Below are 72,089 nucleotides of genomic sequence, written 5' to 3'. Positions count from 1 at the left end.
TGAACAGGTATAGGTGTAAGAAAGTGCCCACAGTGGAGGAATATATAATGATAAATCAGTAGACTAACAGATAATGAAAAGGACTAACACATGCAAACTAGTTAGTTCTTATCTTATTTGACTTTTTTATATACAAACCCAATCCCAAAGAAGTTGGGACGTTGTGTAAAACAAATAAAAATATTATATATATATATATATATATATATATATATATATATATATATATATATATATATATATATAAATGAAAGTTATATATTTTTTTTACATCTTTTATATCTTTTTTATTGTTTTTTGCAAATATTCACTCATTTTGAATTTGATGCCTGCAACACGTTCCAAAGAAGTTGGGACAGGGGCAACAAAAGACTGGGAACGTTGAGGAATGCTCAAAACACACCTGTTTGGAACATTCCACAGGTGAACAGGTTAATTGGAAACAGGTGAGAGTCATGATTGGGTATAAAGGGAGAATCCCTGAAAGGCTCAGTTGTTCACAAGCAAGGATGGGGTGAGGTTCACCACTTTGTGAACAACTGCGTGAGTAAATAGTCCAACAGTTTAAGAAATACGTTTCTCGATGTGCAATTGCAAGGAATTGAGGAATTTCATCATCTACAGTCCATAATATCATCAAAAGATTCAGAGAATCTGGAGAAATCTCTGCAAGTAAGCGGCAAGGCAGAAAACCATCATTGAATGCCCGTGACCTTCCATCCCTCAGGCGGCACCGCATTAAAAACCGACATCATTCTGTAACGGATATTCCCACATGGGCTCAGGAACACTTTAGAAAACCACTGTCAGTGAACACAGTTCGTCGCTCCATCTACAAGTGCAAGTTAAAACTCTGCCATGCAAAGCGAAAGCCATATATCAACAACACCCAGAAACGCCGCCAGGTTCTCTGGGCCCGAGATGGACTAAAGTGGAAAAGTGTCCTGTGGTCTGACGAGTCCAGATTTGAAACTGTTTTTGGAAATCATGGATGTTGTGTCCTCTGGGCCAAAGAGGGAAAGGCCTGTCCGGACTGTTATCAGCACAAAGTTCAAAAGCCTGCATCTTTGATGGTGTGGGGGTGTGTTAGTGCCCATGGCATGGGTAACTTGCACATCTGTGAAGGCATCATTAATGCTGAAAGGTACATACAGGTTTTGGAGCCAAGTCACATTCTGCACATGTTACAACAGCGTGGGTTCGTAGTAAAAGAGTGCGTGTACTAGACTGGCCTGCCTTCAGTCCAGACCTGTCTCCCATTGAAAATGTGTGGCGCTTTATGAAGTGCAAAATACAACAACGGAGACCCCGGACTATTGAGCAACTGAAGTTGTACATCAAGCAAGAATGGGAAAAAATTCCACATAAAATGCTTCAGCAATTAGTGTCCTCAGTTCCCAAACGCTTATTGAGTGTTATTAAAAGGAAAAGTAAACATGCTCCTGGCCCACCTTCTTTGAAACGTGTTGCAGGCATCAAATTCAAAATAAGTGAATATTTGCAAAAATCAATAAGGTTTATCCGTTTGAACATTAAATATCTTGTCTTTGTAGTGTATTCAATTGAATATAGGTTGAAAAGGATTTGCAAATCATCATATTTTGTTTTTGTTTTACACAACGTCCCAACTTCGTTGGAATTGGGGTTGTAAGTAAACCTAGCTTAGTTTATCAGCAGTGCAGTGAGCAGCAGTCACCTCACCGTTCCCAAATAAATATGTGAAAGATGAAATTCAACCAGATTACGACATCGAAAAAGCCATTCAAGATCATGATGCTGCTTTCCTCATTGGCAAATAAATTAATTAACTAGTTACATATGAATGAAATTAAATTACTAAGCAGTATTAAAGAGGAAAACAACAAATGTTTCCTTCTAAGTTCAAGTTCTGAAATATTATCCCAAATCACCAGTGTCTTGTTTGTGGCCTCAATGTGTTATCATGTAGTCCAATTGTGTCTTCTTCATCTTGTATATGTATATATGTATATCATTATATCAAATGTATATCATTTCTTTTATTGACTGTTTTTGTTATTGATTTTACAGTCACATCGTCTATTTGCTATTTGTCTTAGTCTCTGGCTTTGTTTCTATGCTTGATACTTATATCAAGGCTTGATGTTTACATGAACGTTGACTCACAACTTCATCTCACCTACATTACACAAGTGACTTCTGCTGGAGAGGAGGAGATGGTGAGCAGTGGATTTTTCAAACTGAACACACTTGTGTTTGGTGAGGTTAGCCTCACTGAGCTAAGTTTGAATATAACGTACCTCCATTTCCACAAACAAAATATCTCAGGATATATTGATTTCTAGTCAAGTGGAGAAAACAGCCGGTCTTTGTCATTTTATGATGGCTGCCATTGTTTCAATTCATTTGAAATATTATGCCTACAAAGGAATATTATCTTCTATTTTTCCTAATCTACTTGCTTGATATGAGCATTGGATTTTTTTTTACTTAGATGCTTAATGCACCATCATCATGTATTCTCAATATCATATATTACTTTTTTCCTATTGTGTTGTAAAAATCTAAGTCAAAAAGGTTTGTGAAATGTAAATAAAACAGAAAGCAGTTATTTATAATCCACTTTGTCCTGAGCTTAATTGACAACAGTACACAAATGATATTTACCTTCCACCTCATGAAGTTGAGTTGCTCATTTTTAAGAAGAAACATCCAGGATGTGTTACAATAGCATGGCAATGTGTAGTGCAATATGCAAAACATGACAATGAAGGCCCTCAGTGGCTGCACAGCTAAAGACTTAAATATAGAAAAATGGAAAATATAGTATCATATCAAGTGAAATTACCTTAAATCACATCAACATATAACATTTCCCATTTTGAGGAGGTTGTGCACTTATTTTGAGGTTATTTAGCCTGTGTTACTGGTTTTAGGTCATTTTACTAAGTAAAATTATCACACTGTACTGGCACATATTTTTTTTTCTAATACTTTTATTTAAACAAGCAAAATTTCCTGCCAACATAGTGAGATAATTTCACTTAATAAAATTACGTAAAATTGTAAAAAATGTAAAATGTCTTAAATTAAACTTGGAACAAATCTCAACATGATAAATATTAGATTTCTTGACTTCATGTAAGATAATTAGTAGTATACTAGCTGAAGAATGGTAAAAAAAAAAATCTGCTTTCAATACTGGATCAATTGTTGTCTTCAGTCCCCAAATGTTGGTTCCATGCTGTTAATAGGAGAGGTGATGTAACACAATAGTAAACATGCTCTTGTTCCACCTTTTGAAACAGGAAACTTAAAACATGTGACAAGCATCAACTTTAAAATGAACATATATTTTCAAAAATATAACATATCATATAACATATAATATCACAAGGCAGTACACTAAATATATTTTTGTCAAACAGAAGTTACTAACCACTGCTTCAGTTTTCATCAGCATTTTATATACTGTACTGGAAGGGTTTTGAAAGGACCTTGTAAATATTCCTTTTATGTAAGTTCAGTACACAATTTCTATTTATTTGGTCAATTTAATAAATAATAAAAAATAAATAATAAAAGAAAAAAAAAACAGGCCACACTGATTTTTCTCTAAAGTGCTACATTCAGTTATTAATAAAATGCACACACATGCAGAAGAGTGTTCTCTGCAGAAGAGCTTAATTTGACTTTAAAAAAAATCAGCTAAACATATCATTTAACCAGAGGTGTCACGCATAATGTTCCTCATCATAATGGATAACTAGAGTATAATTTTCAGAAAGCAACATGACATAAGCTATCATGACATCAAACATTATAATATCTGTCGTGGTTCTAGTAGAATGTTCTTCTCAGTTTTCCCTTTAGCCAGAAATCTTTCCATCACACAATAATACCAGGCATTTTTCACTCTTGGGCCAGTACTTATGGATGGCTGTGGAATCTCTGGGGTTTAAACTCACAACATGTTGTTGAGGTTCTTACACAATTAGACCACTAAGGAGACCTTGAAGTTGCTCAGATTGTCTCAATGTTTAACCCATTAAAATCCCAGGCTTATTACATACTAAGGCTTTTGTGATTTCAGCAAAAAGTAGCTGAGCTGTTCTTAGGTTATAGAAGGACATTAAGGGAGTTAATATGCTATAAAAAGTATTTGTTGTTTTAAATTTAAAGAGAAACATTGCTTACTTGTGTTTATTGAATGCCAGGTGTCACAAACTGCTTCACACAAGAGGCAGGAGTCAAGTGCAAGTTTAATTCCAGATGCAAGGTAGGTAATAACAAGCAGGGGGTCAGAAATCCAAAAAAAGCAGGCCACAGAAAGCAGACAAATCCAAAGAGGGCAAATCCAGTAGTAGTCAAAAACAAACCAAGAGGCAAGGTCAAAACACCAGAAAACCAAATCATAAACATAAACGCTCAGAATTGTGGAAAAACCAAACAAGACTTCGCAATGAGCACCTGCAAACGGAGGGTATATATACACAAGATGGCAGACTACAGAGGTCAAAGGATCAAGAAATGCCTAGTATTCGGGAGATGGTGACCTCCTCTGGTGGGGAGGAGAATGGCAGGCGGCAGGTGTGACACCAGGTAATTACATGTAAACATATAAATTGTTGTTCTGTAGACTTTAAGGTGTTTTTGTTTGGTTTTGTTGGAATTACTTAACATTTCAACCCAATATTTACCAAAGTTAAAAAAGCTACATATGTGAATGCATTTATACTGCCTCAGTTCAATCATCAATTTGTACTTCATGTGGTAGCAGGCAATTTTACTGATTTATTCAACTTGAATAAATGCTCAAATGAAACCAAGCAAAACATGCCTAGATCAAAGGACATTAGATTAGATTTAGAATAACAAAAGAGCTTTCTAATCACTATCAATCACATCAATCACATTCTAATCACATCAAACTAAATGAATAACTTCTATGGCCTGTCCATCAAAAATTCATTCATAATGAATCATTTTAACACAGTTTATGTATATTAAAGCTTACCTTTAAATTGAAATTTTATTTTAAACTATTCATACCATTATACCACAATGAAGTCCCTGGGCCTTATCTGGCAATCCCATTCTGAAAGTTCTAATGATGCCCCTGTTGCTGCTGCACTTTTATATCTATTGTTTAATGTGTTGATTAAAAATTGTTTTAAGGCAATAAAAGTAGGAAGGAAGAGTAAAGTAAGGAGAAAATTCAAGGAAAAATTCATTAAAAGAGGGGCTGTGATAACTTGACTTTTAAATGGGATCGGGACCTGAACATATTGGGAAAGATGTTGGGTCAATTTTTAAGTTTAACCAATTGCACAAAAAAAATGACACGACTGTGAAAAAGTCTTCTGAATATATAAGTACATGCCATGAAAACTTTTCAAAAAACTTCTAAAAAGCTTGTTTTATGTTTATTTCAGTTATATTGATCCTCAAAGATGACGTAATTGTTCTTGGCCAACAGAAATGTTACAACATGTACGGGTGCACCCCGTCTTGTTCCTAAATTCTGAGAATTAAATCTTCTGTTCAGAGGAACAGAATGTTATGCGAGTTTTCCATCTAGATATAGTTTATCATAAGCAACAAATGCACTGGACATCTCACCAGCACTGGACCAATGACAGGTAATTCCTTTTTTATTCTAATATAAACCAGACAAAGTCTACTCAGACTATACAGCAGTCAGACAGCAGTACTGCATGTTTTATGTGATGTGCCTGTTTTTTTGAGACATGTGATTCCTCAAACTTCTCAATGTGGTTGAAAGACAGCGGACTTTTAATGTATTTTTGTGTAATTTATTTTGAAAATATTGAGAATTTCAGGCAGTAGCTTGTGCTCTCTTCCAGCTCAGTCAGTTGATAAAACTAATGAATTTAAGAGAACAATCAAACAATTAATCACATTAAAATCAGAATTGAAGTTGAAAGCTAAGTTAAAGACATGTGTTTTTATATGTTTCTTAAAAGTGAGCACTGATCTTGACCGTCTAATAAAAGGTGGAACTGAGTTCCACAGTTTAGCAGCATAATAACCGAAGTGTCTTCACGGTGTCTGTATTTTACTGATGGTACGTGCAGAAGGTCAGTATCAGCAGATCTAAAAATCACTTGATGGAACATAAACAGAAAGGCACTTCATGATATAAGCAGTGCTTCATTGTGACTTTAATCTTAAACTGTCCTACAAGATACAGGTAGTCAGTACAGCTGCTTCAAAACTGCTGTTTTGTTGCTGTTGTTAGAATCGATGCTGCTACATTTTGTATAAGGTCTAGAGAATAGATTGTTTTCTTAGGTAAGTGGATGTGGACCCTTTCCATATAACCTGAAAGGTCAAGAAGAATCAGGACAGATGACAGTTTGTCTGATCTTGCTGACTGGAGCTTCTTGGTCACTGCTACAAGGGCAGTTTCTGTTGAGTCCGACAGTTTGAAGCCAGACTGGTTGGGGTCCTGCAGCTGGTTCTGCATGAGTAAAAGAGACTGTTGATTATAGACAGCATGTTCAACAATTTTCAAAAGGACAGAAAGGAGTGATACCATTCTGCATTTGTTGTCAAAGAAAAAAGTGTGACAACAGTTCACTGGCAAACTTGTAAAGTTCTGAATTAGCTACAGTTGTCCTTACTGAAACAATCACTACTAAAGCATTTGGTGAAATTTTGGTAATGTTACAATTATTTTGTTAAGACAACATGGAATATGTAATATTAATAGTTATGAATTTTAATAAAATATACTTGATAAAGGTCTGTGGAGTCAGTTAAAATTCCATAATGTGTATTGAACTCTCACTTTGAATGAGTTCAGTAGACTGATCTATGATGGTAGAGTAACAATAACAGCCTGTTTAATTCTAAGGGACAATCAGAGGTTGGAAAACAATCACATAAATCCAACCCCTTCTCCAAGTCATTTTTGCATTGAATCTGACCTGATACCACAGCACCAGTGTTTTCATGACTGACTTGATATGTATGCTACAAAAGTCAACAACAAGCCTGTCTGTGTTTGTTTTCCAGAATCAAGAGGTATCATGACTTCTATTCCAGTCACAGCGGCAGAATATCCTGACTTTAAAAACCAGAGTTCTGCATTATGCACAGATGTGAAGTGTGTCATCTACTCAGTGGCAAATGTGATCATCTTCATCCTGGGGATTGCTGGAAACAGTTTGGTGATCTGGATTGCAGGCTTTAAGATGAAGAAGTCAGTCATCGCCACCTGGTACCTGAGCCTGGCCGTGTCCGACTTTATAATGTGCTCTACCTTGCCCTTTGGTGTCGTCCAAACGGTTACAGATGAGTGGATCTTTGGGCTCTTCCTCTGCAAATTCCGATATTTCATGAAGCTTATAAACATGTATAGTAGCATCTTCATTCTTGTCATCATCAGTGTGGACCGCTGCGTTCTTGTTATTTTTCCGGTGTGGGCTCGGAACAAGCGCACCGTAAGAAAGGCCACTGTGATAATTATGCTAGCTTGGATCATCTCAGCAGCACTTAGCTCACCTGCGGCCATTTTCCGAGACATTGTGCACAACCGGAAGACAAAGTGTGTCAGAAAGTACATCAATGAGCAAAGCCATATTGCCATAGTGTCTTGCCAATTCCTTTTTGGATTTGTGATCCCGTTCCTGATCATTGTCTTCTGTTATGTCCTCATCATGCGAAAGCTGAAGTTCAACCAGATGACGACGTCCACAAAGCCATTCAAGATCATGATACTGCTGATAGCTGCTTTCCTCATCTGCTGGTTGCCTTTTCATTTTTATTCTTTTTTGAAAATACATTATAAGGGATTCAATTTTGTCAAAGTGCTAAAATTATTTGGCGTCATTCTTGCCAACGCCAACAGTTGTTTGAATCCACTTCTTTATGCGTTCATGGGGAGAAACTTCAAGAAGCAGTGTTACTCGGTTCTGTCCAACATTGAGAATGCAATTGAGGAGGAGGAGGAGGGCCGGGAAGGAGTCCAACACCAATAAGGAAAGCATAAGTTCAGCTGTTTGACAAATTTGAACAGTTGAAAAGAAAACAGCATTTTACTAAACTAAACTAAAAAAAATAACACTTGAAACAGTGGCTTGAAATCAATGCTTGCTTTAACCTTAGGTACAAAATTACTAGATATTTTGAGGAAAAATGATGCCTGAAGCTAAAACTCTAAAGGCATGTAATGGCTTACTGTTGGTGACAGATACATTAGATCAATGAGGCTCAATTTATAAAAGAGAAAAGGGCAACACTTACCATCACGGATTAGAATTATTTGCTATAGGTCATGAAATACTATCTATATACTATTTAACTGTGCCTACATGTTCCCACATGGGCTCAGCAACACTTCAGAAAACCATTGTCAGTGAAAACATTTTGCCGCTCCATCTACACGTGCAAATTAAAACTCTGCCATGCAAAGCGAAAGCCATATATCACCAACACCCAGAAACGTGTCCTGTGGTCTGACGAGTCCACATTTGAAATTGTTTTTTGGAAATCATGGACATCATGTCCTTTGGGGCAAAGAGGGACTGTCCGGACTGTTATCAGCACAAAGTTCAAAAGCCTGCATCTTTGATGGTGTGTTAGTGCCCATGGCATGGGTAACTTGCACATCTGTGAAGGCATCATTAATGCTGAAAGGTACATACAGGTTTTGGAGCAACATATGCTGCCATCCAAGCAACGTCTTTTTCAGGGACATCCCTGCTTATTTCAGCAAGACAATGCCAAGCCACATTCTGCACATGTTACAACAGCTTGGCTTCGTAGTAAAAGAGTGCGGGTTGGGTGATTGGGATAGTATAGTGGTGAACACCTCTGCCTTCTACGCTGTAGACTGGGGTTCAATCCCCCCACCTGGGTAAACGCCCTACACTATACCAATAAGAGTCCTTGGGCAAGACTCCTAACACCGCCTTGGCCTTCCTGTGTAAAAATAATCAAATTGTAAGTTTGAAAATATGTAGCGCATTATGAAGCGCAAAATACGACAATGGAGACCCCGGACTGTTGAGCTACTGAAATTGTACATCAAGTAAGAATGGGAAAGAATTCCACCTACAAAGCTTCAACAATTAGTGTCCTCAGTTCCGAAACGCTTATTGAGTGTTGTTAAAAGGAAAGGTAAACATGCTCCTGTCCCACCTTCTTTAAAACGTGTTGCAGGCATCAAATTTAAAATAAGTGAATATTTGCAAAAATCAGTAAGCAGCAGTTACCTCACCGTTCACAAATAAATATGTGAAAGATGAAATTCAACCAGATTACGACATCCAAAAAGCCATTCAAGATCATGACGCTGCTTTCCTCATTGGCAAATAAATTAATTAACAAGTCACATATGAACGAAAATAAATTACTACAAATAATAAAACATTCACCATTAAGTTTTGTTTCTTTTTTTCTCTGCAGGTTTGCTCTTGTTCCCCAGTATAACCACTTAATCAATAAATGCTATTTAAAACAGTTTGTGTCTCAGAGTATGAAATGTCCCCATTACCTCGAAAGTTTACACATATGTACATTGTGGCGGAGGGCAGCTCCGTCACAAGCAGTATTAAAGAGGAAAACAACAAATGTTTCCTTCTAAGTTCAAGTTCTGAAATATTATGCCAAGTCACCAGTGTCTTGTAGCCTCAATGTGTTATCATGTAGTCCAATTGTGTCTTGTTCATCTTCTATATGTAGCTCATTTCTTTCATTGACTGTTTTTGTTATTGATTTTACAGTCACATAGTCTATTTGCTATTTGTCTTAGTCTCTGGCTTTGTTTCTATGCTTGATGCTTACATCAACGTTGACTCACAACTTCATCTCACCTACATTACACAAGTGACTTCTGCTGGAGAGGAGGAGATGGTGAGCAGTGGATTTTTCAAACTGAACAAACTTGTCTTTGGTGAGGTTAGCCTCACTAAGCTAAGTGTGAATATAACATACCTCCATTTCTAGAAGCGAAATACCTCCAGATATATTGAATTCTAGTCAAGTGGAGAAAATAGCCGGTCTTTGTCATTGTATGATGCTTACCATTGTTTCAATTCATTTGAAATATTATGCCTACAAAGGAATATTATCTTCTATTTTTCCTAATCTATTTGCTTGATATGAACATTGGATTTTTTTTTTACTTAATGCACCATCATCATGTATTCTCAATATCATATATTACTTTTTTCCTATTGTGTTGTAAAAATCTAAGTCAAAAAAAGTTTGTGAAATGTAAATAAAAACAGAAAGCAGTTATTTATAATCCACTTTGTCCTGAGCTTAATTGACAACAGTACAAAAATGATATTTACCCTTCACCGCATGAAGTTGAGTTGCTCATTTTTAAGAAGAAACATCCAGGATGTGTCAAAATAGCATGGCAATGTGTAGTGCAATATGCATTGCAAAACATGACAATGAAGGCCCTCAGTGGCTGCACAGCTAAAGACTTAAATATAGAAAAATGGAAAATATAGTATCTTATCAAGTGAAATGACCTTAAATCACATCAACATAAAACCTTTCCCATTTTAAGGAGGTTGTGCACTTATTTGAGGTTATTTAGCCTGTGTTACTTGTTTTAGGTCATTTTACTAAGTCCAATTATCACACTGTACTGGCACATATTTTTTTTCCTAATACTTTTATTTAAACAAGCAAAATTTCCTGCCAACATAGTGAGATAATTTCACTTAATAAAATTACTTAAAATAGGAAAAAATGTCATAAATGTCTTAAATTAAACTTGGAACAAATCTCAACATGATAAATATTAGATCTCTTGACTTCATGTAAGATAATTTGCAGTATACTAGCTGAAGAATGGTAAAAAAGAATCTGCTTTCAAGACTGGATCAATTGTTGTCTTCAGTCCCCAAATGTTGGTTCCATGCTGTTAATAGGAGAGGTGATGTAACACAATAGTAAACATGCTGCTGTTCCACCTTTTGAAACAGGAAACTTGAAACATGTGACAGGCATCAACTTTAAAATGAACATATATTTTCAAAAATATAACATATCATATAACATATAATATCACAAGGCAGTACAGTAAATATATTTTTGTCAAACAGAAGTTACTAACCACTGCTTCAGTTTTCATCAGCATTTTATATACTGTACTGGAAGGGTTTTGAAAGGACCTTGTAAATATTCCTTTTATGTAAGTTCAGTACACAATTTCTATTTATTTGGTCAGTTTAATAAATAATAAAAAATAAATAATAAAAAAACAGGCCACACTGAGTTTCCCTAAAGTGCTACATGCAGTTATTATTAATATGCACACACATGCCAATCGACCCACCACCAATGGGAGGGGCAGTAGTAGGGGTTCGGTTTGTTGTGGATCGGGCAGTGTCCGAAGGCGTGGGCCTAGGCGTTCTGATCCTCGGTTGCTGAAACTGGCTTTTGGAAATTGGAATGTTACCTCACTGGCGGGGAAGGAGCCTGAGTTGGTGCACGAGGTTGAGAGATACCAGCTAGATATAGTCGGGCTCACCTCAACACACAGCTTGGGCTCTGGGTCCAATCTCCTTGAGAGGGGATGGACTTTATTCTTCTCTGGAGTTGTGGTGAGAGGCGACGGGCAGGTGTGGGCTTTCTCATAGCTCCTCGACTCGGTGCCTGTATGTTGGGGTTTTCTCCGGTGGACGAGAGGGTAGCTTCCCTACGCCTTCGGGTTGGGGAACGGGTCCTGACTGCTGTCTGTGCTTATGCACCGAACAGCAGTTCAGAGTACCCAGCCATCTTAGAGTCCTTGGGAAGGGTGCTTGAAAGTGCTCCTCCTGGAGACTCTATTGTCCTACTGGGGGACTTCAACGCTCACGTGGGCAATGACAGTGAGACCTGGAGGGGTGTGATTGGGAGGAATGGCCTCTCTGATCTGAACCCGAGTGGTGTTCAGTTTTTGGACTTCTGTGCAAACCACAGATTGTCCATCACGGACACCATGTTTGAACACAAGGATGTCCATAAGTGCACATGGCACCAGGACACCCTAGGCCGCAGTTCAATGATTGACTTTGTAGTCGTGTCATCGGATTGCGGCCATGTGTTTTGGACACTCGGGTAAAGAGAGGAGCTGAGCTGTCAACTGATCACCACCTGGTGCTGAGTTGGATCAGGTGGTGGGGGAAGATGCCGGTCAGACCAGGCAAGCCCAAACGTATAGTGAGGGTTTGCTGGGAACGTCTTGCAGAAGAACCTGTCAGACTGATCTTCAACTCACACCTCCGTCAGAACTTTGACCAGATATCGGGGGAGGTGGGGGACATTGACTTAGAATGGGCCATGTTCCGTTCCTCCATTGTTGAAGCGGCTGACTGTAGCTGTGGCCATAAGGTAGTTGGTGCCTGTCGGGGCGGTAATCCTCGAACCCGGTGGTGGATACCCCAGGTGAGAGATGCCGTCAAGCTGAAGAAGGAGTCCTACCGGGCATGGTTGGCCTGTGGGACACCAGAGGCAGCTGGCAGGTATCGACAGGCCAAGCGATCTGCGGCTTCAGTTGTCGCCAAGGCAAAAATCTGTGTATGGGAGGAGTTTGGTGAGGCCTTGGAAAGTGACTTTAAGTCGGCTCCGAAAAGATTCTGGCAAAGCGTTAGGCGACTCAGAAAGGGAAAGCAGTGTGCCACTAGCACTGTATATAGTGGAGATGATGTGCTGCTGACTTCGACTGAAGACGTCATTGGGCAGTGGAAGGAAAACTTTGAGGACCTTCTCAATCCCACCGACACGTTCTCCAGTGAGGAGGCTGAGTCTGGGGACATGGGAATAGGCTTGTCCATTACTGAGGCCGAAGTCACTAAGGTAGTTAAGAAGCTCCTTGGTGGCAAGGCTCCAGGGGTGGATGAGATCCGCCCTGAGTTCCTTAAGGCTCTGGATGTTGTGGGGCTGTCTTGGCTGACACGCCTTTTCAACATTGCGTGGACATCGGGGGCGGTGCCACTGGATTGGCAGACTGGGGTGGTGGTGCCTCTTTTTAAAAAAGGGGACTGGAGGGTGTGTTCCAACTACAGGGGAATCACACTCCTGGTAAGGTCTATGCAGGGGTACTGGAGAAGAGAGTCCGGCTTATAGTCGAACCTCGGATCCAGGAGGAGCAGTGTGGGTTCCGCCCTGGTCGTGGAACACTGGACCAACTCTTCACCCTCTCCAGGATTCTGGATGGTTCAGGGGAGTTTGCCCAATCAGTCCACATGTGTTTTGTGGATCTGTAGAAGGCATTCGACTGTGTTCCCCGGGGTATTCTGTGCGAGGTGCTTCGGGAGTATGGGGTACATGGCTCTTTGCTACGAGCCATTCAGGCTCTGTACAAACAAAGCTGGAGTTTGGTTCGCATAGCCGGCAGTAAGTCAGACTCGTTCCCAGTGAGAGTTGGACTCCGTCAGGGCTGCCCTTTGTCACCAATTCTATTCATAATTTTTATGGATAGAATTTCTAGGCGCAGTCAGGGGATGGAGGGTGTCCGGTTTGGTGACCTCAGGGTCACATCGCTGCTGTCGGCAGATGATGTGGTCCTATTGGGGACATCAGGCCACGAACTTCAGCTTTCTCTGGATCGGTTTGCAGCCGAGTGTGACGCGGCTGGGATGAGAATCAGTACCTCTAAATCCGAGACCATGGTTCTCAGGCGGAAAAGGGTGGAGAGCCCTCTCTGGGTCGGGGATAAGCTCTTGCCTCAAGTGGAGGAGTTCAAGTATCTCAGGGTCTTGTTCACGAGTGATGGTACAAGGGAGCGGGAGATTGACAGGCGGATTGGTGGTGGGTCAGCAGTGATGCGGGCTCTTTACCGGTCTGTTGTGGTAAAGAAAGAGCTGAGCCATAACGCAAGGCTCTCGATTTACCGGTCGATCTACGTTCCCACCCTCACCTATGGTCATGAGCTTTGGGTAATGACCGAAAGAATAAGATCGCAAATACAAGCGACCGAAATGAGTTTCCTCCGCAGGGTGTCTGGACTCTCCCTTAGAGATAGGGTGAGAAGTTCAGTCATCCGGGAGGGATTCATAGTAGAGCCGCTGCTTCTTCACGTCGAGAGGAGCCAGCTGAGGTGGTTCGGGCATCTCGTTAGGATGCCTCCTGGACGCCTCCCTCGGGAGGTGTCACAGGCAAAGCCACCTGGGAGGAGACCCCGGGGAAGCTATACTATATCTACTGTATACTATATAGCTGACTATATCGCCCAGCTGGACTGGGAGCGCCTCGGAATCCCCCTTGGAGAGCTGATGGAAGTGGCTGGAAAGGGAGGTCTGGGCTTCATTGCTTAGGATGCTGCCCCCGTGACCCGAACCCCGGAGAAGCGGAAGACAATGGATGGATGGATGGATGGATGGAAGGATGGATGGCACACACATGCAGAAGAGTGTTCTCTGCAGAAGAGCTTAATTTGACTTAAAAAATCAACATGTCATTTGACCAGAGGTGTCAGGCATAATGTTCCTCATCATAATGGATAACTAGAGTATGCTTTGTGAAAATTAACATATGACATAAGCTATCATGACATCAAACATTATAATATCTGTCATGGTTCTACTAGAATGTTCTTCTCAGTTTTCCCTTTAGCCAGAAATCTTTCCATCACACAATAATACCAGGCATTTTTACCTTTTGGGCCAGTACTTATGGATGGCTGTGGAATCTCTGGGGTTTAAACTCACAACATGTTGTTGAGGTTCTTACACAATTAGACCACTCAGACATTGAAGTTGCTCGGATTGTCTCTAAATGTTTAACTCATTAAAATCCCAGGCTTATTACATACTAAGGCTTTTGTGATTTCACCATAAAGTAGTTGAGCTATTCTTAGGTTATAGAAGGACATTAAGGGAGTTAATATTCTGTAAAAAGTATTTGTAGTTTTAAATTTAAAGAGAAACATTGCTGACTTGTGTTTATTGAATGCTAGGTGTCACAAACTGCTTCACACAAGAGGCAGGAGTCAAGTGCAAGTTTAATTCCAGATGCAAGGTAGGTAATAACAAGCAGGGGGTCAGAAATCCAAAAAAGCAGGCCACAGAAAGCAGACAAATCCAAAGAGGGCAAATCCAAAAGAGGACAAAACAAACCAAGAGGCAAGGTCAAAACACCAGAAAACCAAATCATAAACATAAACGCTCAGAATTGTGGAAAAAGCAAACAAGATGTCGCAATGAGCACCTGCAAATGGCGGGTATATATACACAAGATGGCAGACTACAGAGGTCAAAGGATCAAGAAATGCCTAGTATTCGGGAGACGGTGACCTCCTGTGGTGGGGAGGAGAATGGCAGGCGGCAGATGTGGCACCAGGTAATTACATGTAAGATAGAAATTGTTGTTCTGTAAACTTTAAGGTGTTTTTGTTTGGTTTTGTTGGAATTACTTAACATTTCAACCCAATATTTACCAAAGTTAAAAAAGCTACATATGTGAATGCATTTATACTGCCTCAGTTCAATCATCAAATTGTACTTCATGTGGTAGCAGGCAATTTTACTGATTTATTCAACTTGAATAAATGCTCAAATGAAACCAAGCAAAACATGCTTAGATCAAAGGACATTAGATTAGATTTAGATTAACAAAAGAGCTTTCTAATCACTACACTCATGTATAACCTGTAGCACATCAAAATAAATGAATAACTTCTATGGCCTGTCCATCAAAAATTCATTCATAATGAATCATTTTAACACAGTCTATGTATATTAAAGCTTACATTTAAATTGAAATTTTATTTTAAACTATTCATAGCATTATACCACAATGAAGTCCCTGGGCCTTATCTGGCAATCCCATTCTGAAAGTTCTAATGATGCCCCTGTTGCTGCTGCACTTTTATATCTACTGTTTAATGTGTTGATTAAAAATTGTTTTAAGGCAATGAAAGTAGGAAGGAAGAGTAAAGTAAGGAGAAAATTCAAGGAAAAATTCATTAAAAGAGGGGCTGTGATAACTTGACTTTTAAATGTGATCGGGACCTGAACATATTGGGAAAGATGTTGGGTCAATTAGTATTTAAGCAATTGCACAAAAAAATGACACAACTGTGAAAAAGTCTTCTGAATATATAAGTACATGCCATGAAAACTTTTCAAAAAACTTTGTTTTATGTTTATTTCAGTTATACTGATCCTCAAAGATGACGTAATTGTTCTTGGCCAACAGAAATGTTACAACATGTACGGGTGCACCCCGTCTTGTTCCTAAATTCTGAGAATTAAATCTTCTGTTCAGAGGAACAGAATGTTATGCGAGTTTTCCATCTAGATATAGTTTATCATAAGCAACAAATGCACTGGACATCTCACCAGCACTGGACCAATGACAGGTAATTCCTTTTTTATTCTAATATAAACCAGACAAAGTCTACTCAGACTATACAGCAGTCAGACAGCAGTACTGCATGTTTTATGTGATGTGCCTGTTTTTTTGAGACATGTGATTCCTCAAACTTCTCAATGTGGTTGAAAGACAGCGGACTTTTAATGTATTTTTGTGTAATTTATTTTGAAAATATTGAGAATTTCAGGCAGTAGCTTGTGCTCTCTTCCAGCTCAGTCAGTTGATAAAACTAATGAATTTAAGAGAACAATCAATCAAACAATTAATCACATTAAAAACAGAATTTAAGTTGAAAGCTAAGATAAAGACATGTGTTTTTATATATTTCTTAAAAGTGAGCACTGATCTTGACCGTCTAATAAAAGGTGGAACTGAGTTCCACAGTTTAGCAGCATAATAACCGAAGTTTCTTCACGGTGTCTGTATTTTACTGATGGTATGTGCAGAAGGTCAATATCAGCAGATCTAAAAATCACTTGATGGAACATAAACAGAAAGGCACTTCGTGATATAAGCAGTGCTTCATTGTCACTTTAATATCTGTCCTAAAAGATACAGGTAGTCGGTACAGCTGCTTCAAAACTGCTGTTTTGTTGCTGTTGTTAGAATCGATGCTGCTATATTTTGTATGAGGTCTAGAGAATAGATTGTTTTCTTAGGTAAGTGGATGTGGATCTTCTCCATATAACCTGAAAGTTCAAGAAGAATCAGGACAGATGACAGTTTGTCTGATCTTGCTGACTGGAGCTTCTTGGTCACTGCTACAAAGGCAGTTTCTGTTGAGTCCGACAGCTTGAAGCCAGACTGGTTGGGGTCCTGGAGCTGGTTCTGCATGGGTCTGCGTTGATTATAGACAGCAGGTTCAACAATTTTCAAAAGGACAGAAAGGAGTGATACCATTCTGCAGTTGTTATCAAAGAAAAAACTGTGACAACAGTTCACTGGCAAACTTGTAAAGTTCTGAATTAGCTACAGTTGTCCTTACTGAAACAATCACTACTAAAGCATTTGGTGAAATTTTGGTAATGTTACAATTATTTTGTTAAGACAACACGGAATATGTAATATTAATAGATATCAATTTCAATAAAATATACTTGATAAAGGTATGTGGAGTCAGTTAAAAGTCCAAAATGTGTATTGAACTCTCACTTTGAATGAGTTCAGTAGACTGATCTATGATGGTAGAGTAACAATAACAGCCTGTTTAATTCTAAGGGACAATCAGAGGTTGGAAAACAATCACATAAATCCAACCCCTTCTCCAAGTCATTTTTGCATTGAATCTGACCTGATACCACAGCACCAGTGTTTTCATGACTGACATGATATGTATGCTACAAAAGTCAACAACAAGTCTGTCTCTGTTTATTTTCCAGATTCAAGAGGTACCATGACTTCTATTCCAGTCACAGCGGCAGAATATCCTGACTTTAAAAACCAGAGTTCTGCATTATGCACAGATGTGAAGTGTGTCATCTACTCAGTGGCAAATGTGATCATCTTCATCCTGGGGATTGCTGGAAACAGTTTGGTGATCTGGATTGCAGGCTTTAAGATGAAGAAGTCCGTCATCGCCACCTGGTACCTGAGCCTGGCCGTATCCGACTTTATAATGTGCTCTACCTTGCTCTTTGGTGTCGTCCAGAAGGTTACAGATGAGTGGATCTTTGGGCTCTTCCTCTGCAAATTCCGATATTTCATAAAGCTTATAAACATGTATAGTAGCGTCTTCATTCTTGTATTCATCAGTGTGGACCGCTGCATTCTTGTTATGTTTCCTGTGTGGGCTCGGAACAAGCGCACCGTAAGAAAGGCCGCTGTGATAATTATGCTAGCTTGGATCATCTCAGCAGCACTTAGCTCTCCAGAAACCATTTTCCGAGACATTGTGCACAAACAGAAGACAAAGTGTGTTAGAAAGGACATAAATGAGCAAAGCCATATTGCCATAGTGTCTTGCCAATTCATTTTTGGATTTGTGATCCCGTTCCTGATCATTGTCATCTGTTATGTCCTCATCATGCGAATGATGAAGTTCAACCAGATGACGACATCCAAAAAGCCATTCAAGATCATGACGATGCTGATAGCTGCTTTCCTCATCTGCTGGTTGCCTTTTCATCTTTATTCTTTTTTGAAAATACATTATAAGGGATTCAATTTTGTCGAAGTGCTAAAATTATTTGGCGTCATTCTTGCCAACGCCAACAGTTGTTTGAACCCACTTCTTTATGCGTTCATGGGAAGAGACTTCAAGAAGCAGTGTTACTCGGTTCTGTCCAACATTGAGAATGCAATTGAGGAGGAGGAGGAGGGCCAGGAAGGAGTCCAAGGGACAGCTATCAACAACAGTGAGGAAAGCATAAGTTCAGTTGTATGACAAATTTGAACAGTTGAAAGGAAAACAGCATTTTACTTGTTTATGTTACACAAAAAAAAACTTTTAAAAAAATAATACCTGAAACAGTGGCTTGAAATCAATGCTTGCTTTAACCTTAGGTACAAAATTACTAGATATTTTGAGGAAAAATTATGCCTGAAGCTAAAACTCTAAAGGCATGTAATGGCTTACTGTTGGTGACAGATACATTAGATCAATGAGGCTCAATTTATAAAAGAGAAAAGGGCAACACTTACCATCACGGATTAGAATTATTTGCTATAGGTCATGAAATACTATCTATATACTATTTAACTGTGCCTTAGCACAGCATTAAATTAGTTAATTTCTTAAACGGTCAGAACCCACAGGTGGGCCAAAAATGTTTTTACTTCTGTAACCTAAAAAAACAGTTTCCACTGAAGTCCTTGTAGTTACTGAATAATAAGCCTTATTATGTAACAATTCTGAGATTTTACTGGGACAAATGTAAAAAACCAGCTCTGAGGATAGTGAGGCAGCTGAACAGGTGTAGGTGAAAGAAAGTGCCCACAGTGGAGGAATATGTAATGATAAATCAGTAGACTAACAGATAATGAAAAGACTAACACATGCAAACTAGTTAGTTCTCATTTGACTTTTTTATAACTAAACATATCTATCAGATCATCAGCAGCGCAGTAAGCAAGAGATAGCACACAGTTCTTAATAAATACGTCAAAGATGAAGTTCAACCAGATTACGACATCCAAAAAGCCATTCACGATCATGACGCTGCTTTCCTCATTGGCAAAAAAATTAATTAACAAATCAAATCAAATCTACAAATTTATTTGTATAGCGCTTTTTACAACGGATGTTGTCACAAAGCAGCTTTACAGGATTTCAGAAAAGACAAAGTTTCCACAGGACTGTAAGAATGTACAGAATGTACAGAAACCCCCCAGTGGGCAAGCCGGGGGCAACAGTGGCAAGGAAAAACTCCCTCAGAACTGAGGAAGAAACCTTGGGAGGAACCAGGCTCACCAGGGGGGACCCATCCTCCTCTGGTCAAACTACCTACAAGTGATTATACTACTAATATTATCAGCAGTAATATTGATATTAGGAATATCTAGGAGTCTATGAGAACATCAGCATAGGGTGGGCAGCTCATCCAAGGTAGTTGGTGATAGCTGAGGCGTGGGCAGCTGGTCTGAAGTAGGTAGCAGTCAGTCGTCCTTCAGTGTCCAGCCGGACATGTGGGCGGTTGTATACTCGGAAAAAAAGCAGGTAAATGGAATTAGTTTTGTTCTATCCGTTTGTACATAAACAGGGAATGTAAACAAGATAACAAGATAAATGAAAATAAGGTTAAATTACTAAGCAGTATTAAAGAGGAAAACAACAAATGTTTCCTTCTAAGTTGTGTAATATTATCCCAAGTCACCAGTGTCTTGTTTGTAGCCTCAGTGCATTATCATGTAGTCCAATTGTGTCTTGTTCATCTTGTATATGTAGCTCATTTCTTTTATTGACTGTTTTTGTTATTGATTTTATAGTCACATAGTCTATTTGCTATTTATCTTATTCTGTGGCTTTGTTTCTATGCTTGATGCTTACTGTCAAACTTTAATCATAACTTCATCACACCTACATTACACAAGTGACTTCTGTTGGAGAGGTGGGGACAGTGACCAGTGGATTTTTCAAACTGAACAAACTTGATTAGCCTCATAGAGCTAACAAGCTAAGCACGCAAACTTGTAACGCATTCAAAGTGAATATAATGTACCAACATTTCCACAAGAGAAATAAATCCCTTACGGCATTTGGCTGATGCTACAGTTTGATCGGTTAACGTAGGTAGGTGAAGGTAGTGTTAGGAGTCTTGCCCAAGGACTCTTATTGGTATAGTGTAGCGTGCTTGTCGAAGCAGGGGATTGAAGCGTAGAAGGCAGAGGTGTTACCCATTACACTATACCAACCAGGATATAGCAAATTGAATATATAAAATGAACTTTATCTTTCATGATGGTTGCCATTGTTTTAATTTGCTTTAAATATTATGTCTGCAAAGGAATGTTATCCTCTATTTTTACAAAGGCACATTTGATTTTTTTTTTTACTTCGATGCTTAATGCACCATCATCATGCATTCTCACTATCATGTATTTATTACCTTTTTATTGCATTGTAAAAATCTAAGTCTACAACAGTGTGTGAAATGTAAATTAAAAAAGAAAGAAGTAATTTATACTTTGTTCTCTACTTAATTGAAAACAGTACAAAAACATGATAGTTACACTTTTTCCTTTTATCATATACTTGCATATGCTAATCCTTTAAGAGGAAGTATTGCTTCAAGGCTTGCCACCAACAACATCAACAAGTGTTTGCAATAATTTTCATCATGTTACATAATAAAAACAAAAAAATCTGTGCATAAAAATTCTGTGACCTTAAAATCCACCATGTTTCTGAGATGGAAATTATGCCACTGTCAAGTCACTGTATCCACAAATGCAAGCTGTTCAAGTGCATCATGCCAAGGTGTAGTCATTTGTCAACAACGTCCAGAAATGCTGCTGACTTTTCTGGGCTCATCTGAAATTAAGTGATACACAGTGGAAATGTGTGTTGTGGCCTGATAACTGAAATTTTTAGATTGTTTATGGAAATAATGTACATTGAGTTCTCTGGCCCAAAAAGGCAAATGACCATTCTGATTGTTACCATCTGGGGTCTGTCATTATGTGGGGTAACTTGGGTCTGTGAGTGGGTAACTTGCATAACTGTGAATGTATATACATATAAGAGCATATGCATATGCTGCAATTTAGATACCATCTTTTTCTGTAACATTTATGTTCATTTCAACTTGACAGCACAAGGGAACAATCAGGATATCACAACACCATGTTGTGGTGCAATATGAATTGTGCAATATGAATTGCAAAATATGGCAACATGGCCCTCTACAGTTACACAGCTAAAGACACTCCACAACATATCTTGTCAAGTGAAATGATCTGAAATCACATCAATATATCTAACATTTCCCATTTTGAGGTGGTTGTGCATTTATTATGAGGTTATCTAGCTTATTTCCAGAAATCTTTTACTTATTTAGGTCATTTTATTAAGTAAAATGATCTCACTGTACCGGCAGATAATTTTGCTGGTTTCAAGTACATTTCTTAAAACAAGGAACATTTTCTGTGAGATAATGTAAGTTAATAAAATTAATGAATACTAGTAAAATTATCTTAAATTAAGCTTCTCAACAGGAGAAATATTAGATTTCTCGACTTCAAGTAATTTTCTTCAAGATAATTTTATTTGACAAAATATAATTTTTTGCAGTGTACTTCAAGACTTCTTCTTGTCTTCAGTCCTCAAATGTTTGTTACATGCTGTTAATAGCAGAGGTGATGTAACAATAGTAATCATGATCCTCTTCCAACTTTTGAAACAGGACACTTGAAACATGTGACAGGCATAAAATTTGGAATAAATATATATTTATAAAAACAATATTTTCATAAGGCAATCCATCAAATATGTTTTTCTACTGGCTTATTAAATACTAAGGCCAGAAACTACAGTAATTTCAACCTAGGTTAGCTGAGCTGTTCTTAGGTTATAGGAGTGTGTAATAAAACTTTTCTCCCACCATTAGAACCTGGTCATTTAGGGGTAAGTACACTGTAAAAAGCATTTCTTTTTTGTTTTGTTTTAACTTTAAAGAGTAACATTGCTAACTTATGGTAACTGGATCATAGATAATATGTTTACATATAAGACAGATATTGTTCTGTTGATGTCAAAGTATTTTCGTTTATTTTTATTAGAATTACTTAACATTTTAAGCCAGTATTTTTCAATATTAAACAAGCTACATATGTCAATAAACTTACACTTTTCAGTTAAATTTTAAAATTGTACTTCCAGACAAAAAAAGCAATTCAACAGTTTCCTTCAACTTAATTACTGAAATGAACTAAAGCAAAGCATGTTTAGATTCAATAAGATTAGAGTAGATTTATATTAACAAAATAATTATTTTACATGAATTCAAACCTTGAAAACATTTCAAGTTCTACCCTGTTCCACTTCTACAATTTAGATTCTTTAAAGTGAAGTGGTTGTGGGAAGTAAACAGCTGTGTCTGAAACTGAAGTCAGCTGTCGCAATGCCTTCCTGCCAGTGCTGTTTCATAAGTCTGGGACACGATGCAGACAACATTGTAATGAACATTGTGTGCAACAGAGACATGCTCTTAAAACAGCAATACATCATGTCATTGTCAAGATACCAACAGCTTTGCCAGCTGCTCGCATTAGACCTTAGCATCTTTTACCAAGAGAAATGTTTTTATCTAACCACTTCAGCACTGATGCAAAATTATGGGTTATTTAAGGCAGTGGAGGATACATATGCACTGCCTTCAGAAAGATCCTGAAGGAAGGAACCTCAGCAGAGAGCATTTTATATAAACATTTTATTAAGACGTGCCACAAAATACTGTAAGAGTAAACAGCCTTTATGATATTGTCGGGATCCAGAGCAGTCCAGCCTCCACCCTGGGTCTCCGATGTAGTATTATTTTACAACTAATTAACTTTTTTATTAATATTCTAATTTTAATTTAATTTGTTTTCTAATATAAAAAGGTTATTAAATCAAAAGATTAAAAATGTTCTTGCAAAGTATAAAAAGCAATTGTCACGCAGTCAACGGGGGAATCGGACTTCACTTCCCAGAGTGCTCGGGGGATCACGTGATCTTCCCCCGCACCCGTCAGTGATCCCAGTCGCCTGAGCACTTGCACCTGATGAACTCCAATTCCAACCTATATAAGCTGGGACTTTAGTTTGACTCTTAGTGTGTTATTGTTTTGATGCAATTACTAAGCAATTTCTCTACGTTGTGCTTCCTGTGTTTTGACCTTTTGCAAAGTCTGACCCGAATACTTTCGAATACTGTTTTACTGTTTTGGACTGTTTTGTGTTATGATTTCGGACTGAACTTTGACTTCAATTTGTGTTTTCTCCCTCTTTTCCTGATTACCTCTGGTATTAAACCTCTTAACTTTTGTTTTTTTCCCCGTGAGCTTCTGTCCGCACACAGCAATACAGCCAAAAAGTTTAAAAGATTTTCTTGCAAGAATTAATTTCTTGCAAATTTCAGCCATTGGTCTTTTTGAAGGAAAAGGCTTTTAAGTTTCAGGTGACAAGTCAGCTTAGCCAAAAAAGAAACATTAGGCCTAACTTTCCTACCTAAGGCTGCCTGGCCCTTAGTTACACTGACTGTGTACTCTAGTTTAATAGTTTCTAATTATTAATTGCTGCAAACCTTTTATTAATGAGAACTCAAAGATATATTTTATCAATAAATCCCTACAATATTCAGACACAGCTTATCTTGGTATGATTGGCTAATTAAAACAGGTGAGTGAATGTGCACTGGATCACTTCAGCACTGCTCTATCAGCTACAGTGTGAAGTAGGCTGTTCAATGATGAGTTAACAATCAAAAATTAGATTACTCAGCTATGACCATCTATCATGCTAAATAATTACTCTTTTAGAGTAGAATACAGTGTTTTCTGTCTAGCTTTCTAATCACTACACTCATGTATAACCTGTAGCACATCAAACTAAATAAATAACTTCTATGGCCTGTCCATCTAAAATTCATTCATAATGTCATTTTAATGCAGTTTATGTATATTAAAGCTTACATTTAAATTGAAATTTTATTTTAAACTATTCATAGCATTATATCACAATGAAGTCCCTGGGTCTTATCTGTCCACCCCATTCTGAAAGTCCTAATGATGCCCCTGTTGCTGCTGCATTTTTATGTTTTGTTTAACGTGTTGATTAAAAATTGTTTTAAGGCAATGAAAGTAGGAAGGAAGAGTAAAGTAAGGAGACAATGCAAGATAAAATCTATTAAAAGAGGGGCTGTGATAACCTGACTGTTAAATGCGTTCTGGACCTGAGCATATTTGGAAAGAGAATGTAGGATCCTTTAGCGTTTATGACTGCACAAAAGCAATTCCAATAAGGTTGGGACGTTGTGTGAAACATAAATAAAAACAGAATTCAATGATTTGCAAATGCTTTTCAATCTATATTCAACTGAATACACTACAAAGACGAAATATTTAATGTTCAAATGGATAAACTTTATTGTTTTTTGCAAATATTCGCTCATTTTGAATTAGATGTCTGCAACACGTTCCAAAGAAGTTGGGACAGGGGCAACAATAGACAGGGAAAGTTGAGAAATGCTCAAAAAACACCTGTTTGGAACATTCCACAGGTGAACAGGTTAATTGGAAACAGGTGAGTGTCATGATAAGGGAGCATCCCTGAAAGGCTCAGTCGTTCACAAGCAAGGATGGGGCGAGGTTCACCACTTTGTGAACAACTGTGTGAGCAAATAGTCCAACAGTTTAAGAACAACGTTTCTCAATGTGCAATTGCAAGGAATTTAGGGATTTCATCATCTACAGTCCATAATATCATCAAAAGTTTCAGAGAATCTGGAGAAATCTCTGCAAGTAAGCAACAAGGCAGAAAACCATCATTGAATGCCCATGACCTTCAATCCCTCAGGCAGCACTGCATTAAAAACCAACGTCATTCTGTAATGGATATTACCACACTTCAGAAAACCACTGTCAGTGAAGACATTTCGCCGCTCCATCTACAAGTGCAAATTAAAACTCTGCCATACAAAGCGAAAGCCATATATCAACAACACCCAGAAACGCTGCCGGCTTCTCTGTGCTTGAGCTTATCTGAAACGGACTGACACAAAGTGGAAAAGTGTCCTGTGGTCTGACGAGTCCACATTTCAAATTGTTTTTGGAAATCATGGACGTCGTGTCCTCCGGGCCAAAGAGGAAAAGGACTGCCCGGATTGTTATCAGCACAAATTTCAAAAGCCAGCATCTCTGATGGTGTGGGGGTGTGTGTGAGTGCCCATGGCATGGGTAACCTGCACATCTGTGAAGGCACCATTAATGCTGAAAGGTACATACAGGTTTTGGAGCAACATATGCTGCCATCCAAGCAACGTCTTTTTCAGGGACGTCCCTGCTTATTTCAGCAAGACAATGCCAAGCCACATTCTGCACGTGTTACAACAGCGTGGCTTCGTAGTAAAAGAGTGTGGGTACTAGACTGGCCTGCCTGCAATCCAGACCTGTCTCCTATGGAAATTTTTGGTGCATTATGAAGAGCAAAATGTGACAACAGAGACCCCAGACTGTTGAGCAACTGAGGTTGTACATCAAGCAAGAATGGGAAAGAATTCCACCTACAAAGCTTCAACAATTAGAGTCCTCAGTTCCCAAACGCTTATTGAGTGTTGTTAAAAGGAAAGGTGATGTAACACAGTGGTAAACATGCCCCTGTCCCAACTTCTTTGGAACGTGTTACAGGCATCAAATTTAAAATAAGTGAATATATGCAAAAAACAAAGTTTATCCATTTGAACATTAAATATCTTGTCTTTGTAGTGTATTCAATTGAATATAGGTTAAAAAGGATTTGCAAATCATCGTATTCTGTTTTTATTTGTTTTACACAACGTCCCAACTTCATTGGAATCAGGGTTGTAAATAAATAAATAAAATAAAAAAACTAATAAATACATGACTATGAAAAAGTATGCATGCGTGCTTTTCATGTTTATTTCAGCAGTACTGATACACAAAGATGACGTAATTGTTGTTGGTTAGCAGAAATGTTGCAACAGGTACAGGTGCGTCACTCACATCTTGTTCCTAAATTCTGTGAACTTAATCTTGCATTCAGAGGAACAGAATGTTGATCAGTTTTGCAGCTAGAAATAGTCTGTCATAGGCAGCAAATGCACTAACTCACTGGCACTGGACAAATGACAGGTAATTTCTTTTTTATTCTAATATAAACCAGACAAAGGCTGCTCAGAAGATACAACAATCATACAGCAGTACTGGCAAGCATGTTCTTTTGAAAGTTGTGCGATTCCTCAAACTCCTCAGTTGAATTTCATTCAGATATTTTGCTCAGACATTGGAATGTACTAAAAATGTGGCTGCAAGAGAGCTAACGTGTTTTTTTATTATTATTTTGGACCAGTGCTACAGCACTGTATCTGGAGCATTTCAGACAGTAGCCTGTGCTCTCCTGGAACAGTCTCTGCCATGATGAAGCAAATAATTATCTTTATTTATATAAACTAAGTATGCCAGTGGCAGCTCAGTTGGTTGATAGAGCTTCACAGTAATATTGAGCTTAATTATGAGTATTAATTTCTAATCATAAGAGAATGACATATCAAATTAAAAAGATAAATACAAAAGAAAGGTAGAATATAAATTGAAAACAAAATTAAATAGATATGTTTTGAACTGTTTCTTAAAAGTGAGCACTGAGCTTGACTGTACAATAAAAGGTGGAACTGAGTTCCACAGTTATGAAGCCTATAATGAGTCTCTCCATGTTTTCTGTATTTTACTGGAGGTATTTGTAGAAGGTTAGTATCTGCAGGTCTAAGATCATGTCCTGGGACATAAACAGACATACACTCTGTGATGTAAGTGGTGCTTTAAGGTCATTTAGCACCCTGTAACCTGACAGAATGAGGCAGATGAACGCTGCTAAAAAGTGAAAGAGAGGCTTTCTGAAAACAGAATTCACAATCATATTCAGGTCACAGATGACGGTCAGAAAGGGCAAAATGTACAAAAACACAAACATAACCAGGAGAACAGGCCAGAAGGGATCAGACAAAATGCTGGTCAACAAACAAGGCAAACCACGTCAGAACAGGAATAAACAGTTAGAAATAATGCTCAGTAGCTCTGTGGAATGAAGCAATACCTCACAATGAAACTATCTACAAACCTGGGCTTTAAACTGAACTAATCAGAGAAGGACAGGTGATACAAATCAGTTTTCTGAGGAACTGGAGCACTGGTTGAGTTACTGAGTGTTTGATAAGCCTTCACAGCTTGTTCAGTCCATTGAAACTCCTCAGGATTACCTTCAAGCAGAGCAGTTATGGGCGCAGCAATGCTACTAAAGCCTTGAATGAAATGGCGATAGAAGTTAGCAAAACCTAGGAATTTTTGTAGCTCTTTAACTGATGAAGGTGTGGGTCAATTCATCACTGCATCAAATTTATCATCCATCATGTCCCCATTGGAGCTAATGATATAACTCAGGAATGAAACGGATTGTATGTGGAATTCACACTTTGCTCCTTTTATGTACAAATTATTTTCTAAGAGATTCTGAACCACTGCCCGAACATGATTGGGACTCGAGGTCTGGTGAGTACACAAGAATGTTGTCGATATAGGCTATAGAAAATTTACCCAACATCTCTCTGAGAACATCATTGATAAACATTAGGAAGACAGAGGAGGTGATAGAGAGCCCAAAAGGTCGCATTTTTTCCCTCTCCTGTCCCTTATCTTCCCTGCTTCGCTTCTGTGTTTAGTCTACTGTCTAAGCTCTTTACTGAGAGACTCTCTCCGCGCTGTTCTTCAAAACCTAAAAAAAGGATCTGATCAAATGGTCTCTCAACGCAATTGACACCATCTTCTCAATGAGAAGTCCTGGTTCGGGGGAACCAGCCTGCCCTGCCAGAACGTTTGCAGCTGGCTACACGATGGACGCATGGGAGAGGTTGTGAGTCGTGTGCCTCGCGGCTCTTTCCGTGGAGGATATTGAGGACGTCTACCTATTCAGAACCATGATCACAGTTGTTATGCTGATTGGAGTAGGCAGTGCCCTGGTGTATCGCGAAATTCACGGAATGAGGGCAGCTGTCCACGGCCCCTTAAAGCTGCCCGACATGACTGATGTGGTGGGCAGAGCTGTCAACACTCAGACTATGACTGTAAGTCGCACCCTGGATAACATCGTGGAGAAGCTGGCGGCTTTGCAAAGGAAAATGGATCATTTGGGTGACCAAAACTGACTTGGTGAGTTGTAGTGAAAATGCAGCTACTCACCCGAAACCTGTAACCTTTTTTTTAAAAAAAAAATCTGATTTCGGCTCCCTGTATCAGCACTGGTCTTGGTCAAGGCCACTGCTGGAACATTGCATTGCACTGCAGTCTGTGACCCGATCAAGGTTGTCTCCATGGCAATTTGCTGTGTTATCGCCATACCACCCTGCAAACTGAGATACCTGGACTGGGATGCTGAGCAGGGCGCCTTCTTCTTCACAGAATTCCAGAAAAGACAAAGTTTTAACAAGAATGTAAAAAAAAAAGTAACTGACTGGACATGTGGGCAATTGTATACTCGGAATTGGATCTTTTTGCACTTCTGCAAATTCTGGTATTTCATGAAGTTTCTCAACATGTATAGCAGCATCTTCATTCTTGTCATCATCAGTGTGGACCGCTGTGTGGTTGTTATGTTTGTTTCCTGTGTGGGCTAGAAACAAGCGCACCTTAAGAAAGGCCGTTGTGATAATTATGGTGGCTTGGATCATCTCAGTATTACTTAGCTCACCAGAACCCATTTTCCGAGACATTCAGCACAAACAGTAGACAAAATGTATCAAAAAAGACATAAATAAGCAAAGCCATATTGCCATAGTGTCTTGCCGATTCATTTTTGGATTTGTGATCTTGTTCCTGATCATTGTCATCTGTTTTGTCGTCAAGATACGAAAGATGAAGTTCAACCAGATGACTTCTTGTATATAAGTATCCATGGCCAGTTCTTCCTCTTGAGTAAGAGGATAGACATGTGACTTAGGTTCTCTACAAAATCAATGGCACAGTAATATAATAATAATTAATAATAATTCTTTATTTTCATATAGCGCTTTATCAAGGACCCAGACAATTCAGAATACACAAATAACGTACTTAACACAGACAACAAGTACACAGTAATACATACAAAAAGACAAAGCAGTATATGGGCAGGTCTAATGATGAAGCATAATAGACTGAGGGTAGGTTATGAGTATGTTGAGGTAGATCAGTTTACATAAGAAAAGTAGTGCTTGGTAGAGCAACCACTTTGAGCAGGCGTGTACGTCCACAATGGAGCAGCCACTTCAAGCAGGCTTGCAGATCAGAGCAGCTGCTGTGGAGCAGCCAGCCGCGATCAGCGTGTAGGAGAGAGTACAGTGGCGGTGGAGCGGTTAGATCCAGCTGGCGTGCAAAGGAGCGCTGAGCCAAGTATGACCACTTCCAGATGGCAGACAGAGCAGAGTACAGCCGCAGCAGTGCAGCCACCTGATCTGTGTGGGGGTAGTTTTGTTGCATTGGCTTTGTTAAAAACCTTTTTGAGGTCCGTGTGTTCTGGGGTGAATGATTAGATTAATGTCAGTGTGGGGGCTTTCTATGGATGTGTAAATGACAGACAATGTCAGTGGAAACATACAGTTCAGGTGGAAGAATTCAGAACATTTGAATTTCTCGTTCTGACCAAGAGATAGTGGTGTTTGTTTTTCTAACCAGAGTAAACTCTGTAAAAAAAAGTAAAAGTTCAAACTCTGATTGTCCTATGATGAAAAGGTTCCACGATACCATAAATAAAATTTTGGCCTGGCAGGGCTAGCAGGTGAATTGTTAAAAAGATGGAACACTGAAGCCAAAAAACGTGACACTTGTCAGGATTGCCATCAAATTTGTCCAATTTACTGACTGAAAAAACAGCACTGGAGATCATATTTGGATTTGAGGGATAGACAGGACTGTGTTGAGGCACTGAAGTTGGGTGGTGAGATCATTCATACTGTTAACCATGAGTGTTAGCTGGGTTTGTTATTCCAATTGTTGGTCAGCTAAGGACTCCAGGCAAAGAGTTACCCCTGCGAGTACTTGTTGTTCTTGGCTGAGCAGATGTCCCTGCTCAATCTGCTTTCTGAAAAGCCTCTGGACCTGCTGTCTGCATAGTAGGTGAGGTATTCTGTAACAGGAATAAACAGTCAGAAATAACGTTCAGTAGCTCTGTGGAAAGAAGCAATACCTTGCAATAAAACTGCAAGCCTGGGCTTTAAACTGAACTAATCAGAGAAGGACAGGTGATGCAGAACAATACTATGGGGAACTGGATGGCTGGTTGGAGCATGAGAGTGAGGCTGGAGTCACGTGATCACCCAGGGGATTCTAGGAGATTGAGTCCAAAGAAAGTTCAGCACCAAAGGGAGTCATGACAGACTTAAAAATTATTTGCAGAAGTTTAAAATCTATCCTGAATGATAAGATTAGTGTTTCAGTCTCAATCACTTTTTGAACAAAGCACAATTCAAAGCAATCAGATCATATTTAATTTATATATAGAATAAATGTTACATATTACATTAGACATACAGTAAGGATAACACCCTGCTTAAGTCAGAGGGACAAACAGTCGGTAGGTTGGAAAATCCCTTGTCCAAGTCATTTTTGCATTGAATCTGACCTAACACTAGTGTTTTCATGACTGACCTGATATGTATGCTACAAAAGTCAACAACAAGCCTGTCTGTGTTTGTTTTCCAGAATCAAGAGTTATCATGACAGCAGCAGAATATCCTGACTTTAAAAACCAGAGTTCTTCATCATGCACAGACATGAAGTGTGTCTTCTCCTCAGTGGCAAATGTGATCACCTTCATCCTGGGGATTGCTGGAATCAGTTTGGTGATCTGGATTGCAGGCTCAGGTCATTGCCACCTGGTACCTGAGCATGTCACCATGTCCAACTTTACAATGTGCTCCACCTTGCCCTTTGGTATCGTCCAAAGGATTACAGAAGAATGGATATTTGGGCTCTTCGTGTGCAAATTCAGGTATTTCCTGAAGCTTCTCAACATGTACAGTAGTGTGTTCATTCTTGTCATCATCAGTGTGGACCGCTGTATGGTTGTTATTTTTCCTGTGTGGGCTCGGAACAAGCACACCGTAAGAAAGGCTGCTGTGATAATTATGCTAGCTTGGATCATCTCAGCAGCACTTAGCTCTCCAGAAACCATTTTCTGACTCAGACTAGACTAGATCAGTTGTTGCCTTTAGTCCCCAAATGTTTATTACATGCTGTTAAAAGCAACAGTGATGTAACACAAAAGTAAACATGATCCTTTTCCTGTTTAACCCCTTAAAATCCCAGGCTAATTAAATACTAAGTCTTATTGATCAGCAACTATGGTGATTTCAACACACATTAGCTGAGCTATTCTTATGTTATAGAAGTCTGTAATAAAACTTTTGTCACACTGGTGGAACCTAGTCATTAAGGGTGACAGGAAATGCTTCACACAATGGTAAGAATTCAAGCGCAAGTTTAATGCCAGATTCGGAGTAGATGATAACAAGCAGAGGGTCAGAAAGCCAGAAAAGCAGGTTGCAAGTAACAAACAAATCCAAAGGGGCAGATCCAAAAGAGTAGTCAAGAGCAAACAAAGAAAAAGATAAAAATACCAGAAAAACCAAATCAGAAATACAAATGCTCAGAATTGCAGGTAGATCAAACAAGACTTCGCAATAAACATGTGCAAACGGAAGGTATATATACACAAGATGGCCGACTAAAAAAGTTCAAAGGGTCAAGAGACCATCTAATATTCTGGTGACAGTGACCTCCAGTGGTGGGGAGGGGAATGATCAGCGGCAGACGTGACAAAGGGGTTAACACACTGTGTGTATATAAAAAAAAAAATTATATATATATATATATATATATAACATTTGTTGTTTTAACTTTAAAGAGTAACATTGCTGACTCATGGCTATTGAATGTCAATTACATGTAAGTTAGAGATTGTTCTGTAGTGTTCAAAGTATTTTTGTTTACTTTTGTTGGAATTACTTATCATTTTAAGCCCCTATTTTTCAAAATAATAAAAAAAACTACATTTGTCAAAAACTATATACTGTGTCAGTTCAATCTTAAAATTGTACTTCATGAGAAAGCAAGCAATTCAACTGTTTATTCAACTTGAATAATTACTTAAATTAAATCAAACAAAGGATGTTTAGATTAGAGTAGATTTAGATTAACAAGATAAATATTTGACATGAATTAAATTTGTTAAAGTGATGTTATTTTGGGAAGTAAATGGCTGTGCCTGAAATTGAAGGCAGCTGTAGCAATGCCTTCCTACCAACGCTGTTTCATATGTCAGGGCCTTAGAAGGCAGTGTTGTGATGAAGGTATCTGCCACTGTGACATACTCCTAAGTCAGTAATGCATCATGTTGTTGCCAAGATACCAGTAGCTCACTGCTTGCGGTTAGGTGTAGACATTGGCATATTCTACCCAGAGAAAAGTGTTTTAAGAAAGCTAGCATGTTGAACTTTTTATAACCATTGGTGCATAAAATGTTTTCTGCTTTTTTTTTCAGCACTGACACAAAAAATTTTGAAATATTTATGGCACTGCCTTCAAAAAACGACACGAATGAAACAACTACAGCAGACAGCATTTTATTTAACATTTGATTAAGACATGACTGGGTGCCCTCCTGCCTCACAATACTGTAACCGTAGCATTTATTACATTTCAGACACGTCCAATGACTTCCATTGACAAAAGGCATCTTGAATCAATACAATGTTATTTAATTTATGAAACATGCGACAATCCTGGTCTTACTCCAGTAGTCTAGTGCTATAATGAGATTTTGTCCCACATCACCCATCCATCCTTCCCTTCATCCACGCATTCACCCATTCATCCAAATGTCCCTCCATCAGACTATATATCTAAATTCTTGTGATCAAGATAATTCCTTCAGTTTTTTTATACACTCATTTGTATTGATTTACCAACATGTGGTGTTTTTGTTTTCTTCACTGATATGTAAGTGCATGCATGTAAATAACATCCATAATCAATTATGAGTAAATGCCCTTTAGAAATTTCTTTTTAGCATCAAAATACAATCAAGCCTTATTCCTGAATAAAAACCTAATTTGACACTATTTCTTTGCTATATGCACAATATTAGGCTTATATGCCAGAGACTGATCTTGTACTATCCCAAAATATCTGTATATCCATTTGTAACTTATTCCAGATGTAATGAGTTTGAAAGGAAAACCAGAGTGGAAAACACATTTATTTGCCCAATAAAGGTGATAAACAAATTATGATACAACTGTACACTTTCTTCATGACTGCCTGAAAATTCACCAGATCAACTGGTCAGACCCATGTTTGGGTGTAAACTATGTAGATTTAAATATGAGGCAGGATTTGGTAATAATGTATTCCTTAATATCAAGAACATAATTAAACACCTCATTAAAATATGAGGCATCATTTTTGTGTTTTTGTTGTTTTTGGAATGATAAAGTAGTCCTTGAAAAAGCAAACACAAACAAACAAGGGTGATAAATCACATGCACACATTTCTGCAAAGCAGGTTTTACTGCACTGCTTTTTTTTCTATTTTTAAAAATTGTGCATGGCACTGAGAGTAGAGTGACAACAGGAGGTGACGTCATAATGCTGTCATTTTATGTAGTAACAGTCTGGCAGGAAAAAGAAAAGAGCATATCATGATAAGTATTTTCATCCAGACTTGGCCAATTTCACAAGAACTTTTTGTCAGAAAAGGGTAGTGAGCATATAGGTACCCCAGGCCCAGTTTCCTAAACTTCCCCATTTCATTTCCCAATATCTTTAGCATCACTTTCCAAATGGAATGAGAGTGGCACACTGTTGTTTGCCAGTTGATTGAATGCTACTGACCAATGGCTTGTATCCTAGGTGAGGTACCTGCATATCTAAATGGTATCCCAACATACATAACCTCTCATTATTCAGTCCAACCTTATGGCAGTCACCCAAGAACTGAAGCAATAGGTAGGTCCTCATACTTTGAGACATGCTTCCAATGCTCTAAATATGAGATTGTTTGGTCTTCATACTTAGAGTACTTAATAGAAGCATGCCAATAATCATCTCTACATGTAGCCTACCACTCTTCACATAGTCAGCAACAACAGAAGGTGACCAATGATCTACAAGATGGCGGTGCGCAGTAGCGCAGCGGCTTCTCACGCTCCGAGCGTACACCCTGTTTTGAGCTGTTTTTACGTCCCACGCGTGTGAGTTATAGCAGAACCGAACTTTTGAGGATTAAGGACAGTTTGGCCAGAAAAACAGCAAAAATGGACAATAATATCAGAGCTACGCTGGGCAGGCTGAAGCTCCTACGAGTGCCAGTGTGGGGGAGCAGAGCGCCGCAGACAAAGAGCAGGAGGAGGCGGTGCAGCAGACGGCAGAAGAGGGGGAAACGCGCTGGCGTGCTAGCTAGGCTAAAGGCTAATGCTAACCGACCCCCAATTCCGTCGCTTTTCCTGTCTAACGTCCGCTCTCTGGATAACAAGCTGGACCTGCTGAGGCTGAGGATGAGTGTTTCTGAGGAGATGAGGAACTGCGCTGTGATTTGTCTCACGGAAACCTGGCTGAACCACACCATGCCAGACTCAGCCTTCCAGCTCGCCGGCCGGCAGCTCTTCCGAGCGGACCGCAACCGGCTATCCAGGAAAGCCCGGGGGGGCGGCTTGTGCGTCTACATAAACAAAGGTTGGTGCACAAACTGCGTGTTGGTAAACAGCCACTGCTCCGAGGCGACAGAACAGCTGACAATCATTGTCAAGCAAAGTCAATCATTGAACTGCGGCCTAGGGTGTCCTGGTGCCATGTGCACTTATGGACATCCTTGTGTTCAAACATGGTGTTCGTGATGGACAAACTGTGGTTTGCACAGAAGTCCAAAAACTGAACACCACTCGGGTTCAGATCAGAGAGGCCATTCCTCCCAATCACACTCTCACGGTCATTGCCCACGTTAGCATTGAAATCCCCCAGTAGGACAATAGAGTCTCCAGGAGGAGCACTTTCAAGCACCCTTCCCAAGGACTCTAAGAAGGCTGGGTACTCTGAACTGCTGTTTGGTGCATAAGCACAGACAGCAGTCAGGACCCATTCCCGAACCCGAAGGCATAGGGAAGCTACCCTCTCCAAGTCGAGGGGCTATGAGAAAGCACACACCTGCCAGCCCCTCTCAAGGAGATTGGACCCAGAGCCCAAGCTGTGTGTTGAGGTGAGCCCGACTATATCTAGCTATGTCTCTCAACCTCGCGCACCAACTCAGGCTCCTTCCCCGCCACTGAGGTAATGTTCCAAGTTCCAAAAGCCAGTTTCAGCAACCGAGGATCAGAACGCCAAGGCCCACGCCTTCGGACACTGCCCGATCCACAAAGCACCGAACCCCTACTACGGTCCCTCCCATTGGTGGTGGGTCGATGGGAGGGGGGACTCATGTAACTCCTTCGGGCTGGGCCCGGCCATGCACCATGAGTAAATGCCCAGCCACCAGATGCTCGCCGGCGAGCCCCTCCCCCAGGCCTGTCTCCAGGGTGGGGCCCCGATAACCCTGTTCCGGGCAGGGTACACAAGTCCTGTTTTCGTCTTTTGATAGGGGTTATTATGGATCACACTTTGTCTGACCTGTCACCTAGGACCAGTTTGCCATGGGAGACCCCACCAGGAGCTTTTGCTCCAGACAACATAGCTCCTAGGATCATTCAAGCACGCAAACCCCTCCACCACGATAAGGTGGTGATCCATGGAGAGGTGATTAATATATCACTTAACCTTATTCATACTAAATACATCACAAGTTGAATTTGAAGAGTTCTCATTTTGGCAAGAGGTCATTTATTTACTTGTTTTCAGTCTTCAACAGCAGATCATGTGTGCTCCTGCTTTGCTGGAATGAAAATGTGCTGTCACACCATAAGATCAGACACATTTATATAGATAAAGTGGAGATTTTGTCCATACTTGGCTACCAATACAGGTCTCAAAAGCTTTTGAAAATAATTAATTTAATTAACGTATATTATTTTGTGAGACTTGTTCAGGCGGAATATCACAAACATCCGGTATTTAGTTTCGGCTCGCTTGACTGACATGTCGGCGTCGTCACCTCTCGCCTTAGCCTTGCTTCAACAACACTTTCCCATACCTTCATGGTGAGGCTCATCAACTTTATAACTCTGTAGTTACTGCAGCTCTGCACATCACCCTTGTTCTTAAAAATGGGGACCAGTACACTACTTCTCCACTCATCAGGCATCCCCTCACTCTCCAGGATTTTGTTAAACAACCTGGTTAAAAAGTCCACTGCCTTCTCTCCTAAACATCTCCATACCTCCAGAAGTATGTCATCTGGACCAACTGCCTTTCCATTCTTCATCCTTTTTAAAGCTGCCATCACTTCCACCTAACCAATTCTCTCTCCCCCCGTTGTCCTCCTCTCTCTCTCTCATTTCATTAGTTCATTCATTCATTAGTTCTTCAAAGTACTCCTTCCATCTACTCAACACTCTCTGTTCACTCACTAGTACATTTCCCTGCCTATCCTTTATCAGCCTAACCTGCTGTACATCCTTTCCAGCTCTATCTCTCTGTTTAGCCAAACGATACAAGTCCTTTACTCCTTCTTTACTGTCCAGCCTCTCATACAGCTCATCATAGGCCTGAGCCTTTGCCTTTTCGCTATGCGACTAACCTAGTACTCTTGCCTACTCCCTTCATCTCTCTGGTTATCCCACTTTTTCTTAGATGCCTTCTTCTTCTGAATACTCTCCTGGACTTCCTCATTCCACCACCAACTTTCCTTGTCTTCTTTCCTCTGACCAGACGAAACACCCTACACATTTTTGCCAGTTTCTCTCACCACTTTAGCTGTAGTTTCCCAGTCCACAGGTAGCTCCTCACTGTCCCCAAGGGCCTGTTGCAATTTTTCCCTGAACTGCCTGCAACCATCCTCCTCCTTCAGCTTCCACCATCTAATCTTTTGCTCTGTCTTTACTCTCTTCCTCTTCTTTGTTTCTAATCTCATTCTACAGACAACCACCCTATGCTGCCTTGCTACACTTTCCCCTGGTACCACTTTACAATCTCCAGTCTCCTTTAGGTGGCATCTCCTGCTAAGGATATAATCCACCTGTGTGCACCTCCCTCCACTCTTGTATGTCACCCTGTGTTCTTCCCTCTTCTGTAAATACGTGTTCACCACAGCCCCAGCCTACAGTAGTCCAATTTCCACCGGCACCCTGCTGGTCAACAGCACCGGAGACGTTCGTTGTTAAACCGGGCCTCGACCGATCCGGTATGGCAATCATATTTGTGATCCGCATGATAGTTTTGGCACAAGTTTTACGCCGGATGCCCTTCCTGACGCAACCCTCACCATTTATCCGGGCTTGGGACCGGCACCAGAAGTACACAAAGTACACCCCTAATGGCTGGTTTGATAAAGAACAAGACATCTAATTTGGTCAAAATGGGAAGATTACTTGGCATTACTCTGGCAAATGACAACTGTTTTTTTGAACCCCTTTCTGTATGCATTCATGGGGAAGGACTTTAAGGACAGCTGTGTTGCTGTTTGGTCAAAGATTGAGATTGCAATTCAAGAAGAAAGCCAGGACAGGGTCCAAGGCATAGCTATTGCCACTTGTGGGGAAAGCAATATCTTTATTGTTTAATATGTTAAGGGACCTGTATATATTACACCATAAGTAATGCATTTTCTTCAGGTGATTTTTATCATTCTTGCTTATTAAAGAGCTTCAAACATCCATTCTATAGTGAAGGCAATTGAGGACTATATGACATGCAACCAGACATAAATAAAAGCCTAAAATCTTAACATGTCTGAAATGTCAAAGACCATCCATTTGCTAAAGGGGAGCAGTGAAAGTCCATCCATGGACTCCAACTCCTTGTCACATCTAAAGAGAAAAAAACAAACTCGATTTCCCAGAATTCCCCAGGTAATCATGTGTCCATGGCACTTCCTGCTTCCTCTGAGAACACTCAAAACTCGATCTCCTAGAACACAATGGGAGATCAGCTAACTCCCTCTCGCTCCTATCTGCATTCGCATCCACCTGTTTACTGAGTACTTTCACCTGTGTATGTGAATCATGTGATATTTTTATTTAGTTTAAAAGCTTGGGCTTTAGATTCAGTCTTTGTAAGGTATTATTTGTCGATGAAAAGTCTTCCTGTGTATGATCTTGGTTTTGGTTACTTACAATTTCGATTTTGGAATTCCCTTTTGGTTTTGTTTGCTTGGAAATTTCTGCCTTTGTGTTCTGAACCATATGCTTATGTTACTATGACGACAACTTTGGACTGCCCTTTTGGTTTGTTTGTTCCTGGTGCTCTCTTTCGGTGTTTCAACCTTGATGTATGTTATGGAATTATGACTTTGGATGTGAACATTAAAACCTATGCTTCTTTTAAAGTCTGCGAGCATCTGAGTTCTGTGACTGCGTTACACTCCTGGAATTTCCTGAAGGATCATATGTCTCTCACTCCTCCATCTTTTGGCAAATACCCATCACTGTCAAGTTAAGCATTGCCTGAGTACTGACTGGTCACACCTGAACTTCATCTCTCTGTTATATAAATGGTCTCTTACTGAGTGTTTTCCTGTTTGCCATTTTTGTGTTTAACTTTTTTGTGTAATTTGACTCCATTTTGGTTTATCCTAGTCTGTTTTGATTGGTCTAGTATTTGACCTTTGCATGTTTTTTGGTTTAGATTTTTGCTTGTCTCTGGTTTTGGCGCTTGTCTGTTTTATGACCATGTTTCTGATTCTTTACATTGACATTAAAATCTATTTCTTTTATCTGCGAGTGCCTGACTCCATCTGAAACATAACAGAATACTTTACCTATAATGTGGAAGATTCTGAAACTTTTCAACCAGCCATTTCTAAACAGGGCCAGTGGATGGGTCACCATGAGCAGACTCTGGAAGACGTAATCCAAAGAGTGAGTTTGTTGGCTCAACAACAAGCTGAACAGCAGGCTCAGCTGACACAGCTCGGCCACCACTGGTCAATTTTTTAGTCTGTCCTAGCCAGTCCTAGCCCCCAACATGTTTTTCTGCTGATAAGCCCAACACGTTTGACATATCTCTGGAAAAATGTTGTAGATTTTTGTTGCAGTGCTTCAAATATTTTAGTAACAGTCTGATCCAACAAGTCAGTCCTCACCTACATTCTCAGAAAAAAAAAGTACAAAAGTGTCAGTGGGGCAGTACCCCTCTTGTCCCTGGGGTAGTAAGGGTATATCTCAGTACCTTCAGTCAGGGAACATATTTGTACCGTAATCCATTGAAACGATATTCAATGAATGAGAGTTCTATTGACTCTACACACACCGTCTCATCTCCTGACTTTTCTATTTCATTGTTCTATTTTAAAACATCAGGTTATAAAAAGGTACAAATACCGTATGTACTTTTCACCTGGGAAAAACATATTTAGGGTACACAATTGGACCTTAAAACCACTGCTCTATCATTCAGGGTACAATTATGTGGAACGAAGAAGAGGAAGCATATGTGGAGATTTTTATTTTGGGCAAATCCAGGTTCATACAACCAACACGGAGAGATTGCGGGACAGACATGATGAACCGAACACAGGATACAATCTAGACTAGAGACTAGAAAGATCAAACATCAAACAAACAAAACTTCCAGCAAACATCAAACAAAGACCAACACAGATCAAGGGAAAACACGGGGCTTATAAAACACAGGGATAATGAGGGACAGGCGGAAAACAGGTGGCAACAATCAGGGGCAGAGTCACAAAACAAGGGGGCTGGACTAAGAAGAATGCGCATGAAAAAAGTAAACAAAAAGCACATGGACAGGACTGGGATGGGCCAATCGTGACAATTACATTGTTTGTATAATTGGTGGATATCTGTGTGCGTGTATCTGTCATTTGCCTCTCGCCTATAATGTTCCATCTGTGTGTTGGTTTGTGTTTTGCATGATTTATCATTCCAGAGAACATCCCCACTGTGTGCTTTACACCACTCCAGCAAACACTTGGCTTTGCACATAGTCATCTAAGGCTTGTGTGCAGCTGCTCAGCCATGAAGACCCACTTCATGAAGCACCTGATGCACAGTTTTTGTGCTGATGTTGCTTCCAGAAGAAGTTTGGAAACTCTGCAGCGGTAATGCAAGTGAAGATGGGTAATTTTTACATGCAACACACATCTGAGTTTGAGCAGTCTACCACTTTATGGTTGAGTTGTTGTTGCTCCTACATGCTTCCATTTCAAAATAATTCACTCACAGTTGGGCAGATGTAGCAGGGCAGAAATTTCACAAACTAACTTGTGGCAAATGTGGCATCCTATGACAGTGCCACATTTACTGTTACTGGTTTCTTCACTACGACCCATTCTACTGCTGCCAGGGTTTGTCAGTGGAGATGATTTGCTTGAAGTCATATGCCCAATCGCAATGGATGTGACTGTATAATATAATATATAATTTATATACTATATGTAATATACAGTATATCCACCTTTAAGCTTACAGCAGTTTAGCCCTGCCCATTTGAGCTGAAGTTACAGAGTGTTTCTCACTGCTTTTTGAACCAGTTATAAAAGTGTGTAATAAAACTTGTTCAAATTGTTCACGTGGCTATATCAGTCTTAAATTTTCTACATATTCTACAATTTCTGCATAAATTACAATCTCCTTTGCAGTACCTTCTTTACGGAAAATGGCATGAACTGATAGAGTATATGCAAGCAAATGCATTTTTATCATCCATCTGCACATTCTGTACATTGTAATGCTTTTGTTCTACAACTTCCATCAAAATACACTATACCAAGCATCTAGTTAACCCTCTTCTAGCTTTGTAAACACTGAGGTGAGTTGCTTAACATGACAGTGGAGGCATTGCAACATCTTCTTTCCCACTGTAGAAAGGAATTGAATACCATAAAAGTTTTCCTCATCATAAGCAGCGAAACCACCAAGCAGCACTGTACTAAAAAGAGGCGTTAAAAGGTAAGCAGTATTTTATTTTCAAATGTAAACTAGACAGATTCTTGTAATTTGGCACACATATACATACATACATACACACCCGCACACATACTTATATATATATATATATATATATATATATATATGCACACACACACACACACACACACACACACACACACACTATATACACTCACTGGCCACTTTATTAGGTACACCTGTTTAATTGCTTGTTAACACAAATGGCTAAGCAGCTGATCACATGGCCGCAACTCAATGCATTTAGGCATGTACAACTGGTCAAGACAACTTGCTGAAGTGCAAACTGAGCATCAGAAAAGGGAAGAAAGATTATTTAAGTGACTTTGAACGTGGCATGGTTGTTGGTGCCAGACAGGCTGGTCTAAGTATTTCAGAAACTGCTGATCTACTGGGATTTTAATGCACAACCATCTCTAGCGTTTACAGAGAATGGTCATAGAAAGAGAAAATATCCAGTGAGTGGCAGTTGTGTGGATGAAAATGCCTTGTTGATGTGAGAGGTCAGAGGAGAATGGGCAGCCTGGTTCAAGATGACAGAAAGGTAACAGTAAGAATAATAATAATAATGAATTTTATTTGTAACACACTTTACATTTTAAGCAAATCTCAAAGTGCTATACAGTAGAAGCATTTCAGTGAAATCAAAGAACTACTATAAAACATCTTTACAGTCCATAGGAAGATCACAGGTTATAAGTTCTGCTGAAGGGAAAGGTTTTTAGTCCTTTTTTAAAACTCTCACTCGACTGTGGTGCCCTCAGATGGTCAGGGAGAGCATTCCATAAGCGAGGACCTTGTTGAAAGTAAGTAAGGCAGTTCTGAAGGCAAAAGGGGGTCCAACCTTTTACTAGCAAGGTGTACCTAATAACGTGGCTGCCTTAATTCTTCATGGCATACTTTCAACAAGGTGTTGAAAACATTCCTCAGAGATTTTGGTTATTTGAATTACTGTTGCCTTTCTATCATCTCGAACCAACAATGTTCTGTATGACACTGCACTGGGCATTATTCGGGTAAGTGAGATGTCTTAAGGTTCTGTGGTGCACCAAGATGTAGTCAAGGAGATGCTAGAGCTTGAGCTAAGGATAGAAGGATGCTGAAATGCACTAAACAAATTCTTTTTAAATGGAGTTTCACTTTAGAAAGCTCTGGGAAATGATTTTATCCTGTTTTCCAGTATGTGGAATTTTATGTTTTGTTCTCTGTATTATTTCTATCCTGTATAGAACTCCTTTAGTGATTATACTGTGATAGTAATCCACATACTACACAAATCACAAAGAGTGATTACTGAGTGCAGTGTGAGATAATAACTGATTATTAACTGCCCAAACAGATTTTTTAACGGTGAAACCATTCACATGATGTAGCAGAGGTGACTGCTTCATTGCTGGTGGAGGACTGTCTATTATTTTGTCTAACTGGGGTGGTCAGAAGGGTGGCCACTCTTCATGGGAAGATGGTACTGGCCACCCCTGGCTATGTCCTTTTGTACACTGGGATGCCTTCTTCTGCTATTTCCTTCAAAGTACATTATGGCATGCATCTATTTAACATCTTTTTCTTTACTGTAAATACTGAAGTGAGTTGCTCAACAGGGCAATGAAGCAGTGAAGGCATTGCAGCAGAAAAAGGTTTGTGGTTTGTTTTTGAATTCTGAGTAACTGAGCTCTGAGTAACTGTAGCCAGCACAGCCAGAAACTGAACAAAAACAATTAATACAACATGATACCATGCTTTTTCATAAAACCTATGTAAACCTTAACTTGTCAAGATTGATTAAAAAAAAAAAAAAAGAAAAGCTGACTGAAAAGCTTTCATGTACTGCGTTCTTCAAAATACACCATAGCGTGTATCTATTAAACCTGTTCCTCTTTGAGGACAGTTGTTCAAATGTGTAGAGGGTGAAATCTAAAATATGCAGAGAGGACCTGAATGAAATAGTATTTTTACTGACAGAAAACCTTTATCATTCATTATAAGCAACAAAACCTTCAGCCCTGCAGTAGAATACAGAAACAGGATAGGCAGGTGAGTAATTTTTCAAAAACTGCTGCACCATTAGAATACGATCATTAGCATTTCTGAAAAATGAATGATATAGTAAACTCTGGTCCAATTAAATGAATCAGTTCATTTGATTCAGACACTGACAAGAAAAGAAAATCAGCTCCACTTAAATTTATGAGGTATTTTTGATAAATGTAGTTATGTCTCCCTGCCCGGCTCCGGAACTTCCAATGCGGATGTAGTGATTGAAGCCTCGACACCCCGCATTGCTCCGCTCCTACCCACAGCTTGCATGTCTTCATAGACCACGTGACAATGCCATGCATGCCCTATGCAATGTCATCACGACATCTACGCATATTCTACATGACGCCCAGCCTGTTCCACTCGCAACCAGTTCTCCTCTCTCTTGCCTTGGTCTTTCCACCTCCCTTGTATTCCCCTCTATTCTCTCTAGCTTCGGGCCAAACTCCCTTCCCCTTATTATGTCATCATCTCAGTTGGACACAATGTTTTATTTTGTTAAGCCATTTTCACTGTTCGTATATGTTTTCCTGTTTCCTGCATACTTTGCTAGTTTTATTCTGCTGTATATGTTCATAATGGGGACTCACTTATTCAATCCTATCATGTCCTCCCTGCCAATGCAGTGTAATGTGGATAGAGCAACTTAATTTCCTTACCTTTTATTCCATGTCTTGTTACATTTTTAATGTTAGATGCTTGATCTACTGATCCAAGCACCTCCCCCTTTCCATGGGATTTTTTTCATCCCAGTTCCATCCTTTTTTATCCCTTCCCTTTATCAGTCCTCTCCCTTCCTCATCATCCCAGCCCCTCTCTCGCTCTCTCTCTGTATCACGCACTTTCACCCTCTAATCCTTTTCATCCTGCACCCCCCACCTCTTTCATCCCCCTATCTCAAGCCTCCATCCAATCTCAAGATCCACCTTAGCCCAATCCATCTCGGATCAGCTCCTGTAATCCAGCTCTGCGACTCCCTTCTGAATCTACACGGCTCCATCTCAGCCTACTCTATCTTGGATTGGCTCCTGCAACCCAGCTCCATCTCAGCTCGCTCCATTTTGCATCAGCTCCTGCAACCCAGCTCTGCAACTTCCTTCTCATCTCAAGTTCACCTCCATCCTGGATCAGCTCCACTGGGCTCAGATCAGCTCCTGAAACTCAGCTCTGCAACTCCCTGGTTCAGCTCTGGTGTATCTCAGCTTTGCGATTCGGTTACGTTTCTTTATTTTTCTCTCTGACTGGAATATTATTGGTTTGTTTGGAAATGTTGCCTGTATCCTGCTGCTCTCCTAGTCTCTTTGGCCATTCTTCAGCCATTGCTGATTTGACTCCTCTCATCCCGTTCAACTCTCAGTCCTGGGAGCTATGTTCTTTCTCCCTTATCAGTTTTTGGGGGCTTAAACTCCAAGCAAATGATCAAGTGATTCTCATCCAATGCTATAACTGAACAACTTTGCTGTTGCCAACAGGATTTTCCATGTCAAACTACCTCCCGCAGTGGCCAGTGAAATCATCCAGTTGCCTCAGTCAGAAACCCATCAACCCTCGTATGGATCAGCTACCTCCAACAGTCAGTAATCTGCTTTATTAAAATTCCAATCCATTTGCCTGCCACATTTAACACAAACTTCACAATCCAGTGTTGACCAGAGGAGGATGGGTTCCCCTGTTGAGTCCTGGGTCCTCTCAAGGTTTCTTCCTCACTGGCAATTTTTCCTTGGCCCTGTTGTCCTTGGCTTGCTCATCAGGGGTTCAGACCCAGATGTCTGTTAAGCAGCATGCCACTGTGTCACACAATCAAATTCAAAATCAAACTCTGCAAATCCATCTGACCAATCTCACTCTGAATCAAGCTTCTCCATATTCGGCTGGCATAGAGTCTCACCAAGTTTGCTACCCAAGCTGCTACAGTTGTCATTTCAGAACCATCTTTTCTCTTCATGTGATAATCACTCAGTCCTAGACCTCAACAGCTTTTGAGTTAATCTTTGAACCTTTGGGGGATCTGGCCTTATAGCTACAGGCAGAAGCTGCCCAGAACTCCAGCCTAAATTCTCAGAGTTCTCCCCAGCTCCCTCTATCAAGACTCCCTCATACAACCGCCACATGTTGAAGCCATGGTCTGAACTCACAAAGGCTACTTTTGTCAAATTAACTCAACTTGAGGACACCAGAGTTCACCCAACTGAAATTTCTTACTTTAGCCCAAAGTTTCTTTCTCCATACTAGTTGGGAATCCTTATATTTCAAAATCACACCAGGTTGTTTCTTATCTTGGGCTCCCACACATGGATGGCTGGGGTTCAAACCCCATGTTGGGGTGAATTTGCAAGTTTGAAACTAATGACACCATGTCAGCTACTGGGGAAAAGTGAGAAAAAACAAATTCTATACTGTTACCTAAATGATATGCAGGCTTCAGGCTCCCAAGTGAAGCAACCTTCTACACTGCAAAAACAATATGTTTGCAAGTGAACTCATCGATGTATCTAATATTTCTTTCTTTGACATTGCTATAGTAAATTAAGTATATAACAAGCTGAATGTATTTTTAAATATTTTTTACTTAATAAACTTAATTTTTACTTAATTAAGTCAAATTATCACTATATTGGAGTCAATTTTGCTTCAAGAAGCTATTTAATTAAATAGTATAGGAAACAAGCTAAATTAAGATAAGGTAAGGTAGAAGTACAGTAATGATACATTTCCACCACTTTTGAGATAAATAGTAAAAAATAATATATTTTTTTTCCGGTTCCGGCAGTGCAATGGGTAGCTGCAGTAGCCAATTCGGGAACAGCAAAATGGTACTTTTTTGCCATTTTTGTTTACTATTTGTCATGAAACCCGACCAAAACTAAATATCATGACTGCTTCAACCAGCACCAGAGTCTACTAATGCCAGAGCTTACAAACGAGCTGCGCAAACTAGGCCTGATATGATCCACGGCACTGCGTGAGCCTATTGCCCAAAATCAAGGCAAATGAGCCGGGTTATGTGCTAGGCTAATGGCTAATCACAGATGACCGGGATCGTCTCTCAAACGTTTGTTCCTTGGAGAATAATACTGGACTACCTCCGGATTCAGCAGGCTACCCAGCATGAGTTCAGAGACTGCTGTGTTTTTGTTTTTACTGAGACGTGGATGACGAGTTCCACTCCAGACTTAGCCATTCTGTTCGATGGCCTGTTGTGCTTCCATGCAGACAGAGACACTGAGCTGTGCGGTAAGACTTGAGGTGGAGGACTGTGTGTTTACATCAGCACTGAATGGTATAAAAATGCGGCACTAGTCTCCAGTCACTGCTCACCTCTGGTGGAGTTTGCGGTTATCTGAGCAAGGCCATTTTATTTGCCAAGAGAGCTAAGTACGCTGTACATATTAGTGGTGTATATAGCCCTCAGTGCTAATGCCTATGCCGCACTGAGCGAGCTGTACAGCATTACCAGAGATCTGGAAAACACACTCCCAGATGGACTGTTTATTGTTGCTGGAGATTTCAACCATACTAATCTGAAGTTAGTACTCCCCAAATTTCACCAGTATGTGGACTTTGCAACCTGACAAACAGCTAACATGATTGATCTTTTTTACACAAATATCCCCATCACATACAGGGCTGAGCTACGCCCTGACTATGGTTACTCATATCTCTGTGAAGCTCATTCCAGCATACAGACCACTCATCAGACATGCCAAACCAGACAAGAAGCAAGTGAGAACCTGGCCGCCAGGAGCCATCTCTGTTCTTCAGGACTGTTTTGAGCACACTGACTGGGAGATGTTTACATACATTTTCAACAGAGATGTAACTAAATCTTCAAATCTTACTTAATTTACTGTTAAGAATTTTCCTTTGATCCTTTTTTATCTATGATATAGCAATCTTGAGAAAGGAGGCAAGTGATATTTAATTGTACTAAAAGATTGCCACACCAGTGACTCCTAGTATGCAATTACCTGCTCTGCATGACTGCTGCTCTCTTATAAATTTAAAGACATTCATCCATAGGCTCCTTGCGAATGTGTCTTTATGGAGAATATTGATCAAAAAATATTGTCATTGTCTACGTGGTTTGTTGTAATTCAGTAGAATTGCACCTTTTCTGTTTGTGTTTGCTTTACAGATCAAGAGGCATCATGAATTCAACCCCGATGACAGAACCAGAACACCCAGGCTATGAGGACCACACAAACCTGACTACAGTTCCACCACGGATGTGCAAGAATGTGCCATGCATTTTCTATTCAGTGGTGAATGTGATCATCTTCACCCTGGGTGTTGCTGGAAATGGTTTGGTGATCTGGATTGCAGGATTTAAGGTGAAGAAATCTGTCAATGCGATCTGGTACTTGAGTCTCGCCGTGTCTGATTTCCTATTCAGCTCCACCCTGCCTTTGGGTATTGTTGAAGTTGTCAAAAACGAGTGGATCTTTGGGCTTTTCATGTGCAAGTTCATATACTTCAACATGTACTTAAACTGGTTTAGCAGCATCTTCCTCCTCGTCATCATCAGTGTGGACCGCTGTGTGGTTGTTATGTTTCCTGTGTGGGCTCAGAACAAGCGTACTGTAAGAAAGGCCTCTGTGATAGTCATGCTAGCCTGGATCATCTCAGCAGCACTTAGCCTACCGACAGCCTTTTACCTAGATGTTAAGTATGACCACAACCTGAGATCAATTTGTGACAGAAATTACAAAAGTAATCAAGAAAAAACTGTGGATGTGTTGTGCAAATTCATTTTTGGATTTGTGATCCCGTATCTGATCATTATCATCTGTTATGTTGTCATCATTCGAAAGCTGAAGTCCAACCAGATGACAAAGTCCAAAAAGCCATTTAAGATCATGACAGTGCTGATTGTTACTTTCTTGATCTGCTGGCTGCCATATAACACTTTTGCTTTGATGGAACTTGACATTGAAAAATATAAGAGTTTTTACCTGTCAGGATTAACAGTTGTTGTTGTTCTTGCTAATGCAAACAGCTGCCTGAACCCATTTCTTTATGCTTTTATGGGGAAGGACTTTAAAAACCAATGTTATGCACTTCTGTCCAAAATTGAGAATGCAATAGCAGAAGAGGAGGACCAGTACAAAGCCCGAGGCACAGTTCTTACCACCTCTGGGGAAAACAAACTTTCAACTACTGTCTGAAGTGTTTGGTAACAGTTAAAAGACAAAACTGGCCTGTCAGTTTTTCACTGAATACAATATATTTTCTTCAGCCAGTTGCATGCTTATTAATAACACTGCTGAGAATAACATAGGTAATAAATATGCTCGCAAAAGTGCCTCAAATATCATGTAATAATGTGTTTTATTTAATGCAAAAAAATCATAATAAACATTTATTAAAAGTTCTTTTATGATTTAGTCTACTATTTCACTATTAGCTGTTCACTTAATATTCTGTATAATTTTCAGACTGTTACCTTAATACTTCATCATTATTATTATTATTATGTTTCAATGCATATGATATCCAATTACTTGTTAAGCACACATAATATCCAGTCACTTGTTGTTAAATTTACCTTTTACTGTAAAGGCATATTATATCTCTGCAGCTATTTTCTACCATTGAGGCTATGCGTTTTATCTGCCATTATGTGCTCAACTTGCACCAGTATAGCAGATCAACATTTTAATTGAATCACTTGGGTTTTTCAAAATTTCTGCTACTCAGTAATGGAGATGTGAACAAAGTCATTCAGAGGGGTTTGATGTAAAATTGTATATTTCAACCTGGTCTTTACAGTGGTTATATGTGGTGGTGATAGGAATCGGGTCACACTTTTAGAATACAAGTAAAGCCATTTATTCACTATCCAAAACAAAAAGTGAGCCCATAAGTAGACGTGTTATCCAAAAAAACAAAAAAAAAATTATGTATATATACACACAACCCCGATTCCAATGAAGTTGGGACGTTGTGTAAAACATAAATAAAAACAGAATACGATGATTTGCAAATCCATTTCAACCTATATTCAATTGAATACACTACAAAGACAAGATATTTAATGTTCAATCATAAAATTTATTGTTTTTTGCAAATATTCACTCATTTTGAATTTGATACCTGCAACATGTTCCAAAGAAGTTGGGACAGGGGCAACAAAAGACAGTTGGAAAGTTGAGGAATGCTCAAAAAACACCTGTTTGGAACATTCCACAGGTGAACAGGTTAAGTCACAAGCAAGGACAGGGTGAGGTTCACCACTTTGTGAACAACTGCTTGAGCAAATAGTCCAACAGTTTAAGAACGTTTCTCAAAGTGCAATTGCAAGGAATTTAAGAATTTCATCATCTACAGTCCATAATATCATCAAAAGATTCTCTGAATCTGGAGAAATCTCTGCAAGTATGCGGCAAGGTATAAAACCAACGCTGAATGCCCATGACCTTCAATCCCTCAGGCGGCACTGCATTAAAAACCGACATCATTCTGTTAAAGTTAAAACTCTGCCATGCAAAGCGAAAGCCATATATCAACAACACCCAGAAACGCCACCGGCTTCTCTGGGCCCGAGCTAATCTGAGATGGACTGACGCAAAGTGGAAAAGTGTCCTGTGGTCTGACGAGTCCACATTTCAAATTGTTTTTTGGAAATCATGGACATTGTGTCCTCCGGGGAAAAGAACTGTCCGGATTTTTATCAGCGCAAAGTTCAAATGCCAGCATCTCTGATGGTGTGGGGGTGTGTTAGTGCCCATGGCATGGGGAACTTGCACATCTGTGAAGGCACCATTGATGCTGAAATGTAACATACAGGTTTTGGAGCAACATATGCTGCTGTCCAAGCAACGTCTTTTTCAGGGACGTCCCTGCTTATTTCAGCAAGACAATGCCAAGCCACATTCTGCACGTGTTACAACAGTATGGCTTCGTAGTAAAAGACTGCGGGTACTAGACTGGCCTGCCTGCAGTCCAGACCTGTTTCCCATTGAAAACGTGTGGCGCATTATGAAGCGCATAATACGACAATGGAGACCCTGGACGGTTGAGCAATTGAAGTTGTACATCGAACAAGAATGGGAAAGAATTCCACCTACAAAGCTTCAACAATTACTGTCCTCGGTTCCCAAATGCTTATTGAGTGTTGTTAAAAGGAAATGTGATGTAATAAAGTGGTAAACATGCCCCTGTCCCATGCCCCTGATGCCTGCAACATGTTCCAATTAATGAATATTTGCAAATCAGTGTATTCTGTTTTTATTTATGTGTTACACTGGCCAGGTAAGACAGACAACTGCTGAAGTGGAACTGTACAAGGTTTATTTACAGAGATATTTACAACTATATACAATATAAAAAAACCAAAGGGGTTTTAAGCACAAAAAACACCCCAGGGTAGTCCAGGGTCATAAACCGGAAAAGGCAATGTCAGAGGATTTTGCAAAAAGGAGAAACAAAGTCCAGGCAGAGGTCAAAACCAGAATACAGGGGTGAACAAGGCAAAAATCCAAAGGAGAGGTCAAAGAACGAAAGCAGGGTCAAAAACACGGGAGATCAGGCAGTAAATACACAGAGGAAGGCTTTGTATGCTAGAAAGGGCAATACTCTATGTAAGGAAAATGGCGTGCTTAAGTACACCGGAGCACAGGTGATCTGAATTACCATCCGGGGGAGACGTCTTGGCATTGCGGAGCGTGCGCCGTGACATCATCGCCATTGTAGTCCACACATGGGAATTGTAGTCTTTCGGCTCCAAAGCGCTCCCAGGCGAAAAGAATACAAGACGGAGCTGTGGCAGGCGTGACATTATGTTTTACATAACGTCCCAACTTCATTGGAATTGGGGTTTTGTGTGTGTGTGTGTGTATATATATATATATATATATATATATATATATATATATATATATATATATATATATATATATATATATTTATTTGGTGTACAGAGACAAAATTACAAAACTCTGCCACTGTCCAAATACTTATGGACTTAATTATATGTACAGTGTGAACATTTACATTGCTTGATTTTCTAATTGAGAATTAGTTAAAATATCTACTGAGAACTCTTTGTAGAATTCACCACACAATTTCTATGAATTTTGCTCAATTTTATGTGAAAATACAAAATCTTAAGACATACAATGTGTGATAGCTTTTTTTTTTCATATTCATTTCAGCAAACAAACAGTAACTTAACTGTTGTTGTCTTGGCCTTTCTTTTCAAGACATTTCCAATACAATAGTTTAGAATGGGTGACGACTCTGCAATCTAGCCGGAAAACTAAGGCTAACGCTAACACTGATGCCAAAGCTAGCCCAATGGAACACCATGCTCCTCCGATTCGCATATCAAACATGTTTTCCCTGCTCATCAAAGCACCTGTTGAGGAACCTGTTAAAAGTGCCCTGATTATAGGAGACTTGATTGTTTGGCACGTGAAATTAGCTACTCCTTTAGGGGCACCAGCAGTAACAGTGCCGGACATTAGTGGCAACCTTAGACTGTTGTCTAATAAGATATATTTTAGGATTGTCATTCATGTAAGGGCCAATGATATTCGTCTGCGGCAGTCTGCGATAACTACGCATAATATTAGAGAGCCTAGCTGTATGCAATGATAAAGTAATAATTGTAGGACATTTTAATATCCACTTTGAGAAGGCAGATGACCCACTAAAAAAGCCATTTACTTCAATTGTAGACTCTGTTGGTATTATCCAAAATGTAACAGGGCCTACACACTGCAGTAGTCACACTTTAGATTTAGTTTTGATGCTAGGTCTTAACATTGACAGGCTTATTATCTTAACGCAAACCATTACCTAATTTTATTTGAGCTACGTCTTAACATATGTACATCCCCTCGCTATTCTACAAAGTGCTCAATAAAACCTTTTACCGCCCTAAAATTTATAGAAAACCTTCCAGAACTTTCAACCACAGCCACTCCATCAGACAAAATGGATTTAGATTTATTAACCGATTATACAGAAAATTCCTTTTGATCCACTTTAGAAAATGTGGTGCCATTTAAAATAAAAAGGATAAGGCAGAAAAAGCTCGCCCCCATGGTACAACATATAACCCGTGCCTTAAAACAAACGGTTTCACTCGCTGCAGAAAATGCGATTCTTAGAGAGTCGGTGAAATCGCTCACCGAGGGAATGACCCGGCTCTCGGAAGAAAATTAAAAAATTAAAGAAACGGTCCTTGATCTCCAGTCCCGCAGCATGAGGGACAACCTAATATTTGCAGGAATCCCGGAGAAGGCAGACGAAGACCCGGTAAGTACAGTCAAATCATTCATACAAACTCACCTAAAACTTCCAGAGGACACCGTTAAAAACATCGGCTTCCACCGCATTCACCGCATGGGGGGTAAACGGCCGGATGCACGAAGACCCAGACCGATCGTGGCTAAATTTGAACACTTCAAACATAAAGAGCTGTTAAAGAGCCTCGGCCGGGAACTGAGAGGAACGGACTTTAGTATTAATGACCAGTTCCCCAAGGAGATCCTGGAGCGACGCAAGGTCCTGTTCCCCATCCGTAAGCGTTTCATTCAAGGAGGCTCCCGGGCTGTCATTGCCGTGGATAAACTCTACGTTAACGGTCAACTCTACCGCGACATTAATATCACACCATGGCTGTACTAATCAGGTGATCTGTATCAACATCGACGCCTTTATCCTAATACTAATACCATATCACCTTTCAACTAGTACAATAAGACATGTCTAAGAAAGAATAATTAATGCCGGTTTAATAAGCAGAGTGCCTTAAATAATCCAAATGTTTTCTTCTTTCTTAAGTTGTGTTTATTTTTCCTTTTTTTTTGTTGTTGTATATGCACTTTCATTTTACGTATTTACCTTTTTTTCCTCTCCCTTTCTCTTTCAACACCCACACAGCGATTTGTTCATTCACTTTAAGCGTTTTGTTCACACACACACACATATACATACAGACATATCTAACAGACACACACAGAGTTTGTTACATGGAATGTACGTGGAGCTGGTTCGAGGGAAAAGAGATTGAAAATTTTTAATCGGCTAAGCGACTTGCAAGCAGATGTTGTCTTTCTACAGGAAACACATATGTCCAAAACACCTACATACACACTGACCTCTCCTCAGTTCCCTCATGCGTACTCAGCCTGCTACAACTCAAAACAAAGGGGGGTGGCCATACTAATTAACAGAAGGATAAACTTTTCCATTAGCAACAATATAACAGATCCTGAAGGTAGATTTATAATACTTAACTTGTCTATTCTAAATATGCATTTATGTATTGCTAATATATATGGGCCAAATGTTGACCTCCTTTTTTCATAATATTTTCACTGCACTCTCTGATCATTCTGACACCAAACTAATAATAGGAGGAGATTTCAACCTGGTGCTTCATCCAAATATCGACAGGCTCAGTACAGCAATGAGTCAAAGGAACTGGCAGTCTGCAGACACTCTAAAACAATATATGAACGACTTTGGGCTCTCTGATGCGTGGCGTTCACATCACCCCACTCTCCGGGATTACACCTTCTTTTCAGCAGTACACCATTCACATTCTCGTTTAGACAACTTCTTAGTTAGCAATTCTATTATGATGGATGTCACAGACGCTCAGATTCATCCTATCACTATCAGTGACTATGCACCGGTGTCTCTCTCTCTGGCACAGAAAAGAACCACATCAACAAATAGGAACTGGAGATTAAATACATCATTACTTAAAGAACATGATTTCATTATTTCAAAAAGGAATGGACAACATATTTAGAAAATAACGATCTGCCAGGAACATCACCGTGTGTTCTTTGGGAAGCAGGGAAGGCAGTAATGCGGGGGAAGATAATATCCTACTGCACACATAAGAAAAAAAAAGAAAAAACGCAGGTATTAGAATTGGAAGAAAAAATAAAATCCTTAGAAGCTGCCCATGCTGCTTCACCACAAGAACACACAATGAGCAAGCTGAGAAAACTCAAACTGGAATTAAATGAAATAATAGACAAAAAGACAAAATTTTTACTGCAAAGGTTGCGTTGGCAGAACTTTGATCATAGCAATAAACCCGGAAAATTCCTTGCTAACCAGTTAAAGCTAAATAAAGAAAAAACAACTATCTCTTCTATTAAAGTCTCAACTGGAAACATTACTCATGACCCACAACAAATAAATAAAGCTTTTAAAGAGTTTTACAAAGCCTTATATTCATCACAGATTAATCCATCTGACGCAGTTATTGAAGAATTCCTTAATAATATAAATCTCCCCAAACTGAAAAATGAACAAGTTGTTGCCCTGGATTCACCACTTGCTCTATCCGAATTACATGAAGCCCTGCAGCATCTACCAAATAACAAAGCCCCAGGCCCAGATGGATTTCCAGTAGAGTTCTACAAAGAATTCTGGTCTGTGCTAGAACCAACCTTTTTTAGAATGGTAACTCAAATTCAAAATGAGAATGTACTGCCCCCAGACATGAATTCTGCTAACATTAGCCTACTTCTTAAACCAGGCAAAGACCCTACACTGCCTTCCAGCTATCGCCCAATTTCACTCATAAACGTAGATCTTAAAATTATTTGCAAAGTCCTTGCCAGAAGATTAGAGAAAATCACTCCACTTATACTACATCCTGACCAGACAGGTTTTATCAAGGGTAGACAAACAGCCAATAACACACGCAGACTAGTAAACATAATAGATTACTGCACAATTAACAAATTAGAGACAACCATTGTATCTTTAGATGCAGAAAAGGCATTTGATCGGGTAAACTGGAAATATTAGCAGTTCTACACAAATTCAGATTTGGTTCATCCTACATAAACTGGATCAAAACCTTACGTAGCTCTCCTAGTGCACGCGTTAGGACGAACGATATCACTTCACAAAGCTTCACTCTGCAGAGGGGCACCAGGCAGGGCTGCCCACTATCACCCTCACTTTTCGTTATCTTCATTGAGCCATTAGCAGCAGCAATTCGACAAAATACAAATATTAAAGGAATCAACACAGAAACTACAAACCACAAGATAAGTCTTTATGCAGATGATGTATTACTTTTCCTGGAAAACTCCCAAGCTTCTCTCCCGAATACAATTAGACTAATAGATAGCTTCTCTTCTATATCAGACTATTCCATCAACTGGGGAAAATCAACAGTTTTGCCTATAAACTGTAGTTTCCAGAACACGACCACCATTCCACTACAATCAGGTAATATTAGATATTTAGGCATACATGTCTCTGCTAGGCTTTTAGACTTAGTGCAGTTAAATCATATCCCTTTACTGAAAACAATAGAAGATGATCTCAAACGCCTTACCTATATCACTCATGGGGAGAGTCGCTACCATTAAAATGATGGTTTTACCAAAAATCAACTATTTATTCTCACTAATCCCAAATAAACCCCCTGCTGCTTGGTTTAAGTCCTTAGATTCAAACATCTCACAATTTTTATGGAAAAATAAGCCAGCAAGAATAAGTCTGATAACTCTACAAAAGCCGAAAAACAATGGTAGTTTAGAACTACCAAATTTTTATAATTATTTCTTAGCCAATAGATTACAGTACATTTCAAAATGGATCAAACCTGACTTACTAGACAGTCCATGGTTGGACCTAGAACAAGAATTCTGTAGAAAAACAAAACTTTCAGACTTACCTTACATTAGCTCTAATATTAAGCGCCACGAGGCTTTTAAATGCCTTAGTATAAATAGCTCACTGACAGCCTGGTGGGAATTTCTAAAACTAACTCAGTCTCCACTTATTCCATGCAAACTAACACCCATTTGGAACAATCCAGACATTTGTCAGAATAAGAAAGTACTAAATTTCACATCATGGCGTGAAAAGGGAATAAAAAATTTAGAACATGTTATTAAAGATGGAAACTTTGTCACATTCCAGGAACTCATATCAGAATATGGAATAAACAACAGTAAATTTCTTGAATATCAACAATTGAAATCCATCATTCAAGAGAGATTTAATCCCAACCAACTAAATTTGGAAATATCAACATGGGTAACTGAATTTTTAAATTTATTTACCCCTAAATTATTATCAAAACTGTACAAATTATTGTTAAAATTTGATGACTCAATCTCCCTCCCGATAGCCAAATGGGAACGTGATCTTTCTATCAATCCAGATCAAAGCTTTTGGACAGAAATATGTTCAAATATCTTTTAAATAAGTAAAAGCCCCAACTTACAACTTATACAATACAAAGTCCTTCATAGAATACATTATACAGGACAAAGGATGTTCCAAATGGGCCTAGCACAATCAAACATATGCATCCACTGTATAGCCAATGTAACCGATAACTATATGCATGCTATATAGGATTGTAGGCCTGTTCAGGTGAAATTCCTTTCTTACTATGATCTTAATGGCAGTCAATGACGAGGGAGGCAAGCTGCAGCTTTAACTGTACTAAAGGAGTGCTATGCCAGTAACATTTCCCAAAACTGCTCAAACTCTCTAAAATCACCCAGTAGGTGGTTCGGAGGTACTCTCCAGCTACCTGCTCTGTAGTACAGGTAAAATGCTGCTGTATTATTTTCATCTCATCTTCATGGATAAACTTAATAATGCTTCTCATTTATTTGTAGGCTGCTTGCAAATGTGTCTTTAGAAAGAAAGTCAGAAAGAATCTTGTTTCCTATATCCTGTGTGTTGTAAAACAGCAGAACTACACTTTTTCTGTTTGTGTTTGCTTTACAGAATCAAGAGGCATCATGAAAGTCACAAAACTGACTACAGTTCCACCAGTTTTCAGGGATGTGCAAATGTTATCTTCATCCCGGGTGTTACTGGATTGCAGGGTTTAAGGTAAAGAAATCTGCAATGTGTACCTGGTACTTAAGTCTGGCTGTGTCTGATGTGTCTGTGTTCTGCTCTACCCTGTCTTTGGGTATTGTACACTGCTCAAAAAAAGAAATGCCACCCCTCCAAAGAAATGCCACCCCACACCATTACTGACCCACTGCCAAACCAGTCATGCTGAAGGATGTTGCAGGCAGCAGATCGCTCTCCACGGCGTCTCCAGACTCTGTCACATCTGTCACATGTGCTCAGCGTGAACCTGCTTTCATCTGTGAAGAGCACAGGGCACCAGTGGCGAATTTGCCAATCCTGGTGTTCTCTGGCAAATGCCAAGCGTCCTGCACGGTGTTGGGCTGTGTGCACAACCCCCATCTGTGGACGTCGGGCCCTCATACCATCCTCATGGAGTCGGTTTCTAACCATTTGTGCAGACTGGCCTGTCTCCTGGTAGCGCCTCCAGCCTCTGGACACTACGCTTACAGACACAGCAAACATTCTTGCCACAGCTCGCATTGATGTGCCATCCTGGATGAGCTGCACTACCTGAGCCACTTGTGTGGGTTGTAGAGTCCGTCTCATGCTACCACGACTGTGAAAGCACCACCAACATTCAAAAGTGACCAAAACATCAACCAGAAAGCATCGGCACTGAGAAGTAGTCTGTGGTCCCCACCTGCAGAACCACTCCTTTATTGAGTGTGTCTTGCTAATTGCCAATAATTTCCACCTGTTGTCTATTCCATTTGCACAACAGCATGTAAAATTGATTGTCAATCAGTGTTGCTTCCTAAGTGGACAGTTTGATTTCACAGAAGTTTGATTTACTTGGAGTTATATTGTGTTGTTTTAGTGTTCCATTTATTTTTTTGAAGAGTGTGTATATATGTATATAAACTCTTTTGCTGCTTGCGTTTTGAGCCCTACATGTTGTGACAGAGTACTGGACTGCCCCAAATGTACAGGGTGAAAAAGTCAGTCATTTTATTTTATTTTACTTTTTATGCTCTCACAAGCCTCCACAATATGGTGCTGAAGGTGGTGTTTGTTATGGATTTTCTCATCATACACAATTTATTTGAGTCCCCATGTTACAGAGTGCAGTTAATGTAAGTGAATTATTAGAAAAAGTAGAGCGCTCATCTGCTAAGACCTCTAAAATACACTGTAGCGTGCATTTTATTAACCTGTTCCTTCATTGAGGCCAGTTGCCCAACTGAGTGATGGATGTAGGGCTGTTACAGTGAAATGTGAAGTAAGCTGAGAGGAACTAAATGGTACAGTATTTTACTGACAAAACATTTTCATCACTCATTAACAACAAAACCAGCAGCTCTGCAGCACCACAACAAAGCAGATATTGGCAGGTAAGTCGTTTTTTAAAAACCTGATAGCAACTGAAAACAATCATTTGCTTTACTGCAACAGTTGGATGACATAATAACTTTACACATCTGATTCAGATGCTGACAATTTTACATGTCTCACTGTAAAAAATGAGCTTGAATTTACAAGGTTCTCCTAAAAGTTCTCATAGCTCTCATTTCTAGTTTCTCAATTAAGTAAATAATTATTATTTTTTTTGCTCCACTTGGTTTCATTTGCCTGTGACCCTAAGGGAGAAGCGGCTTAGAAAATGTGTGTGTGTGGTTTTTTTCTCCACTATCTGAGACTCTTTTTGTAAACTGACTATTAAACATAAGTTCTGTTCTGTTTATATAACTGAGATGCAGAACTGAATAAGTTAGAAGAACTTTTGATTGAAGTTGTTCAAACTCATCCTTAAGCCAAGTCGAGAAAAGTGCAATTACTTATCATTTTTAGTTGGACCAACTTTCATTTTTTTAACAGGGCAAGAATGAACTTTTTAATTATAGTTGAGGATTTGGGCTCCCAAGTAGAACTAGCGTACACTGCAAAAACTACGATATAAATACTTTTCAACTTGATATTGTTATAATAACATTATTAGATTATTTGATTTATTTATATACATTTTCTCTTTATAAGCTTAAGTGAAATTGTCTCACTATATTGGTAGTAAATGTGGCTCATGAAATAATATTTGAAATATGCTAAAATATCTGTTAATATAGTGAGATAAATTAGTACGGCATATGGAAGTGAAGTAATGAGTGATTTCCAAGAAGTAATAATGCAATTACATTTAAGAGAAGTAAGTATTAACTTTGTATTGACAGCACTACAATTATCTGTACCATTATTAATATTATTATACACAACTGGCTGAGCCTTTTAGCATTAAGAGAGCAGGAACGTTTGTCCTTACGCACCTAATGCACAGTATTCCGTGGTTTCCTCTGCCATCTGTTTGTGTTTGCTTTACAGAACAGGAAGCATCATGAATTCAACTCCAATGACAGAACCAGAACATTCAGGCTGTGACAGCCACACAAACTCGACTACAGTTCCACCAATGTGCAGGGATGTGTAATGCATTTTCTATGCAGCGGTGAATGTCATCATCTTCATCCTGGGTGTTGCTGGAAATGGTTTGGTGATCTGGATTGCCGGGTTTAAAGTGAAGAAATCTGTGAATTCTACCTGGTACTTGAGTCTGGCAGTGTCTGATTTCGTATTTTGCTCCTTTCTGCCCATTGGCATTGTTCATGTGATCAGCAACAACTGGATCTTTGGGCTTTTCATGTGCAAGTTCCTGTTCTTCATCATGTACCTAAACTGGTTCAGCAGCATTTTCCTCCTCGTCATCATCAGTGTGGACCGCTGTGTGGTCGTTATGTTTCCTGTGTGGGCTCAGAACAAACGTACTTTAAGAAAAGCTTCAGTGATAGTTGTGCTAGCCTGGATCATCTCAGCAGCACTTAGCCTACCAACAATCATTTTTGCGGATGTTAAGTATGATTACCAAACCCAGACAACGATTTGTTATGGAAATTACAAGAATCATCAACAGAAGGTTGCAGAGGTGGTGTGCAGATTCATTTTTGGATTCATGATCCCGTATCTGATCATCATCATCTGTTATGTTGTCATCATTCGAAAGCTGAAGTCCAACCAGACGGCAAAGTCCAAAAAGCCATTTAAGATCATGACAGTGCTGATTGTTACTTTCTTGATCTGCTGGATGCCATATAACACTTTTGCTTTGATGGAACTTGACATTAAAAAATATAAGAGTTTTTTCCTGTCAGGATCAAAAGTTGTTGTTGTTCTTGCTAATGCAAACAGCTGCCTCAACCCATTTCTTTATGCTTTTATGGGGAAGGACTTTAAAAACCAATGTTATGCGCTTCTGTCCAAAATTGAAAATGCAATAGCAGAAGAGGAGGACCAGAAGATGGTCCAAGGCACAGTTCTTACCACCTCTGGGGAAAACAAACTTTCAACTACTGTCTAAGTGTTCAGTAACAAAGAAAAAAAAACTTGCCCCTCGGTTTTACACCAAACACAATTTTTTTTGTCCATTTTCCTTTCTTCATCCACTGTTTGCTTTTAAATTCTTGTTCTTTATGATTTTTTTACAGACCTTAAATCCTGATAAGCATGATTATTATCATCTGTTGTATTCAGATTAGTATGTTGAATTTTGTGTAATTGTGTCATTTTTTCAAACTGTTTTGCTAATTTTTATAATACAAGGCAACAAATCTTGCATTTCCCTCATATTTCTTCTTATAAAACAGATTTGGCAAAACATGCTGCACTAGTGTTTAAAAACACTCCTGGTAAAAGGTTCTGTAATCGCACAGGCCATATTTTCTGTTTAATTTTTATCCACGGAATGAAATTTAGCAAATAAACAGTAATTCTGCATTAAATCTCTCTATAGAGAATGTGTTCTATATGAATGATTTATATATAAATAATTGAACTTAATCAAGATGTCATTTGACTGGGATACCTAAAGATTTAGATTTGATGAACAGAAAAAAACAACAGTTTTGAGAGGACACTTTTTGCATTCTCTTGACTCCAGGGTTCAAACATTGTCATTAAAATACATACATGCACCACATTATATATGATACCAGACTCCTGAAACTAAACCTACATAAAATAGATGATTCTTCCAAGGTGCTTTAGAAAACTCAGTGGTCTCATTGAGATGTTCTATAGTAGTATTTATTACTATGTATTATTTCATGCTTAATTGATTCTTTACATGGTAAAATTGTACTTCAGGTTGATATAGAATGTGTTGTATATGGTTTTATATAGATCTTTTTGAAAATGGTTCTATACAGCACCAAAAGGGTTCTTCTGTCATTACAATGCCAAGCTTGTAACAGACAGCCCCTTTTTAGTGCTATACTATAGTGCAGTAAATTACAGATTTAATGATATTGAAAAACAACAATGATAACTATAAGAAGTATACACAAATGCTAAAAAATGCTGAAAAAGTGTAAATAATATGAAAAATATGACTTGCTAATCTGGTTAATATAGTCAAAGTACTGAAAATGTTGCATGTAACTTTGAGTATTTGTAAATTGCTTCATGTAACTTGCGCAAAAATTATTTTGCCGGCAATTCCCAACATTTACTAATGTTATTTAACACCTCCCCACTCAATAAATGCAGTCCATTTGGGAAAATATAAAATAGCCCATTTTGAATTCCCTGTTTCTATGTCTTTGAAAAAGAACAAAACTAAACAGTATTTATTTATGTTCAGCCATCCGGCCAACAGCAGGTTAGCTCAACCTATTCACGCTGAAGTTATAAGCAGTGTTTCAGTCCAGGCGCAACAGAGGGCAGCCAATCACAACAGAGGTCATTTGCATATCAGTTTTAAAGTCACAGCCTGTTTAACTCAAACAAATAAGAAAAGTTGAAAAATGACAATGTGAAAAATAAGCTGTTAGTACATAAAACCTCACCAAACTTATTGGTATACCTGAGGGGCAAAATAAAATACAAGTAAAGGGCCATTATGGAGGGATATGGGCCATTAAGTTGTATACATCTTTTTTCTCTTTAAACAGAATCTGCCATATAAACAATCAGTCTTAACAAGTCTTAACAAGAGACTTGAGAAAAACAGACTTATGATGTGCATGAAGATAGAGGCTAATTTCACAAATTAATTTTTTGTTGATACTTTTAAGATGATGTGAAGTACTACATATCATTGTTTATCTTGCCAAGCAAATTTTACTGATGGATCTCATTTTCAATATATATTTTCTCATTTTTCTGAAGGGCTTTTTTGCAGTGTAAATGTCTAATTTCACAGCAGTCATTATACACTATGTAGCCAAATGTGTGTACACACTTCCTATGTTGTCACCAGCAACACTTACATTTACGGCATTTGGCTGACGCTCTTGTCCAGAGCGACTTACAATTTGATCATTTTACACAGGTAGGCCAAGGTGGTGTTAGGAGTCTTGCCCAAGGACCCTTATTGGTATAGTGTAGGGTGCTTGCCCTGGTCGGGGATTGAACCCCAGTCTACAGCGTAGAAGGAAAAGGTGTTAACCACTACACTAGCCAACCACCCCCTTCAGCCAACCACTTCAGAAACCACCTGCAAAACAACTCTTCATAAAAAAAATCTAGCAAAATACCTCAAATAAATTGTAACCCTTTGAGCAAAATCTTGCCCAACTGTACAATAGATGTGCTGTGACAGAGCAGGGTATGTGGTTTCCAACTCACTCTTCAATTCTGAGAAGTAAAGCCACCACAGAGAAGAACCAAATGTCACAATGTTTTACTGATAAAGCATTGTCCCTCATCACAGGGACAAAGCTCCCAGCTCAGATTCATAATACTCAGCAGTCTCTGTTATAGTATGAAATTAAGTCCTAATCATGAAATCACAATGATGGTAGCACACTAGTTTCTCCTTAGTGGTGGCGTATTTTAACATTTGTGCTCAGGAGGCAGTTGCCTAACAAATCATTGCCTTGCAAACGTGCCCCTCTCATTGGGCAGCATGTTAACCAAAAAGGTTAATATGCTGCTCAATGACAGGGTACAATACTTAGTATGATGTAGTATAATAGATAGTATTATAATAGAAACATGTAAATCGATGTCTACCCCACTACCCGCAGTCTGTTAAGATTATTTTTTGGGTTAATGAAGTGTAAAACTAAGTCTTATGAAGCCGTATACCTCCATAATTGCCAGAAAACACAACTGAAATGCAGTGTTGTTTTTTCAAGGAAGAAGACCTTGAAAAAGAAGACCCAACAGTTTGCTTTGTTTTTGATCTCACATTTAACTGACTGAGCACTGGATTCAGCTACTGCAGTTTGACAGAAGGTTCACAGCGTTTCATGTGAACAGGTTTTGAAATATTTTTGTTTTGCTTTTAATCATCCACTTGAAGGAAAAGTGAGTGAAGGATTATTATCCAAATTCTGTCAAGGTAATCGTGCCGTTTCTGATCATGCGATCACCAGTGGGTGGAATGAACCAGCAGTAGTTGTAATGTTTTGAAAAGGACTCAGAATCGGTTTCAGGATGCAAATTGTGAATAAACCTTTTTGTAAAGACAAGAAAAGGCGGCATGGCTATTTCTGTATTTCACTCAGCCAGCTTGCCAGCTTTCTGCAAATTGGGAAGTTAGCAATTTTACGAGCTGTTGGCAGCTGCCATGCTCTCTAAAGCTGTTTAGGATGTCTTTTTACACAATATATGTACAAGAACTCCCACATTCACAGAGATACATCAGTTCCTTTACCAGCAAGAAAAAGAACTTTGTCTCTAGTTACATCAACAACTATGAGGATAAGTTTGTGAAGGCTAACACAAGCTATTACAGTGTACAGATTAGTTAGCAAGCCAGCTACCTGAACATTAGTATCTATGTTATGCTGTGTTTACGTATTAGAAGTGACATAATCTTGGATAATTCAATGAATGTAGTCATTCAGATGCACCTGTGTTTTCCATTATTTCTCAGTCTTTAATAAAGATCAAATGACAGGAGAAGTCAGCATGAGGGTGACATGCGATCATTCGATGAGAAAGACGGAGAAGGCTCACAATTTGAGAGTAGGTTTTATAGTTTCATTAATCTGATTAAAAGAAGTTTCTTGAAGACCCTTGGAATAACACATCTGATATTCTTTGGCTTTGAAGCATATGTGTATTGAAATATGCCAACTTGATCATATTTTGTTTTGAGCATTTTTTGGTATCTGATTGTTAGTTGACTGATAGTTTTCAGGCTGAATGGACTACATAAAGATACCAGTAAAGATACAGTAAACATAACACAAAGGGTGTGGTGTCGACATTTCACAACATGATAATTTCTGATTTCAAATCCTTAATCTTCAAGAAAGTGCAGTGTTATTCATTGTGTAAAACGCAGTCAACGAGTATCACTTGTTCACTGCAATACATACCCCACAGTATGTTTCATTATTATGTGCATGTTTAACACTCTGTTGTAGATTGTGTTAATGGACTCCAAGACTGTGGTTGTGACCCACTGGCAGTGCGCTCTTGGGTTGTTAGGACAGCTTTGTGCATCCATGCTATTGCTTTGCTGTAACAGAAAGCACATTATTCCCAGTTGGGAATACATGCAGTTCATTTAGTCCGTAGCTGCACAGAGAAGGAGCAGTCTTGACACAAACCTCAAACAATGGTATGCATGTTCAATTACTTTTTGAATTTTAATGGTTGAAGTAATATAATTTAAATACCTGTTTTTGTTCATTTTTTACACTGCCAGGGTAGAAAACAAGGCCTGAAAGTATGTCAGTAGTTTCAGCAAGACTTAAAGAAAGGAAAAAGGGGAGGGAGTGAGGTGAGATAAGTGCAGAATCTGTTATACTTATTTGTTATATACAGCAGTGGGACCACCTGATCAAAACAAAAATATTGAAGAGAAATGAAACACCAGTTATTCAAATTTGGTGTAGTTTAAATTGCTGTCCCACAGTAAAATATGTATTAAAAAACAATTAGATGCACAGAGCTTGGTTACTTACAAGGATTGTATGTATGGAACTCAAGGCATTAATACGTGGTAATAAGCTAATTATATGCAAAAACATAATTCCTAGGATAGTTTCTATTGAGAGGTGGCTGTCTCAAACTATGACTTTACACTTGTGAAGGTGACACTTTTTGCAAGATTTAGCTTTAGAGTTTTTTTAAAAAATAAAATAATAAAAAAATTAAAAAAAACTATGCAACAAAGCCACCCCAAGCCCCTGCATTTTACTGTTACAACGTCTGAAAAGGCAGTCCGTAACTTTAGTGCAGTTTTGTCCAGTCTTATCAGCAAAGGGTCGGTGTGGTGTTGTGTATGTAAGTTATGCAATGGTTCCTTTTTAGCGGTTTATTGTCAAAACATACTTGTAGGTGGGGGGGTGGGGGGTGGTGGTATTTCACAACGTTTCTCATTTAGCCAGATAACTGCAAGACAGGCCATACAAGCCCAAAGATGAGGAGTGTACGATAAGAATTTCCCTCAGTTTTTGTCCTATTGACAGGCTTGAATTTGAACTTAAGTTATCTGCTAAACCAAGAAATCCTATTTTGTGAAATACCTTCTTGGTTTGTTTGACACAATGACATAATTGTTTTTGCTGTTCATCAGGTGACAAATTTCCAGTGGTAGTTTGTTTGTCTATTAGTAAATTAACATGAAAAACATATGAAATGTACTGTAAAATTGTCAGTTTCATTTTGTTCCAGATCAAAATTACAGATGTGAGAGTAAAACTACAGAAATACAAGTGATGTTAAACTGTACAGAGGTTTATTTGTGATGTTTTTAAATTCTGCTGCAATTCACTGTAAGAAACAGAAATCTCTCTAAAGTATATGTGATTTGTTACCTTTGATACCCAGGTAGAACAGAACATAATTTTATTTTTTGATTATTCTTGTGGGTGTAGTATTGTGTAAAAATATCCTAAAATATAAATTTTTGCAGTGTTGATTTTTGTTTGACATTAAAACAAATGGAAGAGAGTCAAAAAATGCAAGTATAATGCAAATATAAGTCTCATTCCTCCATATGTACACATTGTAATTTTGTTATTATATTTAAATAGCAAAACATTAGCAAGCAAGTTACTTGAACATCAGTAACATCTTACAGGTTACATAATACTTTGTGTGTAAGATGCCCATTCTTTGACTAAAGGTCCATTCTGGTAGTTCACAAGTAGACAGGCGACAGTGTAAAGCTGGTTAATAGCTCAGAGGGATAACTTTATTAAAGCGCTTGTGCTCTTTCACCCTGTGATCATGTATCAGTTGTGATTCATGAACTTAGTCATGCAATTGTTTCCCTGACCTCAGAGGATGGCATATGGGATCTCCCCAACAGGAAAGTAGGTCTGTGGGCCATCCCTGGTATTAGCATGTCCAGAATCCCTGACTCCTTCAGAATTTGTTTGTTGATGTTGGAACCTGTGCACAAGGCACAGATGAATGTGACTGCACCATGAGATGGGAGGGGCCAACAGCTGGAGAAAACCGGTGTTCTGTCGAACTGTGCTACTCATCGAGCTGTCCTACTTCGATTTACTGCGCATGCGTACATCGCTTTCTAAGCGAATTTGTAGGAAGGCTCATCAATTCTTGCTACCTTGGTTAGAAAGTGTGTAATTAATGGTGAGTGTTTATTGCTTTTAATTAATTTAATACTTTACACTATTACTACTGTATATTTACTGTAAACGCAAAAGTAATTTGCATTTTAGACATTTGTTAACGCCGCAGAAATGTTAGAAAAGTATGGCACAAGTTTTATTGTTGAAATCGTTAGGGTTAGCGCGTACGGTGACAGAAAGCATAATAAAATATTACTTACTTATGACATATCATTTATTTGTATTAATTTGTAACGAAGTAGGTGTTTTGAATAGTTTTATTTACTCTGCAATTTATCTGAATTTCTCCGACTGTGTTGTGGGGAGTAAAATCATTTTGCTTCCCAACACTGTTCAAAATTACGCCATTTTCTTGTCGACACGACACAAGATGTTTTGATGTCTGTTAAATCAATAATCCTTTCTCATAAGTAACGCTCCCAATATGAAATGATATTATTTTATCCATGTGCACTGTAAGAACAAGTGGGGCATCGTTTTACAATCTGATATTCCATCTTTATTGAAAAAATACTGTTAGCTCTTTACTCCACTTACACTGTCAGAATAAGGGGAGCATGTTGTTAAACCTATAGTTAAAATCTTTATTAATGTAATCAGCGGTAGGCATATCAACAGATCCATAAAACATGTGTTTTGTAAAGTTCTCCCACCCATACTGTTTTAATTTCTTGCTTATTACATATTATTTCTTCATAAATACACTTAAGTCTGTTTTGAATAGTTTTGTTTACTTGTTTGTGTTTTACAGTGATGGAGGAGAAGTGGGAAAACGTCTACACACTTCTTTCTGTGGGTTTGTACCCAACAGGGTACAATAAATCACAAAGACAAAATCTTCGAAGATACGCCTCTAAATTTCATTTAAAAGGTTAAACTTTCAGGGATTACTTATTTCTCAGGCCACTAGTTTTGTTTTTTGTTGTTTTAGGTTGGTTTCTGATGTAAATGTGATAAACTTGACAGTTGGCTTTCAAATTACCCCAAAATCAGAGATACAAAGACCTAAGAATTTGATAATTAAGTTAATTAAGAGATTAACATATAATGTTGCTAATTTATACTTGGATTTACCCTCAAGCTGGAATCATGTAGAGGAATATAACTACTTCATACATGCTTAACCTAAATATAATATTTTAATGAAATAATATAGACATCATCAGAGTAAATATAACACAAACTTTAGATTATATGACTTGGGTAAGCAAATGGGAGATGTAGACACCTCAGAATCATATCATATGCAGCATCACTTGATTGTACTCTTTCTGGTAATATGCATGGTAACATACACAAATTACAGTCACTGTTTACACACTGTAAAAAATGTCCATGAAAATTACAGTGAAAAACTGTGAAATGGCAACAGAAATAAACCGTAAAGCAAGAAAAAGCTTATTGTTGTAGAATAAACATAAAACATAAAAAACGGTAAAGAAATGTTTTTTTAATTGTTTTAACATGTAAAATATATGGTAAAAAGCTGAAACGGTGACAGCATTGGACAGTCATATTAAAAATAGCACATTACTGTATTATTCATGGTGTAAATACCTTAAATAAAAAACATGCTGTCCACGATATTTTTTACTATTTTAAGATGTGAATTATAGAGTGAAAAACTGAAATGGCAATGGTAATAGATTGTAATATTAAAAATAGCATATTACTGTATAATTACATTAGGCATCAGACACTCGACAGATCAAAGAAAAAAAAAAAAAAAGCAGCAACAGACAATGTACGTTTAACCCAGAGACTGTAAAAAAGATGGACGCTGTGTCGCCGTTCCCATTCATTCAATGAAAATGAAGCCAAAATCTTCCGCTAAGTTTGTGGTTTAACCCACAAGGTGCAAAGTGTTCTGATAAGGTGCCTTGCGGTAGTCTTTGTGTATTCTACTGACCAAGAATATTGTTCAGTGTTAAAGTGAACAAGTACTAAGAGAAATAATTAGCCCACAATTCCAACAATAGTCCAGTATGGAAAAAAAACGTATCCTATTCGGCTATGACTTGGTGCAATAGTGCAGTGATTACAATAGAGTGATTACAAAAGTGACCTCAGATTTAGCTTTGTTTTAGATTCCTGAGAAATAGTAGCCCAATTCATATAATTTGTTAGCATTTTTCATCTTTTACGATTTCTCTTATTTTTTTATCTATTTTCTGCACCCTTAGGCCTCTGGTATTTAATCATACAGTCTAGGCCTAATAATCCAGCCTAGCAGGTGGCGACCAACCCTTTCTGTGGAAAGTCATTGAAAACACTGAGGGGGTTATGTTCTTCATTGCAAACTTCATAGAAATGAGCCACATTGTTTGTTTAAGTGCTATGGCTCTGGTTGCACCAAGACATTTTTCAGGTATGGTGCATTTAAAACACACTTCTACCGCAAACACAACGTGCCGGAATCTGATGTTAATGTTGCCGCTGTCGTTGGTGCTTACAGGTGCCCAGTTGCCTTGTGCATCAATCACAGCCAAACAATCAAGGACCTTTTGGGTCATCTGAAGAAACATATTGAGGAAGGACATGAAGTATGCTGTCCGTTGAGTGGATGTTCAAGTATTTTCAAAATCAAATCATCATTTACATCTCACATTTCAAGAAAACACAGAGATATTACAGACAGCAGCATTAATGACCTGTACAGAGACTTACCGAGACAGTCATCAGTTGTAGCTACGCCTACTACTGACTCTGAAGTTACAGAGAATGAAGATGTGACTGAGACTGGTAGAGAGGATGAGGATATGGATACATCAGGAGATTTTAGTGATCTGTATTTGAGAAATGTGAGTTTGTTTTATTTTAAATTGCAGGGAAAGTTTCTGCTTCCTGCTTCAACCATTCAAAGTATTGTTGTAATGACTGTATATTCAAGAACTGAGACTTTCAAAAAAATGTTCCATTATGTGGAGCCAAAGAAATTACTCTTAGGAAGAGATGAAAATGGAAAAGACCGATTTGCTTATTATGTTCCCATCAAAGACACTCTGAGACATTTGCTAGAATCTAAGCTTTGGCTAGATCAGAGTGCACATGTGACAGAACAGTCACAGTCAGACGGGGGTTCTGAGTGACATTAGTGATGGTAGCTTATTTAAACAGAGCGAGTTTTTCAAGAACAATCCATCCCGTTTAAAACTTATGCTCTATCAGGATGCGTTTGAAGTTGCCAATCCCCTTGGTTCCGCAAAGGCGAAACATAAAGTGCTTGATGTTTATGTGTCCGTTGCCAATTTACCACCACATGTGAGGTCTGACACTGACCATATGTCACTTGTGCTACTGTGCCGAGAGAATGACTTCATTTGGGCATTCAAAGGTTTTCAGTGATTTGGTGAGTGACCTGAAAGAGTTGGAGGAGACTGGAATCTTGTCCACAAACGGAACTGTACGTGGAACATTATATTGTATTGCTGGTGACAATTTGGGATCCCATTGTATTGGTGGTTTGTCAGAAAATTTCAGTTCGTCCCAATACTTTTGTCGGTATTGCTTGGTAACCCGGAACGAATTTCAGAGTGACGATCCGAATGTATGTGGACCAGTGCGCACAATTGACAAGTACAATTCCGCTCTTGAGCGCCTTCAAAATGAAGATGCTCCTGAAGGAGTAAAGTTTGATTCAGTCTTCAATTCTTTACACCACTTCCATGTTTGTCAGCCAGGACTGCCTCCATGTCTGGGACATGACATCTTTGAAGGCATTTTGGCATATGACATAGCGCTTTATCTGAAATATTTCATAAAGCAAAAGAAATGGTTCTCTTATTCTACTCTCAATCGACGCATTTGTCAGTTTAAATACTGTTCGTCTGATGCTTCTACAAAGCCATGCAGAGTCAAACCTCTTGCAAAAAAGCTGTCAGGACAGGCGATACAGAACTGGAATTTTCTCAGGCTGTTGCCTCTTCTAATCGGTGACAGAGTGAAAGACACAGCTGATGATGTTTGGCAGTTGACTCTGCAGCTGAAGGATATTGTGGACATGGTCTGTGCTCAGAAAATATCTGTCTCACAGGTTGCATTTCTTGACGTTCTCATTCAAGAGTATTTGGAGTCAAGAAAATCTCTCTTTCCAAGCACACCACTGAAACCAAAGCATCATTATTTACGTCATTATCCAGCACTTATTCTGAAATTTGGGCCCTTGATTAGACTTTGGACGATGAGATTTGAGAGTAAGCATAGTTATTTTAAGACATGTGCAAGGAATCTGAAGAATTTCAAAAACCTCTGCTTGACTCTCTCTCAAAGACATCAAATGCTGCAGGCTTATCTTACAGCGGACTCCCTCGGCCAGGCTATTCTGTACGTTAAAGACAGTTCTCCATTCTATGTAGCACTTTACAGTGGAGAAATCCAGGATGCTGTCAGGGAGTTTGGCTTTACTGAGACAGACACAAAGGTTGCAGTTGAGATGTCCCACAAGGGTACATTGTACAAAAAAAGACAGTTCCTTGTGATCGGAAACGATTCTGTGAACTTTGTTGAAACTGGGCTCATTTTGTTAAGAAATCACACAATTTATTTTGTAGTGTCAAAATACAGGACAGTCTTCCTACCTCATTTCCACATGTACTCAGTAAAGAAAGAAAATGAAGAGATATGCTGTCTTAACATTTACGACTTAGCTGATTTCTATCCATTACCTTCTTACTGGAAACATGGATACCAATTGAAACTTGAACTATTTACTAAAACTGAAACAAAACTTTTTTCTTCCATTAGAAATGGACGACCGAGACGACATCAAAAGTTCCATTTCAACTGTTCTACCAGACCTCCCTGAATCCATTCTGAATATTGTGGAGGAGACACTGCAGTCTCTGGGAGTGGGGACCATTGACGATTTCCAATTCGTCCAAGAGGCTGATCTCCTGTGTGTTTTACGGCCAATACAAGCAAGAAAACTTGTAGCTTCTTGGAAGCAAACCTGTAAGTACAACTCCGTTGAAAGCACTTTACATAACCAAAGATGTCAGTGTGGTTGTTTGATACAGTTTATCATGTGTATGTAGTTAATAGCCAATTGCACATGTCAGATGCTTTCC

General features: G+C 39.0%; 3 protein-coding genes and 1 pseudogene across 4 annotated transcripts; all 4 read left to right on the top strand.

The window, feature by feature from the left end:
* Positions 1-5,475: 5,475 nt before the first annotated feature.
* LOC108438711 (C3a anaphylatoxin chemotactic receptor-like) lies at positions 5,476-19,569 on the top strand. Of its 2 annotated transcripts, XM_017716714.2 has the most exons (3): positions 5,476-5,621; positions 7,021-7,949; positions 18,632-19,569. In XM_017716714.2, exons 1-3 carry the CDS (start codon positions 5,615-5,617, stop codon positions 18,704-18,706), a joined length of 1,011 nt encoding a protein of 336 aa, XP_017572203.1. In that variant the 5' UTR covers positions 5,476-5,614; the 3' UTR covers positions 18,707-19,569. The 2 variants fall into 2 exon arrangements, with proteins under 2 accessions (XP_017572203.1, XP_017572202.1); XM_017716713.2 differs by lacking the exons at positions 5,476-5,621; positions 7,021-7,949 and adding an exon at positions 16,166-16,309 and having other exon boundaries at positions 17,703-19,569.
* Positions 19,570-26,526: 6,957 nt separating this feature from the next.
* LOC108438725 (fMet-Leu-Phe receptor-like) lies at positions 26,527-39,200 on the top strand. Its single transcript, XM_017716726.1, has 3 exons — positions 26,527-26,609; positions 31,206-31,494; positions 38,978-39,200. The coding sequence occupies exons 1-3, from the start codon at positions 26,603-26,605 to the stop codon at positions 39,096-39,098; spliced, it is 417 nt and encodes a 138-aa protein (XP_017572215.1). The 5' UTR covers positions 26,527-26,602; the 3' UTR covers positions 39,099-39,200.
* A 2,332-nt stretch (positions 39,201-41,532) lies between these two features.
* On the top strand, positions 41,533-48,817 carry LOC108438726 (chemokine-like receptor 1). Its single transcript, XM_017716727.1, has 2 exons — positions 41,533-41,560; positions 47,751-48,817. The coding sequence occupies exon 2, from the start codon at positions 47,764-47,766 to the stop codon at positions 48,778-48,780; it is 1,017 nt and encodes a 338-aa protein (XP_017572216.1). The 5' UTR covers positions 41,533-41,560; positions 47,751-47,763; the 3' UTR covers positions 48,781-48,817.
* A 9,960-nt stretch (positions 48,818-58,777) lies between these two features.
* Positions 58,778-60,824, top strand: LOC108438727 (annotated as a pseudogene).
* Positions 60,825-72,089: the final 11,265 nt, after the last annotated feature.

Source organism: Pygocentrus nattereri, chromosome 20, assembly GCF_015220715.1.
Source record: "Pygocentrus nattereri isolate fPygNat1 chromosome 20, fPygNat1.pri, whole genome shotgun sequence".
NCBI classification, from domain to species: Eukaryota; Metazoa; Chordata; class Actinopteri; order Characiformes; family Serrasalmidae; genus Pygocentrus; species Pygocentrus nattereri.
This window is presented reverse-complemented; position numbering and strand designations above follow the sequence as displayed.

Excerpts from the sequence above, each read along its gene's own strand:
- LOC108438726 (XM_017716727.1), top strand. The coding sequence starts at position 47,764 with ATGAATTCAACCCCGATGACAGAACCAGAACACCCAGGCTATGAGGAC.
- LOC108438725 (XM_017716726.1), top strand. Across the intron at positions 31,495-38,977 it reads CTCTTCGTGTGCAAATTCAG|TCTGCGAGCATCTGAGTTCT; the intron begins GTATTTCCTGAA and ends CTTCTTTTAAAG.
- LOC108438711 (XM_017716714.2), top strand. Across the intron at positions 7,950-18,631 it reads TTGAGAATGCAATTGAGGAG|GAGGAGGAGGGCCAGGAAGG; the intron begins GAGGAGGAGGGC and ends GCAATTGAGGAG.